Source organism: Rhea pennata, chromosome 3, assembly GCF_028389875.1.
Source record: "Rhea pennata isolate bPtePen1 chromosome 3, bPtePen1.pri, whole genome shotgun sequence".
Taxonomy (NCBI): domain Eukaryota; kingdom Metazoa; phylum Chordata; class Aves; order Rheiformes; family Rheidae; genus Rhea; species Rhea pennata.
In genome coordinates, this window is record NC_084665.1 from 93,544,688 (window position 1) to 93,616,776 (window position 72,089).

The following is a 72,089-nucleotide window of genomic DNA, read 5'->3' on the forward strand; positions in this document are numbered from 1 at the left end:
TGTGCCAATTCCACCCGCCAAGGTGAGGAATTGAGGTGAGGAGTCAGATTTTTATCTCAGGTTTCATATCAACAACTCTCATGAAAGTTTATGGGGCAGGCAGAAAAAAGATGCTCTGTTTCAGTACAGGTGTACAGCTCTATTTCCTACAGGTAATCACTCTACATTACTTGCTCTGTTCTACATAGCCTTTATCTTGCAAGAAGATTCATTTCAATCACTCTGTGGAACAAGTGAGCAAACAAGGAGATCTCTGCAAGCTTACTGACAAGGAGTCAGGCTTTGTGATCTTGCCAAGTCGTCGTAGATAATTTATCCTGTTTCAACTAACAATGATTGGCTAATACAAGAATATTCCCTTCCTGCTTAATACATGTATTCCCTCCAAACTCAAAATTCTCTCTTAGGCGTGAAAAGGTGTCCAAGATACAAACATGAATATAAAATTAGTATTTGTTTTCATTTTTGCTGTTGAGAATTCAAGCCAACAGATGGGACAACCTGGAAGACAATATGAGGGCCTAGACAATGGGAAGGAAGTACTAGTTAATTTTCATCTCTTATCATATCTCTGGTCACATAACTGGCATCTGTAACACTTAGCCTATGAGTAAGCAGAAGCAGAATACATTCAAATTTCAGTTTAATTTTCATTGGGATACTGAACACTGTTCCTAAGATTAGATATTTATTTAGCATGGAACTATCTAGTACTATAGGAAAGAACAGAAGCCCATACGAGGAACCACAGCCTGACGACCATTTGACTTACCTTGAGACCAAATCATATTCCTCTGCTGTCTCTTGTATTAGTGGTTTTACCATTCCCTTCCTGCCCAGCTGCATGTTTAGCAGCAGGAGTAGAGACTGCCTTCCCCAAGGCCCAGTTCAAAAAAGGAGTTTGAGCCCTCAAGGGCCACAAGGATAGGACTTGGCTCTCATTTCTTCAGCAAATGTTCCGAGAACAAAAAATCGTGCAAGAAAAATGACCTCCTTTTTTCACACATTTGTCAAGGGCTCAGCTCTGTGTGTTAGCACATGACTATCAGATCAGTGCCGTTGAACTTTAAATATCATTACCTTTAAATTTCAACTGTATTTAAGCAGAAGTTAGAGTTACTCAGGCTGAGCAATGCTATACCCAATCATAAATATGGGCAAAAAGGCAGACATCATTCCTGTGATTAGGCTTTTGTTAGCATGAGTAAAGGTTCTTCAATCACAGTATTAGATTTAACATGAGATGCAAATATCCAAATTCATTTTTTGAACAAGAGTTACTAATAGGAACTTAACAAAATATTCACATTTACATTCCTGCCCTCCATGTAGTTGCATGTTTCGATGATATCTGACATAGCACTATATCCTGCAACAAGGATTACAAACAGACATACTCTGATCCGGACTAATGAGCCACCTTTTCTCCCCACTTTATAGATGTACATTGTCCTGAACCATGGCTCGAGGGTAGAAGACAGTAGTGCAAAATGCATATTTTGTAATGTTGAGAAGGCTTCATGCAAACTGTTACCCAATATTTTTAAGAATAAGATTATGTCCTTTAAAAAGTACTAGCTAGTACACACTTCATCCACATTTGTAAGATCCCAGCAGAGTGTCAAGAGAAGGGAGGTTGTAAAGCAAAACCAAATAAGAATGAATTCAAGGGACAGTAAGGGGCAGCTGACAAACAAGCTAGACATCTTGTATCATGTGACAGAGGTGGAGGAGGGTATAAAATAATTGCTCATTTGCAATGGAAAATTGCAAACAAAAGGGATGATTGATGACAACCCACTGCTTCACATCAGCCCCAGCCCTCCTTTCATAAGCTCCTGTTCATGCCAGCTCTATTTCCTGCAAGGTCTTCAGCAACTTTTGGAATGAGAGGAAGGGTTGAAAATGTGCTCTCTCTCAAACTCACACATTAAGTTATGCAGCAGTTTCTCTTCTTTTTCAACACTAATCAGCAGAAAAGCAAAATAGTAAATAGTGGTTATAATGGTAGAATAATTATGCCAAAATATTTCAAAGTCTGGACTTCCAGCTACTTTTCTAGACATTTTGGTCACAGCAAAAAGATGTTTCTGCAGAAGTAGTTTTCTTTGCAGATTTTTTCTGATGAAGTTCATATATTTTTTGGCCTCTCCGGAGAAAAACAGAGATAGTTTCTCAGTTCCTCTGCCAGTTTCCCAGCTGCCTAGAATGTGAAGGGTGTACAATATGAACATTTTGTCTTCAGTAACTTGAAGTTTTACTTCTCTAAAATATGTAAGAGACAAGTAGGATGCAATCAGCAAGTGCCCATCAAGCTCAATATACCACTGAGATTCCAAAGGAATACTAATTTCTGGGATTAAAGAAAACAGAACCATTAAGGAGAACAAATTTTTTCCCTAGAAATAAGGAATAGCCCCTTTTCCTTCACAAAAGACAGTTATAATCGAGACTCCATAATCTGTTTCATATAATGACAATTAAATCAACAAACTTATCATTCCATGATCGGCCTTACAAAAGATGGGGGGATCCTCCAAGATGTGTTGTTCCTACAGTATTCCACCACTGGAGTGAGCTCAATTCCCTACCCCATGCTTCAACTCTCTTCCCAGACCAGGCTGAGGTGAAAAGAGACAATATCAGGAATAGTTACTACTACAAATCACTCTCATTTTATTCCAGGGATCCACGGTCTCCAGAGATTAAGTAACTTGAAATACAGGAGGAGGACAGGTGACAAACACAGGAACACCACACCCCAGAACAATAATTAACAGTTTTACTTGTGGTTGCTCTGTCACAAGGGAATGGTCCTAACTGCCATCTGAAGCAGATGAGGCCTTAGAGTCTGGAAACACAAACATTAAGCTGAGGCCTGCTAAAATTATAAAAATCCTTCATTAAAGAACAGTATTTTTGTTGAATTGTTTTTTCACTTTGAATGAGAGAATTTAGCAGAGTATTCTACCTATGGAAAAGCTCTATTTTAGGGTATTAGCAAGCTCTGAAAACATCTTGCTTAAAATCAGTCATTAAAATTTTGGGAAAAAGAAAGGCAATACTTGAGTTTTATGTGTTATCCAAGAGTAAAGTGTGAGAGTCTTCTCTCATTCTTCGGTTCTTGAAGTGCTATGAAGTCATCAAAAAACGATAACCCACGGTAAACTTTTATCCAGTGAAGATAACAGGAACACATGTTGAAATAAGGTCTCTCCTCCAACAGTGGATGGACAATGCTGACAAACAGGTATCTGTCATGTCTTGATCTGAAATTTGTAGCTAGTGTTATGAGCAGTAACAATAAAGCTAATACTGCACAGTATGCGCATACAGCAAAAAAAGTTCTGAAAAAGTATACTGGGCTGAAGGGTCATAGCATATAACGCTGCCAGTCCCTGCACTGGAACACTGCAGAAACAGTTGCATCTTCTAGGGATAAAAGGTAGTATATTTTATTTAACTGAGGATGTCAGTAAAGAGTGATTCCCCCATAAACACTAAAGGAAAGTAGAATATATAGTAGAACATACCTATTCACATAGGTATACATTTACCTAGACAAACAGACAGTACTAAAGATATGTTTACAGCTTGACAGTGCTAATGTGTCAAATGCAATACAAATTGCTCTTTGACAGGGTCAAACTGAACAAAATTCTCAGGAACGATGTCCACATCCTTAGAATAACGCACACAGAGCCATTTGCAAGAATTCTCTCCATTGCAGCTGCATCTTCCCAAAGCAGCAAGGTGACATGTTGGCTTAAGCAAGCCTCCAGCAGGAATATTGACCAGTTTTCCCCCTACAGAGAGCTGCCCTAATCCATCTGCCGAAGAGCATATAAATGACAAATACCATGAACTTGGAGGTTCAAGACACAGGCTGAAAGAACTATTAGACAACCAGCTTGTTTCAGTGTGTGGATGCGTAATCAAACTTCTGCCAGGAAGTTTCTAAACTACACTGCCCCCTTCTTCAGAGGTTCTGCAGATTCCAGTAAACTTTACAGATTTGGATTAAGTAGTAGCCCCAAGCCATTCAGGTTTTTGATCCCTTAAATACTGAAAGGGGATGAAAATGAAAACCACAAAAACCACCAGTGAAGCCAGTTCAGAAACAAAAACCAAATCAATCAGATCTTGTGAAGTCAGGCAATCTAAACAAAAATAAAAGAAAAACACTTTTTGAGGGGAAAGGGAGGGTGAACATTTAAAAATATGCTTACAATGAAAAACTAAATCCCCTCAACTTAGGGCTTTAAAGCATCCCATCAAGATATTCTTTCCCAATGAGTTACCCAAACTTAAACACATTAAATGCAAAAGTTGTAAAATTTTGATGCAGTTCTGAAGCTAAGAAAACAGGAGTTTACTAATCTAACATGCATAAATTGTCATGGAAAGCTTTCCTGCTACTGATCTTCAATTTTTGTCACCAATCAAGGGGTATGATACACTTAAGTTCACACAGACATATAATGAAAGAGCCAATTTGGGCACCTTTAAATACAGAATGACTACAAAGGAAGGGCAAAACAGACTAATCAAAAATGTTTGATCAGAAAAGATTTTAGAACTTGACAGGCATTCTAAAACATGGAGTTTAAAGACAGCATTGGAGCTGTCATGAAGTTGAAGGCAAGATTTTTAATTTAAAATTAAAAAACTGTTACATATTAATTTCTCACAATGATTTAAGCGAACTTAAAATTCATACACTTGCATCAGAAACATAGCTCAGAGGGATAACAACCTGTTTAAACCTCTAACACAATACGCTTAAAAAGTCTGCCCTGCTACATTCAATGCATCTTATTTAAATAGTGCTTAGTATAAGACTTAAAATCCTAATTAGTGATTTCTGACTCCCATGACCCTCATTCTATTATTTAGAAATTTGAAAAGCATATTGAATTTACAAAGCAGTAGAATTTAATACAACAAAAGCCATTTTATTTACATTATTCTTCGGAACAATATTGATGTTTTCACCATGCTACTTATTAACAAAGAAACAAGTCAAAAACCACATGACATTTACATTTATCTACCAACACTGTAAATAATCACTGTATATACAAAGTACTTATGCCCCTACTTATGATTAAAATCAGACACAAAAGATATTTCAGTGGAAAAGGACAAAACAGCATATTCTGTGTGTTCATGTTACAGGAGATATTTCAAGAGATATTTGCAGGTTTTTCAAGTCCACCAGTTGGTGTTTTGGGCAGGCCCCCATGCCCTCTCTCTAATATCAGGGGCATAAAATCTTGGAGATCCTCATACAAGTTTTTGTAATCCAAACACTGTAGTGCATTTTTAGTAACAAAGACCATAATCACCAACTAGCAATTTTCACTGTTCAATCCAAGTGACATGCAAAGAGTAAAAGAGACAGCACAGTGAAAAGCATTTAACTAAATTCTTTTTAGTATGTGGCATTATCAGCAGAGATGAATATTTACTTAAAAAATGCAAACTTTATACTGAGTGTCCTTTAAAAAACTAGCAGCACAAACCAGATATCCCTGTTGCATCCTGAATGGCAGTATATTATTTCGTTGTCCATGATTTTTGACTTCCAAGGTTTGCAAATGCAGACACATCAAGACTTTTACCACTGTTGCATTGTTCGTATAAAGTCTGAAATTTAATAAAAACACAGGTATTCAGGCAAACATAATTGCCTCAGAAATAGATTCAAACTAAAACTTTGTAGCAATTAACACTTGAAAAAAAAACTCATCACCTACCCCTAAAAACTAAAATACACACTAAAGTTCATCTCAGAAATCAGTAAATAGCCAGTTTAGTAGTACCAGTTCTAACGCACTGTAGTGCCTATAAAGATAACAGACTACCACTTAAGCAGCTGGCAGAGAACAAACTAATTTGAGATTTAAATCAAGTTTACTCTGTTAATTGTGTCTGATGCAGCAACATCAGAACAGAGGGAAAAAGGAATTTGCATATATGGTATGAGCAAGATTCATACGAGGAAGGCAGGAAAAACAGTGGCCAAACAGCCCCGTTGCAACCATATTGTAAAGTAAGAGCATAATCTCTTGTTCACGTCATTTAAAAAAAAATAAAGTTTGACCAGCAGTGAGCTCTCAAGGTATCTTTCAGGGAAAGAGGATCTTTGCGTTTTTTTAATTGACATAATTTTCTTTTTCTTCCCCATTCATGAAGCTGCTTTGCATTCCATCTCAACTTATCCTGTCTTTGACCACCATAATTTCTTCTGAATCTGAGTCCAGGAAGAAGTGAGAAGAAAGGAACTGGCAAAAAGTTTCCAAACTTCTAAAAGCAGTAAATGGAGAGGCTGGCAAAAATACCTCAGCGTCCATGGACAAATTCACACATAGGAATGCACTAACAACTCAGCAACTTCCAGGGAATAAGAATAGCAGCTGTCCAAAAGCTTGCACACCTCACATACTAGTTTTGCTCATTTCTCCAAAGTGACTGCTCTCAAATTAAAAGAAATATTACCATCTCTGACTTTTAGTCAGCTTAAAAGGAAAGTAATGCTGCAAGGACCATTTCAGAGAAAAGATGAAGAGGGAAAAGTAAAGCCATACAGATAGTCTGAGAGGCAGAAAGGACAGAAAAAGCTAAATCAAGACTGCTATCACCCTTTCCAACACCTCCCGTTCAGGGAGGACGTACAGAGATCCTGCATGCTTGCAAATGAAAGCACAACTGTCATGTATTTATAGTGGTAAGAACTAATATGTGCATCTCTCCAGCTTTCAAAACCATATTTTACCTGGATTTATCCTATGAACATCATGTATTACCATACGGAATATACAAGAAATAATTTACTTACCCTAGCAGCTCTAGAAATAGAGTTTGGAGAATTCAAGCCAACAAGTTGGCCTAGGATATGCTTCATTTCCTCTGTCATTCCTTTTGCATTTGGAACACCTGCAGTTAATTTAAGATTACACTAAAGTTGCAAATAATTCTGTATAAGTAACAGTGTAGTATGTAAGACATAAGTCTGCTTTAAAATGAAAAATTTCGGAATTAAAATACAGAAGTTTTCTGAAACATGCACTGGTAGCAAACAAAATAAATCACGACTCCAGCAACTGTAAAGTACATATAAAAACACATTCGTTTTCTTAAACAGAATTGTAAACACTAGTGTAAATATACTTTAACAAAGGTACCTGTTTGAGAATGAGTTTGAATTTGAACATAGGGATGCATCAGCAACTCGGAAACAGATATTCTTTGTTTCGGGTTTCTTACTAAACAGCGCTGCAAAAGAAATAGGAGAAAGAAAGAAAAATGCTTTGCTTACAGATCAAGAATTTTCCTAATTAAAATTTAGAATATATAAAGACCTACTGGTAGATACATGCCAGAACTTCCTACTACCAAACCACTTACTCAAAAAGACAAACTCCTCAAAGTACAATAATATATAACTAATTGCCCTCATCAGCAATTATCTTTACTCTCAAGCTTGGTATCCTGCTTTACTGAAGTAAAATGCTATACCAGAACCTGCAATATAATTTTATTTTGAATGATGCAAAAATGACACAGACAAATTGAATCTGCCAGGAAAGACTGCTTCGCAATCAGCTCTTCCTTTATCTTTTAAATAATGTGAATAAAAACTGTATAGGTGCTATGATAATCTTTAGGTTTAATCACACTTCTACAGATGTAGCAAGTTTGTACAGAAATCACCCCAAAAATTAATATTGCACAAAAACAGAATTTAGCAATCTTACAGACTGAACTTCAGGAAAACCTAGATTCTACTACCTCTTCAACACAACCATAGTTTTATTTTCACTGATGATGGACCTGCACATTAACAGCTCAATCTTTGTACTCACTCCTTACATACCATATAGAACATATGAATAGTAAAGCCTGAAATGTCTTGATTAGTGAAATAGAGGTTCACATTGACTAACAGACAGAAGTCACAGGCATCTGAGTATTCTCAAACACTTAATCTATACCATACAACTGCTATATACTTGCTATATGTTAGTGGAACCTTTTACCCTTAAGTAGTAAGGCAGTGTATTCAGAGACATCCTCAAGCCCTGGAAGACACTGATATATGCCCTAACAACATCCACATGACAAGAACACTCCCATACACACTTTTAAAGAGATAAACTAAATTTATCACCAAAAGAATGCATGCTTAATACTTTGAACTTAAGTACACTTTGTCCCACATCCTAACAGCTCTATTCCAGAAGAGCAAGCTAGTCTAATAACAATCTTTTCCAGTTAATCTCCTGACCATTCAGTACAGTTAATTCAGTGAATATACAGATGGAAGTCTAGTCTCAGCACATTTTCTTAAAGTCCACCACTCCTCATGAAGGACCATAGTCTGCCTACCTTGAACTACAGTTAATTCCCTAGTTTCTAATGAATTTAGTTGTTCTTCACATTCTGGCAGAGCAGCCATAAGGGAACCTTCACTTTTTCTTAGCAAGGTTCCTCACATTTTTTTCCTGCTTAGATCTTTGAGCAAAGTAAAAGCATTCTCTCACTCTTTCTCCTTCTTTGTCCGGTCAGCACAAATAGCTCCCCTTCACCTGGCAAGGAGCAAAGAGGACAGAGGACTGCTGTAACCACCTCCTTGGACCTATTTCTTCCTCCATAATTCTCCAGTCACCACATTCATAATGATCAGTCAACTACTTCAAAATCACTAATGCAACTGCTACCATACTTGTTCCAGTTCATACTCCTATTCACACCAGTTCCACTTTTTCTCCTAGTCTGTGACCCATATAATCCTAGAGGGATTAATGAAGGGACACGCAGGAAAGAAAAAATCTGTCTTGCAGCTGAGTTAAGAATTAGCACTTGTTACTTGTTTTTGTAACTGCCAGATTTGTAGCCATAATTACATATGTAGTTGCTCCACCTACCACTTTGAAAAGACTGTATGATGCATTCAGTTACAGAACACACCACACAAGCTACTGACAAAAAGCTGGGGGGCACACTGCAACCTCTAAATCCAACCGAGCTGCAGTCAGAACAGTGCTTTTGATTGAAGTCTCCAGATGTGAAACAGACATTTGAAAGTTAAGGGAATAAGTATTCTGGATTTCAGTTTGTGTACCTTGCTCAGCAGTACAATCAGCCAGTTTAGTTTATGGTTCCTGAGAAAAGGGTGAAGAATGGGACAGAGAGTACAAAAGCTACTTTATTTACTTTAGGTTGTTCTGCCAGAGCAGTTAAGGCATATTCCTTTAAGTATTTACTTGCTTATTTGCTAATAAGTTGAAAATAGACTTTTACCAGGGATAACATAAGAGGCAGCTCTAGCTTCTGTAAATCTTGTTTTAAAACAAGCCCTATGATTACAAGTAATGGTGGACATTCATCTGGGAAACAAGTTTCTGAAATACAACTCATTTACTCTGTCCAAGAATACATGGTTTAAAGAAGTTACCGTTATTTGAATCAAAATTAATCTTGAGATAGTTACCTTCAGCACATCTTGAAGATCTTTCTCAGCAATATCTGGGAACTCTATTTCGTAACTTGGATCAATGATAGCATGCAGTTTATTGACTGGATTTGTTATATGTTGAAATGGAGTCCTTCCATATGTCATAGAATACAAAATGCATCCCAGTGACCACACATCACTTTTAGGACTTATCTATACAAAAAAACAAACAAAAAATTAAGATTATTTCTCACTTATAGAAGTGTTCCATCAGCCAACAGCTGTCATATAATTATACAGCCATTTCACTTCGTAGTCTGCCTATTTTACACTGGGTAACAGATCTTAGTAACTATCACACATGAAGGCCAAGATAGCATGCCATTATAAACTAACAGTACTGTAATGTAGATTCTTTCAATAATATTCAATAAGGTATTTTTATTAATGAATTAAATTGATCTGAAGAGATACCTAAACAGCTAATTTAGCCCTTAACAAGTTGAACCACAAGATTTTGCTTTAGGAAGTGTATGGATAAATCCAAACACAAGTGTACTGAATTAATTTAGCCCAGAAAACAAAAAAGGGCATAAAAAATTCCAAAATTAAAAGGTTAATGAAGCACTACCACCTGGCAGCGTATAACAGCACCACAGGGAACTTATTTTGGAAAACAACTGATTCCTGCAGTGCTCAAATATTTTTGCCAGGCAGGCTGTTTACGCTGTTTCAGCCTGAGGATATGCACATCATCATGGTCAATTCTTAACTGGTTTACTCAGCAGGGCAGCAACATTATGGATGTACATGTATACCAAAACAGGTATGTCCCAGAAGTGGAAAATCACAGTTCAAGTTACTCAGTCTTTAAGTGATTCAGATCCACTTTCCAACCACATCTGGGCTGTTCTCTGCAAGAGGACTTTCTACTTCTCCTATTGAAGCTGAAGAACTAAGAATATAAGGCATTGGGGTACACAAAGGGAGCCTGATTGCAACATAGTGGTTAGACTTTGATTAGGACAGGCAAAACTCCAGGAACAAGTCCGTACTTCGTGGGCAATACATAAGAATTTGAAGGTAAAAATAAAGGCAAAAACTCATCTTTAACAAAATACAAATCCATTTATACAACTCAAAGAAACATCATGTTCTAGATTTTAAAGATAAGATTGTTCCTTTCAATTGTTACAAGAGTCACAATCCTACAAGAGTCTGTGTATATGTACCTGTATGTACTTTTTACATCTTAGGTGGGTTTCTACAAAATTATTCACCCCTTAACTGAAATATGACTGACAACGCAAGATCAATTTCCTTTAGTACTTGCTCTTCATTCACATATCCCTGGCAAAGTTTTAATGGAAGAGTACAAGATACAGACCTCCATACTATAGGAAAATCTATAGCAACACAGAACTCAAATATGCTCTCCTAAATGCTAGATTTTGTTATATCATCTTTTAAAATATCTTGTTAGGTATCATTCATTTCCTGTAAAATCTGCCTCTCACTTACAGGATTCAATATATGACAATGACACCATCATATCTTATTCGTTAAGTAACCAACACTGGTTTGTGACAAAAAAGTAGGTTTCTTACCTCAGTTAAGAAAGCAGCTAAAAGTGCAGCTATGTAGAAGCTAGCATTAATGTCAGAGCTCCACTGTCTTTCAGCAGAAAGAAGCCAAAACAAAAGGGCATGAGCAGCACAATAGGAAATAAAGAAGCAGTTGAGGAATGATTCTCTAGGAGTAGACTCCAGAAGACCTTCCCAGAAACAACCCCCTCTAGCCTGATGTTATTTCAGTGGAAAGAAGGACTTGTCAGAGATGCACAGCTTGATTGATCACTAACAGGCCCAAAAATGTTTCGTAACACTAGTCATAGTACAGACTCAGATATGTTAAAGGCTGCACCTTCACCTCACTGTAGCCCATGACTGAAAAAAGAGAGGCAGGTCTTCCTTTTTGGAATGAGGTCTGTTCTTCATTTCTTTAGAAGCAAAGCACAGAATCTTAGCTGTTCACTTTTTCCATGACTTATGTTCACACTGATCATCAGGTTTAGATCTAAAAGCTCAGAGCAAGCTTCTGATACCTGTTTTCCAATATTACTGTTTTCAAAGCAGTTAATTATCAAAATTCAGATGAAATGTCAAAATCTTCAATTTCAGACTGCATCAGCTCTACTTTTTTGAGGAACACTAGTACTTTTGTCAGACTGCTGACAGAGCAGAACATGGGGAAGGAGCTGAAGTTCATGGTTAATATACTCATGAATGTAGGCAGGAGATGACAGCACGCAGCAGAACTAGAGACATCTTCATATACAGAATTTAGATAGGCAAACTGTGTTGGGACAACTGGCTCTCCTTTTATGAGAGATTTTAGGCTGGGAAGTCAGAAAGGGAAAGAAGGCCTGGGGCACTTGTATAAAGGCTCTTTCAAGGTTAGTCACAAAGAATCTTTCCAAGATGAGTCAACAAAAGCACAGAACACCACCACCAGTAACCTCCATCAAAGTCTGTAATAAAGCAGAAACCTGAACCTCAAAATGCAAAGCAATGGATCTAATACAGATCCATTGTCACTATTCATTGCCATTCATACTGATAACATCGTAAAAAGTTTTCTATTGCTCAGTGAGAATGCATTTTAAAATCATTTTATGCATAATTTAGGCCTAATCTGCTTCTCTTATGTTTTTGTCAGCTCCATCAATCCCCAAAGTCTGTATATCTGCCTTTATTTCAATTTCACTCTATTAATTCACCACTTCTATTTTTCTAAATACTAGCTGCAAAATGCTTTTAGGTAGCTGAGAGAGGAGCAAAGAATTCCTTGCCTGCAACCTCTGCCCACCATTATCTTGGCAAAATGGATTGTATCCCATTCTAGTTTTGGTGGAAGATTTTAAAAAAGTCTAAGTCTTATGATTTCATCAAAATTACTTTCTTTTTAATACAAAGGAGAACAGGAGAAAAAAGATCATACATTACCTTAGATCGAGATTTCCCATTTTCTCCATAGGAAGACATATCTTTTATTGCTTCTGGAGGCATATAATTCATTGTGCCAGCCTAGTTATAAAAGTGTAAAAATATTCTCTATTTAAATAGAGGCATGCACTTAATTTAAACTTAGTTGATAAGGAGTTAGATCATGGTCTCAAAGCTCTGAAAAGCATCTTGTAAATTCAGAAGTTAAGATCTTAACTCAAGAGATTACCAATCCGTATCTAATTAGAGGGGGGCAAGTTAAGCACACCTTTGGGGAAGGAGACAAGTGCAGAGACCAGGCTCAAAGTGGTTAAAGGTTGCCAGCTAAAGGAGATTAAAGAATTATACATTTTATAGATACCTTATTTAAGTCAAACACATGTGAGTATGGTCCCTAAAAATCATATTGTTTGATAATTGCTTTATATACCAAAGTAAATAGTTAAGAGAGCCTATAAAGGAACTATATCATAACTAAAATACTTGGTTGGCAGAGACCTGCAGATATTCTTATATAATTCTTACCATTCAGCATAAAATTCCAGCATTCATTTTTAAGGTGCAACAGTGCAACATCAACCAACATAATTAAGTACTATAACACATCACAAAAAGTTCAGTCTTCCAAAAAAAATTTCACCTGCGAATCTTTAACAATGCTTGTCACATCCGGCTGCATTTGGTTTGCAATGCCAAAGTCTATCAGTTTTAGCATTCCATCCACTATCAGAAAGTTCGCTGGCTTCAGATCACTGTGAATGATGCCTTTAAAGTAAAAAAAACTAGAGTCAATCCACCTGACTGAAATTTTGTTGTTTTTTAAAAATTTACTTCCTCTACTCCCTTGCACAAACAGAAGGTGAGCATCAACCACATCTCGCCAAAACAAAGTATCCTTTACAGATTTCATTTAAAAATAGAAGTCACCTCTATTTCTTTTTAAATATCGAAGACTTAACCTGAGTTTATAGCAATAAGTATTACTTAAATCTGAAAACAGCCTGACAGCTCCAAAAGACTTGAACTGCACAATTTTTCCCAGCTACAGATCTCCTGCCTAGTTCTATGTGGTATGTACACAGCTACATAACACAATACTGAAAAAGGTCAGCATTTTAGCTTCAGATTTTTAAAGTTTTTTTTTGCTGACATGGGCTGTCACTGTCCTTTAATCCTCATTTCTCCCACAAGGAAACAAGTAGAGCATGCTATTTCACAAAGTTTACAGCTTAAATACAATTGCAGAAATGAAGAAAATCAGGATAGTAGACTGAAGAAAAGAGCAGTGAGAAACCAGAAAGCTGAAAAGCCAATACCAGAACTGAGAGGAGACGAGAGAGAAGAAAAGACTGACATATCATCTGGACACCCTCATAGCAGTCCTGATCTATAGATGCCAGATTCTGAACAATACAAATAAGAAAAAAAAATAGAACAAAATAACCATACACATCTTAGTGTAATCTTCTGGGTGTGCTGGTGGGTAGGTGAGTGTTTTAAAGGGAGCAGAGAACAGTTGAGAGTAGAATTTTTTGTGGTTTTAACATTGCTTATTACAAATACTGGCCCACTAAACAACTGCTCTGGAGCAGTTCTACAGCACATCTGCTCCTATAGCTTTTTGACAAATAATTAGACAAGCAGGTGCTTCAAGAAAAAACTTGTATTGCTTAGTCTGACATTATCTGCTTCCTGATCTCAAAGGTACCATTCTCATCTTTCACTGAGGATTATATACAAATCTGACCTTTCCCAAGCCCTGCTTACATTACAAATTATCAATTTTGTTATTCTTATTCATTTAATCAGTTAGTTCCCTCTTTGTGTTTCACAAAGATTTTTGGTCCAAGGACACCTCACATGTCAGGCAGCAAGTCTCTTAAGTATGGAAGAAAATTCCTTTACTAGATTTTGCTGTCTTCCTGCACAAATCAATGTTTTAATGTTCTTGTGCAATGAAGAGGAGGAAATGCTCCCTTTTATATCCTACAAGCCTCTCCACATCAATCTTTTCATTCTTTCCATTGTACTACACAAACAGAACACAGGTGCTTGCACATCAAGCCTGTAAATAAGGATGAAAGGAGGCCTAGAGATGTGAGGGAGGAAATGAGTTGAAATATTATATCAGAGTAAGGAGAAGGAAAATAGAGCTCTGTAGAAGCTGACAGTAAATGGTAGTTTCTCTATTGAAGATAAGTAGTATAAATTTGAGTCTAAGGGGAAACAAGCAGTGCCAGGAATATGGAAATTCCAGTAAACAGAAAAGACTGTTTTCTGGCTGTTGCAAGGAAACAAAGCATTATACAGTTTGGAGATCTCTTTGAGTTATCAAAGCAGGTCTATCTCTACATGAAACTGTTTTGCTTAAACCTTTTTGTCACAGAAAAGCAAGTATCATTTTAGAAGGTAGGAATGGCTTCTTCAAATACATCAGTAGTAAGAGGAGGACTTGGGAAAACGTGGGCCTGCTGCTGAATGGGGCAGGGGCCCTGGTGACCAGGGATACAGAGAAGGCAGAATTACTGAATGCGTTCTTTGCTTCAGTCTTCACTGCTAAGGCCAGCCCTCAGGAATCCCGCAGCCTGGAGACAACAGAGAAAGTCTGGAGAAAGGAAGACTTTCCTTTGGTTGAGGAGGACTGGATTAGAGATCTCCTGGGCAGGCTAGACATCCACAAATCCATGGGCCCAGATGGGATGCACCCACGGGTACTGAGGGAGCTGGCAGATGCTGTTGCCAAGCCGCTCTCCATCATCTTTGAAAGGTCCTGGAGAACTAGAGAGGTGCCTGAGGACTGGAAGGAAGCCAGTGTCACTCCAGTCTTCAAAAAGGGCAAGAAGGAAAATCCAGGAGACTACAGGCCAGTCAGCCTCACCTCCATCCCTGGAAAGGTGATGGAACAGCTCATCCTGGATGTCATCTCTGAGCATGTGGAGGACAAGAAGGTGATCAGCAGTAGCCAGCATGGATTCACCAAGGGGAAATCCCGCTTAACCAATCTGATAGCCTTCCACGATGGAATGCCTGGCTGGGTAGATGAGGGGAGAGCAGTGGACATTGTGTACCTTGACTTCAGCAAGGCTTTTGACACTGTCTCCCATAACATCCTCCTAGAGAAGCTCAGGAAGTGTGGGTTAGACAAGTGGACAGTGAGGTGGATTGAGAACTGGCTGAAAGGCAGAGCTCAGAGGGTCGTCATCAATGGCGTGGAGACTAGTTGGAGGCCTGTAGCTATTGGCGTCCCCCAGGGCTCAATACTGGGTCCCATCCTGTTCAGCTTCTTCATCAATGACCTGGATGAGGGCTCAGAGTGCCTCCTCAGCAAGTTTGCTGATGACACCAATCTGGGAGGAGTGGCTGACACACCTGAGGGCTGTGCTGCCATTCAGAGAGACCTGGACAGGCTGCAGAGCTGGACGGAGAGGAACCTCCTGAGGTTCAACAAGGGCAAGTGCAGGGTCCTGCACCTAGGGAAAAATAACCCTAGGCACCAGTACAAGCTGGGGGCTGACCTTCTGGAGAGCAGCTCTTCAGAGAAGGACCTGGGAGTGCTGGTGGATGACAGGTTGACCATGAGCCAGCAATGTGCCCTTGTGGCCAAGAAGGCCAATGGCTTCCTGGGGTGCATTGGGAAGAGTGTTGCCAGCAGGTCGAGGGAGGTGATCCTGACCCTCTCCTCAGCCCTGGGGAGGCTTCGTCTCAAGTACTGTGTCCAGTTCTGGGCTCCCCACTACAAGAGAGACATGGAGCTACTGGAGAGAGGCCAGCATAGGGCTACAAAGATGATCAGAGGACTGCAGCACCTGCCCTATGAGGAACGGCTGCGAGAGCTGGGCCTGTTTAGCCTGGGGAAGAGAAGACTGAGGGGGGATCTTATCAATGTGTACAAGCACCTGAAAGGGCAGTGTCAAGGGGATGGGGACAAACTCTTTTCAGTTGTCCCGTGTGACAAGACAAGAGGCAATGGGCAGAAATTGAAGCACAGGAAGTTCTGCCTGACCATGAGGGGGAATTTCTTCCCTGTGAGAGTGAGGGAGCACTGGCACAGGTTGCCCAGAGAGGTTGTGGAGTCTCCTTCTCTGGAGCTGTTCAAGGCCTGCTTGGATGCAACTCTGTCTACCATGCTCTAGGTGACCCTGCTGAGCAGGGAGGTTGGACTAGATGATCTCCAGAGGTCCCTTCCAACTTTACTGATTCTATGATAAGGTCACTAGGCTTACAGTCAAACAGAGACCAGCACCACCTCCAAAACTTGAACTCATGGTCTGTCATATAACCTATACAAATACAAAATTAAGAATACCATATTCATGGATTGTGTGAACAGCTTCCAACATATTTTTCCAATAGCTCTTTCGCTCCAACGGATCAATGTTTTTTTTCTTTTTGAGCCAGCTGTTGAGATCAATATTTCCACACTCCATTACCATGTAGATATGATGATCAGTAATTTCACTAAAAATAAACAAACATACTTACGTTAGAATTCAAAGTTATTGCTCAAGGAACACAAAAGAGTCATTTAATAAAAATAGCGTTTACTCACTAGCCATAAAGACGAATGATCTTATCACTGTGTTGCTGGAGTTTACTCAGATGAGCAATTTCATTCTTATAGCTCTCAACAGTCTGTTGATCAGCTTCTTCTAGATTCACATATTTGACAGCATAGAGCTGTTTCTTTTCATTCAATACTTGAAACACCTGCAAAATAGTATTAACAACTTTATTCATTTCCAATTCTGATTTATTTCATTCTTTCATCTCACTACAGTCAGAATTTCAAAGGGAAAGGGTACCTTTTCAAAACAAAGGAGCAACACTAAATTTACAAATTCCTTCACATTTGCTTAATATCCAGCCTTTTGAGTCCAGCCACATTTCAAACCATCATGAAGGAAAATTAAGAAAGAAGTCAGCAGTTATAATAGAAACAACTTCATACTAGAAACCATCTCAGGATCAATTTTACCTAAGGACATAGGCCTTCACATCTTCCCTAATATAACTTCCAAATTCCACATAAGCTGCAGAAGACTGCAGTAATCAGACACAGTCCACCTACCCTGAGAACTTTCAAGGGCCTTACACTGCTTGGAAATGGGTGGCTTGTAATCACATCGCCCTAAAGAGATGAGCTCTGGCATAACCGAAGCACTGATTTTACTAAGAGTCTCTCCACCTTAGAAATTATCATCTTCAAGAGTACATACCTACTACCTTCAGACCTTTCTGCAGAAAGCCAAACAAAAAAAGTAGACTCCTTTTCAGATATACATGAGTTAGGTGATCACCTTTTTCTATTTACATATTTTTTGTTCAGTGTTCTGCATTTACCCTTTACTTTAATACAGACCCCCTGTATATACCTGCCATTTTACTTTGTTTCTCCTCTAAAATGAGAACTACTGCTTAACATCCTGCACTCATGTTTTATTAGGAAGATGAACGAGGCAAGGACACTCAAGTAACGATTGTTGCAGGCGGAGGATTCAGACAGATAAAATAACATAAGTGTAAAGTTTCTTCTGCACCCACTAGGCATAAAGTCTAGGGTTAGCATTAGAACAATAAAATTCCAGTTCTCTGGGTCACCCAAATGCTTTGGGCATGTTATTACTAGCTTAGGCATGAGTTACCCAATTAATCTAGAAGGATAAAAACCATAAATAAATGGAGTGGACAGAGAGGAGAGAGTATGTGTACACAAACATCTTACCTTACTCGAGCCTCCACTACCTATTTGCTTTAATATTGTATATACTTTTCCTTTGATGGCAAGGCATTCAGTTGAAGGTATAGAAGCTGAAGCCTGTACAAATGCAGAAAAGTTAATATGAAAATGACTTTTGACACACATGCAGTAGAATTTGGTATGGCTTTGCTTGTTAAGTTAATACTCTTCAAGTTGTCTTAGTCTTTCTGAACAAGGTAAAATATGAAAAAGCAAATTTAATGTATTAAACTACTAAAAGTTGAAAATCCTCAGTGACAGTTTTTCTGCAACAATTATCACAAAGTTCCTAGGCAGCATGGATGAATCTATAGGATTTCATAGGTTGTCTATCAACATTGAATATAGGCCTTGAAAAAGCCTTACAAAACTCTGTAGAGACCAAAGACTAGATGTCACACCAAAACTACTTCTGTGCTCCTGAAAACAGAGGTAGTTACCTATGCTTACAAAAGAAATTCCAACAAAAGCTTAGAATTAAGCCCGACATGCTTGTGGAGGTACTTCCTTTTTTTGTTTTTCATATTTTTATTTTATTTCACTCATTTACCTATAACTACCGCATAGTCTCATGAACATCTGAGTTGAAAGACAGGCAATATCCATGCTCCATGGCAATTCTGAGGAGAATGAAGCCTACGCTCTGCCAGTCACCCATATGATCCAAATTATACAGTTTCTCCAACTATGCTCAGTACTAGAATAAAACTTTCAGGTGTGATGCCTGTAGAAAAAAGTCAGGTTGGAAATGATGGCAATATCATGTGTGCTTTTGTGACAGTATCATGGACCACTGAACAGAAAGCAACACCAGACTTACTGGGCCAGATATAGAACTAGCCTGACTGTGGTCCACAATCCAAAATACTGCTCTAGACTGACATCTCATCTAGATATGACTTACTCTTTTTACATTAAGTTGTCCATGGGTGAAACATATGCAACCACACTGAAAGCAAGATCTAGAATCTAGAACTTCCTCCAAGAGAGAAGACTGTCCCCAGTGTGCTGTAGTTTTCTTTCTTCTTTTGGACTTCCTGCCCTTTTATATACATAAATTCAACAGAAAGAATGCAAAGTGGTCACAACATAAATTACCTAGGACTCCAGTGGTCAGTGCATCATTCTGGAAAGCAAGTTCAGAATCTCTGCAGGTCAAAGACTCATGACCTACCTTTTATCTGGACTTTGAATACTGAACTATTTTGAATAAAAAATAGCCACCTATCCTATGAAGATTCAATACTGTAAATGCCAGCTGAAAGGAGGCACTTAAATATCCTATTCTGACATACTCCTATGACTACAATGTTTTTCACTAGATGCTTTGCCATCTGACACAAGAGCATGGAACTCCTCTAAAGAATACTGATGCTTTTCACATTGAATATCAAGAAAAGGAGGTTCCTTAGTATGAAGAGAAGTGCTCTTAAGTAATAGTCTTGGAAAGCCTTTGACAACATGAAGAAAGCAGAATATCTGAGACAAGTGTTAAGTTACAGCATGGAACTAACTTAGAGCTGTACAGAAATGATGTAGTATTGGAATATAAGCTTGATAGCTCCAAAGTCTGCTAATTAGAAATACGCTGTACTGTCCTTATCTGCTGTAGCTACACCAAGCCATAAAACAGCCACAAGATAATTATCAGTCCTCTGATAAGCCTAAATTCATTCCCCAGTTTTATCTACAATTGGTAAGATTCCTATCAGAATGTGCAACTCAAAAGTAATCCATTTTCACATGATTTTAGATCTCTACATACCTATTAAAATACGTGACATTAACAGAATGAAGAGAACGCAACTCCTCGTTCTCTGTCCTCCTTCATGTGCTTAAGGTTTCTAACACACAGTTTGTCTTTTTGGAGAAAAGTAGTGTTTAGATGTTGGAGATAAAGACTTGGTGGTTTTGCCAGGACTGAACTGATTTTTGAAGAGTTGATCTATTTTACTGAAATACAGACATACCTCTGAAGAAATAGTTCTTTTAAGAATAGCCATTCAGACTACTTTCCATTATTCATCCATAAAGATGAACAGCAACTGTAATTAAATTTAAAAGAAAATATTTGCACTAAAGTGGCCAAGATTAAGTTTTTCAGGGTCTGAAAAATGTGACAGGTGATTTTAAGTGCATAAGACAACCTAAAATTGTTACCTGCGAGCCAATCTGATTTTGAAATGGAGTTGCTGGAGTATGCGGTAGGAAATATGGTAGCTGGCTGTATGGAGTAGAAATTTGACATCCTGGTGGAAAGGCATTCTTTACAACGGGTGTTCTGAAACTAAAAATAAAGATCATGAAGAAAATCTGCATCTAGCAGCTTTTTCTCAAATAACTTTTTTTAAAACACAAAGCTGAAGTCTTCAGTGTTTTTTCAGACTTAACAGTTTACACAATCAGCAAAAGTCCAAGCCTCTGCTAGATTAAATACTTATTACTAAGACTATCAATATTACACATACATAAAAACCCTTAGGTACCACAAAGTCAACAAGTTGAAGAATCCTTAGAAGTAGGCTTAAAAGCTATAGAATAGAAGGGTTAAACAGGTATGTTCTTTAAAATATGAATGGTTTTTATTTTAAACTATTCCCTTGATGCCTCGGTAATATATCTAGTTATATTACCAAATATACATTTTTCTACTGCTCCTCTGCACTAGATGAGTCATGCCTCAAACAAATATTCAAAGGAAGACTTAAAGCAAAAAAACAGTTATGTTGATAGTGTCAGGTATTTTAAGTTACTTTAGTTTTATAATCAGTGCAAGGTTATTAGTCTCAAACTATATAGGGCTCTTACATTATTAACCTAGTGCTTTAGAATCATGAATGAATTTAATGTTCAAAAGAAACTAGGCCAAAATACCATGCCAGTATTTACAGACAAACTGATAGATTAAGACCAAAGGTGAAAAGAATTTAATATACATAAGACTTTTTGTAGAGAATAAAATGACAAAAACTTCATTTTTAAATCCTTCATTGTGTTCAGCACAGCTCTCACTCATCACAGCAAAAGCACTTAACAGTTCTGCATACTTATAACACATTATGTATAATGAATTTGATTTTAAATAATCTCCATATTATCATATTGTGGAAGAGGCAAGAACAGAATATATTTTGAGGATCTTTTTTAAAATCAATTTCCATCGTGAGATCACCTAATTCATTCATTACATATATTCTAAATTTCACAGCTACAGAGGCAGAACTCACTCCTAATAGCACCTATTCATCACAGTCTTGACCTACATGATTCACCCTAGATACTTGTGAAAATAGTAGGTGATCACAAATGTAATTATCAACATATGAACAGGGATTTATGCCAAATTTAGGATTGCATGGATAAACAAACACTAGCATTTCCTAACTCAAATGCTTTATTCTGCAAGCCTCTAGATTTCTTACACTCTTAAACCACAGATACTTACATCATCAGAACCAGCCTGGTTCTCAGTTAGCAATGTAAAAAGCCTGACAACCATAAAAAACATGGCATCTGAAAGAAAAAGCACCCTGTAGTAGGAATCAGAGCAGTAACTCAGTGCTGTACATAGACTTCCTGATTAGGTGGTGTACTTCCAAATGCTGAAACATTGATATGGAAGCAAATGCAAACTGAAACTTAGTTAGGCAATTGACAAAACACTGAAAGCACCCAGTAATCTTGTTTGCTATCCGAATAAAAAGCTTTAGAATCTTGTTAAAAATCACTGAAGTCATTGCTAAGGTCAGCTTCTGTCCACAACTATATAGCTTAAAGAGAAATAGCTTACCAGTCCATATAATCATTAAATGTGGTGCTTGGTGTTCCACAAACATACAATGGATCATTTTTCTTAGAAACAGCATCTGGTGGTGATAGTTCTTTTGAAATTGGATGATTAGATTGTTCAAAATTTGACTGTTTTCCCTACAGAGGGCAAAGCAAACTATTATTCCACAAGAAAAGTCACAATTAACACAGAAATCACCTTTTCAACACACATTGAAAATGTTCCTGATGAACACATGGTCTTTATTACTTTACCTCTTTATAGCAGTTTTTCCAAGTCACCTCTTGAACTGGCCATTTTTTTCTGGAGTTAACACAGCTCTGCTTTATCCGATCTATTTGCTTTCTATAACCTTCAGCAGAACTGGATTGTTGCTGCTGGCTTTCCAGACCTCTTGGCTCTGGTATCTTCAGCTCTTGATACTGGATTTTATTTTCTGAGTTAATCATTTTAAAACAAAATGACACAAAAAAAACTTAATATTCTACCGCTTTAGTACTTTAAACCATTTCAGACAGATTTGTCCCTGTTTCTAAAATAAGTTTATTTCTACACCAAAGTAAATGAATACACTTGACTTAATGGACTCACAGACATCTTTTATGCAATTGATACTTAGAAGGCTTTAATCTTCCTTGTCCACATTCAGTTCAATGTGGTCACACAGCAACTCTTTTTGCAAAATCTTAGGATATTACTATAACTAAGAGATGCATCTGTTTTTGTTCATCAACATGCACAGACAGATCATATCTATCACCTGTACTATATCACCCTGGGACACTCAGGAGTTACAAAACTAAGTATTGCAACATGGCTTAAAAAAAAAAAAAAAAAAAAAGTCTTTTGCTTATGATGATAGGCAACCTGTTTAGAGAAGCAGAACATGCCTTTGCAATTGCTGACACCAAAGCCATAAAGGGACACGGCATCCTCAGTCACTTGGTTCTCCTATAGATTTAACAGGACATTGAATTGGTAGCAGAAAGCAGAGCAGGCTGCAGATACCACCAGCTTGTGTTCCTTTGAGTGCTTGGTCAGGTTTTCCTCTTCAAAGAGCTAGAAAGCAGTATCCCACATTAACAGAAGCTGAGTGCAACTCAGCTACTGAAAGACTGAGCTACTGAAATCAGCATCTCATCCAGAAGCCTGAACTAAAACATGAGCAGATGAAACTATACAGGAACAGTTTGCGTTTCAGGCTATAAGTCCATTAAAAGTTCTCATTGAAGGGGGAAGGGCAAAGAGACAAAAAAGACTGATTGCACTTGGAAAGCCACCATTTATATTAATCTTTTTCTTTCCTAAAAGAGGCAAATATTTATATAGTTCTAAATCCCACCCTTGCAAAATCAGACATCAGTGCACCAGCTTTTTTTTTCCAGCAAGATAAGAAATCAAGGAACCTCCTAGCAAAGTAGATTTCAGATGAAACAAATGTCAAATACCTGTTCAAAACTGGAAGACATCTCATATTCCACACAAAATATTGCTTTAAATTCATGACTAGTATCCTTGTAAATTTTACCAGTCCTATGATATTTCTAGTAAAATTGGTTTATTTATACCATTTCCTCATGAGGTTCAACAAGGGCAAGTGCAGAGTCCTGCACCTAGGGGAAAAATGCTGGGGGCTGACCTGCTAGAGAGCAGCTCTGCAGAGAAGGACCTGGGAGTGCTGGTGGATGACAGGTTGACCATGAGCCAGCAATGTGCCTTTGTGGCCAAGAAGGCCAATGGCTTCCTGGGGTGCATTGGGAAGAGTGTTGCCAGCAGGTCGAGGGAGGTGATCCTGCCCCTCTCCTCAGCCCTGGGGAGGCCTCATCTCGAGTACTGTGTCCAGTTCTGGGCTCCCCACTACAAGAGAGACATGGAGCTACTGGAGAGAGGCCAGCATAGGGCTACAAAGATGATCAGAGGGCTGCAGCACCTGCCCTATGAGGAACAGCTGCGAGAGCTGGGCCTGTTTAGCCTGGGGAAGAGAAGACTGAGGGGGGATCTTATCAATGTGTACAAGCACCTGAAGGGAGGGTGTCAAGGGGATGGGGACAAACTCTTTTCAGTTGTCCCATGTGACAGGACAAGAGGCAGTGGGCAGAAATTGAAGCACAGGAAGTTCCGCCTGAACGTGAGGGGGAATTTCTTTGCTGTGAGAGTGATGGAGCACTGGCACAGGTTGCCCAGAGAGGTTGTGGAGTCTCTTTCTCCAGAGATCTTCAAGGCCTGCCTGGATGCAACCCTGTCTAACATGCTCTAGCATCTAGCTTGAGCAGAGGGGTTGGACTAGATGATCTCCAGAGGTCCCTTCCAACTTTACTGATTCTATGATTCTGTCATTTCCTAGGAAGACCATCATTTGTTTCTCCTCCCCCACTTCCCTCTCTCCCTCCCTCCTTTAAAGAAAAAATTAAAGTGGAAGCTATTTTTACATAGAGAGGGAGCTTCACACAAATTTGACACACTCTAAGCATTAGATAATACTTGAGCAGAGCTTAAGGATGTTCTAAAAGAGTACATTAAATATTTTCCAATAAGAATCAAAGCCATTCAAACACTAGTGAAAGTTAATTTTGCTTTCGTATTTAGGTTTCAAATGGATTTAAAAATCAGAAAAAAGCAGATCAGGAGCACAAGGAACAATAAAGGCTAAAAAGGCTACTGTTCAAAGCACAGGCATTTGCAGTATTCAAAAATACAACTCTATATTTGACTGATACTGAAATTTAATAAGCCTCTGAACAGTACAGCTTAAAGTTAATACACACTGTTCACATGAAGAAAGGATTTCTGCAGTACAAGCTCAACTTGGATTATAGTGAGTATATGGATAGGGTGGTGAAAGTGATTTGGGCAGGGGCTGTTTGTTTTTATTTTTCTGCAGGACAAAGGAAAAAAAGGGCAATTAACTTCGCAGTTTGCCTTTTGCCAAAGGATTTTTATACTTTTGGGAAACCTTATTAGATAACTGTGACATTAGAGAAAGTTGCAAGAATACTGTTAAAAGACTAACATGCATGCATATCCTCAGGTACAATTCAGATAAAAATAATTTATTAGAACAAGATGTGACAAATTTAATATTTAGAGGTAATATATATGTCAGTGTTATATGGGACAGTGAAGCTGACAAAGATGATCAATACTTAATGGATGAAACCAAGAGAACACTAGGGAAGCCTAGCCAAAGAATTTGGCTATTAATCCAACTGTGTGAACACAGAACAGTTCAGAATACTGTAACAGGCTAAAAGACCAAGTTCAACCCCACTATAAAAAATTGCCTGTGATATATAAACAGCAACAGAAAACTCCACATATCTTGAAAGCAGTTTCACATAAATAGGACAAAAAGCAGGGTGTAAGCTGAAAGCAACTGCTGACATGAATGCTCTGTATTCACGAGGTTCACGAGGAATTGAGGAAGATATCCACTTTTTTTTTTTTTTTTTTTTTACAAAGTTAAAGACAATGTCATGCTGTCACCTTTTAAAGCTTAGTTCAACCAAAATAATCTCAGATTACACTTCAAAGGTTAAATCATAGCATCTATAAGGAAGAAAAAATTACTAATTGGAGTCTGTCTAATCAAACATTTAGAGATCACTCAAGAACATTATAATCTTTAGTTTGAATGTCTCATAGCCAAAATCCGTAGCGTGGATCTTTGTTGTTTTTTCGTATAAATTTTTGATGTGCTGGCAGCACCTTTCTTCACATAGGCTGGCAGTCTTAATTTGGAACCTTGTTGCTATTTCAAAGTCTACTGTAGAGTAGATAGTGAATTAGTCCTATACATCTTTCATCAAGCCCAGCACTTCATAAATGGGTTGTCTACTTTTGAATTTTGAATACTGCAGTCTTTTTTTGATACCACTTCCACAGGCACCACTCAATAACCAGATTTTGATTGAATGCTTCCCAAATGACCTCCAAAAATTTTTAACTTTGAAAAACATTTTCTTTAGTAAAGCATTAGTTTATGCAGAACAGCAACTTTTCATGCTTATTCTATTTCAAACTACTAAAACATCACATATTAACATTACCTTCTCTTTTTGTTGCAAGACTTGCATCCATTTTGGTTTTGAAAGTTACTGTTGAACAGGTAGCAGTTTCTAAGCTGTCCTCATCCAACCTTTGCAACTGTACAGCGTTTTTGTCTTCTAAGGACTAACAAAAACAAGCAGTGTCTTAAAAAGAATCAAGAAAGAGAATCCCAGCATAATATCTGAAAGGTATTTCCTTATGATAATCATGACTAACATATACCACAAAGCAAATATGCTTCACAACATAGTGCAGGATACAGGCAATTATACATTGATCCCACTTTAAAATCCCTCAGTATTCTGAATTCCATAATACAGTTTCTATAACAAAGATCTAAATGCTTTCTATAACAAAGATCTAAAAATCTAAAGTCCAAGTTCTTTCTGGTTGGGGAAGAGAAAGAGAGGACTGGACACAGAAGTGCAAGACAGTTCAAAAATCAAGTCTCTAGCAAAAATCATAATTTACAGATCCACAGAACACCTAACTGAACTTCGCTGAAATGGAATACTTATGATAAAACTCACAACTACAGCTGAAAAATCTGTAGTAAATACACAATCTTATTCCTTCTTTATAAATCAATGAGATTTTTATGTCCCTCCCTCCTCTATGAGGTACTGTTTAAAGAAAGTTCTCAATGATTATACATAAAGATTTTTCAAAAGCAAATACCACAGTCAATATTTCTATTCACAACTAATTAACATGCAGAAGTTCTACTTTATTTCCTCCCAAGGTTGAAAAAAGTGTCATTCTTTTTTCCCTAATAGCGTTCTTTATATTTTACAAAAAAAAAAAAAAAAGGAAGATTTAAGTTACCTTTACATCTCCCAGGTCATATGAATCATCCCCACTAGATTTTGGGTCAGATAGTGGAAAGGGTACAGTCAAGGCTGCAGATTTTGAGTTGGATATTTTCCTATTAAAAACAATATTGTTTATTATATACTGGCATGTGATACAATTAATAGTTGCCTTTCATGAGCTGGATGAAAAATATCATGTGTGAATACTTCTAGCTACAAGTTACAAATACAGAAAAAAACAGGTGCATTGTAATAGCACAGTGAGAAACACCACAAATCTAGAACATCACCATCATTCCTGAAGTGACAGACAATTAGCTGGCTTTCTTTAACAGAAAACTTGTGAGCTAGGGAAAAGATCCTAGGTCTGAATGGTGTTTTTCAAAGTAAATATTTAAACACTTTTATAAAAATGCTATTACATGATATATGGTCTCCCACTAGTTTCACAGATGCAGAATATTGGGTTTAAATTTGCTATTGAGAGACTAAGTACAAAGTAATCTTTTACTCTTCAGCTACATACTTCTCTCCTAGAATAACAAAGTCTCCCACTTCTGTGTGAATTGTTCCACACATTATCAAGAGGAAGAAACTTGTATAACAAAGGCTGAATTAGGCAAAAATCCTGTCTTTTCTGTTTACTTTCAAGGTACACTAAGCTCAGGAGAAACATGCAGCAAAGTGCTACTTAAGTTGGTAGAGAGCAGATTCTTCCATTGCTGAACAGCTACTCACATTGAAATAAGCAATAATACTTTCTTAATATTACAATTAGCATACAGATTAATAAGCCTCAGTTATTTTGTTCCCAAATTTATGAAAGATTGTTTACAGTGTTGCAGTTAAAAGTGCAGATTTAAAAATCTCTTTGAAATTACAAGTCTGCCTTATGGCTAATTTTAGGAACTAGAGTACACAAGTATAAAGTTTTTGAATGTATTTTTTTGTTTCAGTCTATCTCATTTACTTTTACAGCTCTTTACTGATTAGATAGAAGAAATTGATCTTTGCATGCTCTCATACAATTAATCTGAGTGGTAACATGGAAAGTGGGATAAAGCAATACCTACTGTAATTATAATGATAATTTTTCATCAAAAATTTTAAGATTGTTAACATTTAACATTTTCACTATCTAATAAAAGCATTCAATTGAAAGGGAGAACTTAAATGTATCAGGCTGCAGTAAAATAATTGTACCTCTTCATAACACTAGCTGTAAGCGGGATATCCACCTTCTTCACAACATCAGCAGTATCAGTTACAAGTTTAACAGGAACTCTCCCAAAAGGGCAGGCCTAAAGGCAAATTGGAAGTTATCAGATGTGTAAAGTAAAAAGAAAGATTTAAGATTTTGAATCAAAGTATTACATATTCTACCTGATTAGATTTGTTTAGTGGTCTTAATGGATTATGGCAATTCAAAATAGCATCAAATTCTTGCGATTTCTCTCCCCTGAAAACAAGGAAAAAGAGTGTGTCTTTTTTATGATGATTTAAGAGCTTAAATAAAATATAAGAAATCAAGCCATTACCCAAGAGTAGCAGTGGAAGAATTTTCAGAATCATTCCTTTTTCTACTTTTGTGATTTCCAACTATGTTCTGAAGTCCAGACGCTTGTGTACTTGACACTGCAGCCAAATTAATTAGAATTATTCAGCTAGTACTACAGATTATATTTCTAAAGACAAAGGTTTTTTTTGTAACAATTGCAATTTGAAAGAGACACTCACAGTAATTAGAACCAATATGACCTATCACTATTTTCTACTGATCTAAGTACACATCTTCTATGATTTCACATAAGGTATGATAATCCATCTAGGAAAAATCCTTACAATCACAGGGAGCTTTTCAGAATGAGTGCAAAATAGATAAGAAATAGAATATATTAAATATCCATTTTATGAACTGCTATAGTTTATTATACATCTAAAACACAAAAGAAAGTTAAGATATCTATAAACTAGTCAAACAAATTAACTTTTGGACCTCCAAAGCCTGACCTCTGTTAATCTTACTTTATATGTAGAAAAATATAACAACCAAAAACACTAGTTTGAGAAGTATGGGGGGGATGAGAGAAACATCGTAACTTTCAGGGTAAGCCGAAACTACTTGTTACCAAAGCTCTTTCCCAAGTCCCTCTACCACACTTAGCCACTGACCGGGCACTTCATGAGAGTAATCTCAAATTCATATTAGATAAATTCAACTGATTAGTCTAAAAAAATTGTTTGGGTTAAATTAAACCAGTCAGTTTCACTCACAGCTAATTTTAGAGTGCTCTTCTGAGCTGTGCTCTACTGTCAGGACAGGAAGGATCAAAAAAGGCAGTAGCAAATGGCTTGTCCACTAGCTCACTAGCTCAGTCTCATTCCAGAACAGAGTATCTGTCAGTTTTTGAGAACTTGCAAAAGTTCTATGAACTTGTATATTGGTCTCAGGATGAAATATCAAGTCAACTCCTAGTCATGCTATTACTGAGTCTTGTAAAAATAAAGCATATATTTTATACACACTTTATGGTAGGTGAACCAGAAAACAAGTTACTCGAAGAGCTATTCTAGGAACTCAAAAGCAGCAAATAGCACAGAACGCCACAATCATCCAAGTTATTTTTGCCTATAACTAGACATGAGAAAGCCATTTCCCAGAGATGAATAAATTATCGCAAGTTAGAACACAATCTAATCCTCAAATCTTTAGTAACTGCCCCAAAGTATGTTATGTTCATGCACTGAACTTTAGAAAAGGTAGGTTAATTCTCTGTTTAAGGAACATTGTGAGGCACAAGTTAAGAGTTTTCAGAATAGTAAATTCATCATTTGTTATCTACCAGATCAACCCTTTTAAAATTAGCTTCTAATTATTCACCTATCAGTAGACTACAATAAAAGAATTAAATTAACAGCATGGACAACTAGACATCACAGAACATGTATTTAAAATCAAAGATAACTAAGATGTTGTAGTATCTTCTACATCATATAAGCCCTGGTTTTCTATCAGTACAGGAAACTGTCTGCTTGAGTAATAAATGGAAGAAGTCATGCCTATCCACAGCTTCAAGAAAATATGTCACAACTTAAAACAAACTTAAAGAAAGGCCTTTTACTGTTTCCCTTAACATTCTTAAATTCTAGATTAGTTTATCAAAACTTATATGATGCTTATTTTGATGCCCTCCATGTCCCCCTTCTACCTTCAGCTATACCTGAACATTTCAATTTTAGCTATTTCTACTCTGAAAATTTTTATGAACTATTTCTATATAAACTATTCAGACTAAAAAGATAAATATCATGCATAATGTATTCTCTCAATATTTTTTTAATATGTTAAATATAGCATTGGCATTAGATCTAGGAAGTTTCCGATTAGTAGCTTAGCAGTCCAGCGCGCACACACACAAAATCCTGCTCTTCAGGACTGCCTCTCATATTAATCATGACCTACATCTTATCAAATTATATTTTTCCTAGTTATACATATTTGATTTCACCCAGCAAATCAAATACTTGTCTGCTATGCACAAAAGGAAAAGGGGATTATAAAGGCTCCTGTATTTGTTAGTTTTCATACGTGTATCACTGTATTACAACTGCATGCAACTTTCAGAACAGTCAGCATTTCTGTTGTCAAATAAAAAGCTTTTAAAAGTACCTTTTAAATAGAAAAAAAATGCAACGCAGACTGCTTTAATATATAAGCATTTAAATCTGTAGATAGAACAGTCTCTCCACTGCTCCAGAAGCAACATACAAACTCACTGAAAGTTAGATTCAGTTGTTTACACCATGTGTGTCCCCGAGTTTGAGATATTTCAAGTCTAGCATTGTCATTTAAACTTTTATTTTGAAATGGCTGGACAAAAAACACATTACCTTTTTTCAAATAATCCTTTTTATCTGTTCATTTAAATGAAAAATGAAATAAACCTACCCTTTCCTCAAAACTCATTGTTTCCTAAATTGCGTACAGGTATTTTATATGTATACCCTTAGATGTGTAACAACTAAAGCCAGTAACATTATATCGGCTGTGGCACTTACAAAGTTGCTACATGGTTAATAGAGAAAAAAGCCAAAAAATAAACTAACTAAAAAATTAATACTAGAATGGAGTATTATTGCAAATCTTGCTAGATGTCTTTTTCCACAATTAGTGTTTTACATAAAAGTTGATTTAGAAGAAGACAGTCAAATCTCAATCACTTTCCTGTAGATATACCTCTATGGAAAAAAAAAAAAAAAATCTATTTTCACCAATTCTATCCTTACACAAAGGTTTTGATTTTTTCTTTCTTTAAAAAAAGCTAGATGTCACTCTTGCAAGAGTTAGTCACATGTGCCTCTACATTTACTTGAACTACATTTTTTGTTGAATTTTACTCCAAACAAGTCTCATGAAAACTTGGTAAGTTAAAATTATATATTAGACCACTAGTACTAGTTATATTGTACATAAAAATCAAGCACTTCAATTTTGTGCTGATAAGTGCATATTTTTAATCCATTTGTAAAATAAATCTAAAGTTAAAACAGATTCTTTTCCCTGGATTTGACTTCACTGAAATTGCTGCAAAATCTGCTTCAGCACAATCTTTGCAAGACACACCTCAAGATAACCTATCTGTATAGTTTACTCTACATATTTCATGTCTAATAGCTTCTCTGCTATCACCAGCTCTGCATTTCACACTTCCAGGTGCAGGTCTTTGTTAGAGTACAAATACCTAAGGACAAATAGACAAGCACCCTTTGCAGAATTAGTGTACTACCCTACTGCAGGTAAGGACTGTATCTTAGGGCTTCTGCGACCTGAAGTCACTGCAGCGGAGATACAACTGAGAACTGAAGGAATACAATGAAGAATATAAGCTGCCTAAGGTCTCATTAGTATCACTGTTTATTAGATACTAACATAGATCAAGTTCTTTTATATATATATATATAAATAAAAGACACCACAGAGAAAATAACTTTTCAATTTAACATTAGAAACTGCATAAACCCAATTCACATTTTAAGAAACTGCAGTTACCTGCAAAGTTCTCTTTCTCCTCATCTGAAAGCAACTGCTTTTTTTGTGAATGAAAGTTTTTCAGAGCAGTTTCCAACATTTCTAATGGAACAGCACAGCAGTCCACAGCTTTCTGAAGAAGCTGCTTACACTTCTTCATATTTCCTAAGTAGTAAGGAACAGTGAGTTAGAAGCTGAAAGAATATAAACAATTATAGTATGGCAGTACGGCAACACGTTATTTCTAATTTAAAAATGCTTATATTCATGCTTTATATTCATTTTGCATCATTCTCTGCAATCACTGTTTATTATGTGCTGTTCCCATTTAGACATACATCTGTTTCAAGGATACTATCTGGAACCAGTAACACATGAGTACATAAGCCAGTTTCTCATATGAAATTGAGCAGCAAGTCATGAAATATGCTTTAGAAATTCACATAACTTCATTCTCAGCATTTGTTTAGTTTGTTACAGGAACCACATGGAAACATACCACAAACTCTAAAATTAGTTCTTCCTGAAGTATCCAAGAAATTTTTTTTAGATCTGACCAGATAAAAAACTTTATATACACATTATAAAACACCTTTAATTCATTTAACTAGGTACCAAAGTTAAAAGCAATTGAAGTTAAAAATCAAACATTCCCAGTTCTGAAAGCACTACAACTGGGAGCAATGAAAAGGGAAAGGTTTTGTTTCATTGTAGCTCTACACATTACTAAATGCCATAAAGACAGAGATACAAGAGAAAGTACTTTAACTGAATTTAATATGCATTTTGTGTTCATATATGAACAAGTACACATACTCTGCTATGACGTATCAAAGAGTCAAGTCTCAATTCTTTGCTATTTCATGGCAGAAAGTGGTTAAAAGTGTATCAAGACCAAATTTTTTTTCTAATTCCCCTCCCCCATCATCAGGGCAAAATAAGAGTATTTTGTTACAGCTATTATATTAAAAACTGTACCTTGAAGCCTCAAATTCCCCTTTTTCCTTATTTCCAAAGCAGCAAAATGTAAAAGTATTTTCTTACAGGTGTAATGCATATATAATTCATTATTATACTACACTATACAATAATATAGTCGAGCTCCGTATCTCCAGCAATTCAAACTCCAACTAAAGTTAAATTCATTCTGCCTCTAGTTAAAAATTAGAGATGATTAAAATTTAGGAATGTATGCTTAAATAAGGTATATTAACAACATCAAAATAAAGTTGGACACTGAAGCAAGAAAATGCCAAAATAAAGGTCATAGCTTCATTTATATATCTCTTGTGCACATTTATTATGATTTGGCTTTTAACCACAAGTACTTTTCCCCCCTTCTTCCCCCACCAAAATTCTGAGCAAGTGGATATCTTTTTAGGATTTATCTTCAAGAATCCTTAACTAGGGTTATTTATGGTCATGAGCTTTGAACACTTCATAGCAAATCTAGTTTCAAGCAAAATACACAAGGCACACCAGCAGTGAGAAGTCAGTATTCTATTTAAATGAAGTTTTATTCATTTAAACAAACCAGAACACCACCTGTATTGTATCACTTTTTTTGGGTTATGAATACTCAGTTTATACGCCAATCTTGATTGATTCATCCTAATTTGTCAACCATAATTTCAGAATTTTGATTTGAGATTTAGCTAAGTTTTGCTCAAAACATGGAAGTAAAAGTATAATTTAACTTTTTAACCTTTTCTTTCCAATGTAAAGGGAAAGTGATTAATCTAGACAAGATCAGTAGACTTGCTGAAGTACTGCTGAAGTGACCTAGATAAGAAGGTAAAGCATTGCTCCTTCACTTTCCTTTGGCCTAAGCTGCATGAATTGAGTGGAGAAGAAAGAATATACAATTAGTATGTTACACTAATCCCCTTTGAAGCACAAAGGAGGAACACTATAGCTCTGTACACATTACCAAATGTCAAACAGATCAACTTGGGGATAACAGATACAAATCAAGAGTACACATGGGAGATAAACCAGTTATGGTTGGCTTTGGTTTATTCCTCTGGAATTAAAATTTCCATTTCAAGCTGCCTATTTGCTGTCAAAGTAAAAAGCTATTGCATGAACACATCCCACAGCTGGGGGGTAATTAAATCCGCTGGTGACTGTGATAGAAGGATGGATTAACAGAGTAACAGGGCAGCAAAGAATCATGTTGCTCAAATCACCTGCAGAACAGAGAACATCCCTCCCCCCTCCCCCCCAAAAAAGCACAAAAAAAAAACATAGCACACAAACACCAGCTCACAGGTAGGTAGTACATCCCTGCTACCAAGTACTAGAGCCATGTTCCCAACACATAACAGAAAATAAGTTGTATAAAGAGGCCGAAAGGAATTCCTTGGATTACTGGTCTAAAGTGTTGAGGACCTATTATTTTAAATTACTTAGAGCATAATTTCAATAGCCATCTGGAAGCTGAGATGGCGTAAATCCTGAAATAACCTGAAACAAGATTTCTGAGCTATATAGGATAAATTAATCTGGAAGAAAATTACCTTCTCTGTAGCTTCCCCTAGCAAGAACAGTACAGGCACCCCTTAAAGAGGCCATACAGTATCACTGTCATATCAGAACGGTTTGCCTAAAACACTGCAGCATGACATTATACAAAGAATACCATGCTATTTTGAATACTGACAAAACTATGGTTTGGGTTTTGTTTTGTTTTTTCTTCCTAGTTAGTCGACTGAGAAATGGCATCTATAAAACTGTCAAGTAATTCTACTCCAAACTATGAAGAAACAGAAGATACCATTTCACCTCCACTTTCCCAACATTATTATTCAACAATAGACCAGAGAACAGAAGAATCAGTTAAAATTCAATTGTCAGCTACTTAAGATCCTGAATGGCAGAAGGGAGGGAATTTACTTAGTCCAAATTCCACATTTACAGTTTAGTGTATTTTGGTTTAATAAAAAGCAAATCAAGAATCTACATTTGCTTTTTTGGAAGGAGTCAGAATTAGGAGAAATTTTTTCATGACCTTGCTTTTAAATTAAACTTCATCATCCTTAAGAAACCTTGAAAACACAAATATGAACTCTGAAATGTCTTACTACCAGTTATGCTCTTGATTATATTCCATAGCAGTTTACCAAGAGCCAAAGAATTTCTTCCTCCACAAGCAAGATGCATGTGGCTGAAGGGAGAGTACCACCCAAACGTGAATGTTTTTCACCCCACCAAGAGTCTCACCCACACCTGCTATTATAGTGTAGTCTACTACACTTAAAAACCAGAAATCACTGCCAAATTTCACCTTGGTTTAATATTATTTCTAAAGGAAAAAGACTACTAAAAAACATACGCACATTTTCATTAAAAATGAAAGCACATGTTGTCTTTAAACTTTAATCATAAAAACAAATTATTTCATTTTCTCATTTAATAGCTATCACAGCTATTAAATCATGGTAGAGTAGCATTCACAAAAACCCACCCTACCCCACACTAAAACAATACAGAACACCATCCATGGAACAAGTTTTTCTACACACCTTGTGATAGTTCAAATTGTGCAAAAGCTACATGCACAAAAGCAAACTTCTTGCAATTTAGTCTGGCCAGATGAAACTGGTCACGTGCCTCCTCTGGATCTTGAAGACTGTAAAGAAAGTACACCAATAGTTACAGAATGAAAAGCCTGACTAACAAGGATCAAGTTCCATGTACTTAGTGATGGCATCAGATAATTCTGGAAAAGTAATTCATCTACAGCCAAAGTTCCTCCTCCTCCTTAGAACCATTTACTGAAGGGCAAATAACTAGAGTCTCAAAAAAGCTGGTAACTGAAAGATAACAAATTGACCCTTTCCAAAGAATTCTGCAGTGGAACGTTTAATTATTTTAAGAACGAGAAAAGTCTCATTAATGGCTTAAGTGTATTAATAGAGTCCAGTTAAGTTCAATACACTCAGCTTTGATAACTAGCTCTTCTGCCCCTGTCCTGTTGTTCTAGATTAAGCTCTAATATATGAATTAAATTCACTTTCTCACTTGTAAAAAAATCATTTCTGAAGGGAGGGGGAAGAGGGAAAACAGAAAGAAAGAAAAAGAGGGACTTAGGAACAAGCAGAGCAAAATCTAATGTGAGCAACAGACATTACACTACACACTTGGTGGCACTGTGTAGCAGCCAGAAGAGTTAGGTGAAGGTAGGGAAGGGTAGCATGGTTAATCTGCATGGATGACTCATTCACGGACGTAGTTGGCTGTTTACCTTAGGGTTTTTCAGGGCTTTTTCAAGGGCTCCTCAAGCACCATCAGAATCACAATGGGCAGAAAGGTTATGGCACAGATTGACTGTCCAGAAAACATACTAAGGCAAGACCCCACTAGTGCCAATAAGAGATGAAAAGAATCTAGTGTTGATGTTAGACACTAAAATCTCAAATTGTCACTGCTGGCTTCAGATGTTTGTGATGCCACAGCTTGCTCTTCCTGTTATGTGGAAAATTTGAAAGAACAGCAAAAGTAGCACTGCTGTAGAGCATCTTTCTTCCCCCACTGAAGGCACTACAATCAGTGGTGTACAATCAGTACACCTATGGATTAAAGAGTTACTCATATGCAGTACTTGAAAAGTCAAAAGGACCCTAGTAAGCCATGAGACAGGCAAGAATATTTTCTTTGACAGAAACTAAAATTGAGCAGAGAAGTAGTAATAGACAAGCTGATAACCAGGAACAGAAAAAATTTAAAATGCTGTGGAAGTCTCAGAAGCTAGTAAAATTGCTAGCAATGATTGAATATTATAACTATGGCCTAAAAAAATACTCAAATATCTCAACATCAATCTCCAAAAATAATAGACAAGCAGCAAATTGAGAAAGTATTGGCTTATAATAAGTCACAGTAAGAGTTGGCTAATCTCGGAAAGTAGTTTACAAAAGTGGAACCACCATGTAAGGTTCCACTGGGGTTAACACTGCACCAGATTTTGGTGGGTACTTTTTTTTAAAAAAAAAAGCATTTGAGAAGGTTGTCTCTCTTTTTAAATAGTTTTCATTAGCAGTCAGAAAACATATCTGTTAATCAACAAATGCCATCAGTTATAAAGCAGAAAAATGAAGCAGAAAAAAAGATCTGCATTACCAATGAGCTAGGTGCACTCTACAGTAATACTGGCTACCAAAACAGAGGGTGTTTTAGTATAGCTAAAGGTAGCACATTTTAATAATGAAACAAAGAAAGGCAGACTACTCCCACAAAGGTCTCTAAAACTTGCGGTGGTCAGGTAACTAAATATATCTCAATGATTCATTGCAACTAAAAGGGTTAACAATATTCATGTATTCCTAGTATCAACAGGCTAAAGACAGTACCTTCAGTGCATTTTTTTGCTACACAAAAACATCTTCCTTCAAGATGCTAAGGATTTGCAACAGGATATTTACTCACTGCTGCTCATTTCCCAATAGCACATTCAGAAGAATACCACAGGCATATAGTGAAAGTAAACAGGGATGTAGAAAGATCCATTCAGCTGACAGAACAGGCAAAGAAGCAGATCATATTAATAGTGCAAGATCAAGCCACCTGCCAAAAGGCTACACTGGAGAATAATGAAAGGAAAAATTTAGTCATGAGGAGAGCACCTGCTCATTTCTTTGACTGTTAAGAACTACTATGATGTTTAAAGTTCTATCTCAACATATAAGCAGCTCTTTATCTCAACACATGTGCTGTGACAGTATTTTGAGTGCCAAGAGAACTACTCACAAAAACAAAAAAAAAATCAAATTAGAACCCTGCCCTAATAAATACCCGAAAGGAAACACTGGTGTTTAAGTTTGGATAAAGCAATAAAAGGTTACAATCAGGAGTAATCTCTTAAGTCATGAAAGTCTAAAATGATGTTCCAAGATGTTCTTCCCATCTTAAGGCAGCTATTTAATACAGTTCAGATAAGTTTTTTTATACCGAGAAAACAGACTAGACAAGGAAGTTTAGATTCCTGAAGTTGAGCTAAATGGACTGGATAATAGCAGGCTGTGTACCTCACAGTTATGGTAAGTCAGTTACAGAAGCCCACAGGGAAATAATCATAACTTGCAATGTACACAAGTTGATACAGTTTATAATTTCCCCCAAATTAAAGGGATGAGTCAGATCTCACTCATGCTGCTCTCCACAGCTTCTTTTGAGCTAATGCATAGAGCTGAAGGGACAAGGGGAAGGAGGAAGCATCTCATACCGCTTCCCATATGCCCAACACATACAATACAGGTAAAAATGTAAGTTAACACATCCAACTCAAATGGTTCTGAACAATCATGTTCAGAAGAAGAACGTAAGTACTGCAGATGCTATAGGTTTGACTAGCCATCAAACCAGCTCAGAATTTCAACGATGCTACATGAAAACAACAGGACCTATCAAAATACTCATTTATGTTGTGGAAAACACTAATGCAAAATAACTATCTTTGCTCTCATTAATATTCAGGGATCAGAGTAGTTATACTGAAAAAAGAAAATGTATACTTACGCTTTCAACTCAGCAAATCTCACAAGGATGCGAGCATAGCTCTCATCTTGACTATGCTTTTCTGCAGGTAATGCAGTTACCGCTTGACTGTAACGACCAATGAGTCTATTCAGTAGAGTAACATCCATCTGAGGAATTCCCTTTTTCTCTAACCTAAGCAAGAAACTCAGCCAAGCTTCTGGATTATTTGTCATCATTATTTGATTAACAGTTCCAGAGTTATCTAATGGAAAAAAATAACAAAATGATTTAATTAAAATTGCAATGAACATGAAAAGCAGCATAAAACAATTTTTGTGAACCTTCATCTACAAAGACTAGGGTTTTTTCACATTAGTGTAACAAAAAGTTACTAAAAATAAGGAGAGAGGACATGTATTTTAAAGTGATTAATCATATTAAAAGTGCTAAAAGGATGATACTGAAATACCTCAAACCCTTTCAGTTAACAGTTCCTCCATTCAGTCTAAGATCAATTACAGAGGTGACAATAAAGATCAACAAAAATGCATACCTGTTGTATCAGCTGATATTTTAGTATAACTAAGTTCATCTGTGACATTGTCTTCACTTTTGTACTTGTTTTTCAAATCTCTAACTCTACTCATGATTGAAGCAATTTGTGGTAATCCTCTTTCACTTAGATCCTCCTCCTCCATCTGCAAAGTTAAAAACTAGTGAAGTTACTGAAGAACTCCATTGTAGCAGATCCTTAACTGCAATTACCTCTAAGTAATAGTGCATGGAAAATACTTTCCCATGTACATTTTGCATATTAGTTGAGATTAAATCAAATTATATAACAAATTTTAGTAAAACTTTGTCAGTTTACTTATACAAGTAAACCTCATAGCAGAAGCTAACTTAAGAGTAGCAAAAGGAGTTGATCTGCCCAAACGGTAATCCATGTTGTTTAACAGCCCCTTCCAATAACATATATCCAATGTGTCAATAAATATTTGGAGGGGGCGGATACATTCTAAAACTATCATTTGGATTGCTAACAAGAAAAGGTAGTCCTACTCTTGGCCTCACACTCTTGCTATTTCTCTTGAACCAACCAGCAATGGAATGGGTATTTACTAGACCTCATGGTGACCTGGCTCAGGGACAAACATCAACAGAAAACTAACCCTCTATAGAAAATAAAAAGGGGAAGGTGATCTATTGTTGCTGCTTTTTTTTTTTTTTCCTCCCTCCTGCTTCCTCAACTGCATCATATGGAGAAAAGAAAGGAGGGAAGGAGAGACCTTTTCACTTGGTGATACCTGTTAAGGGTGGGTTAAACTACCTGAGAAGTCTCACCTCTCCTCCTCCCACTCCATCTTAAACATTTTAGAAAGAAAATATTTCAAGTTTTAGCAATAGTTAAAATTCTCCATTCTCACCGCAGATCTAAGTTATAACAGAACTAGTAAATTTCAAAACAGCAAAAGTTGCCTAAAACTCACCTTTTAGCATTACCTTTCCCCAGTAGGGAAATGGGCCCAATATTAATTGCATAGTTGAATAGTGAATTGTACCCTGAAATTTTTCAGTTTATCCATGAGGGATTTGCCTCAATTTTACTATTATCCTTCCTTAAAGTAGCACTTAATTAAAACATATGGTACATTTATTTATACCGTTGAGTTTAAAAATTAAACATCTGGAAAGACTTACTTCTTACAGTTTCCATTAAGTTCTGGTGTTGCAAAATTTTATAGTCTAGATCTTTATCTAAAAGAATTCATTCTTTATTATACAAATAAAGACAAACCACTGAATACAGGTAAACCAGAAAGAAAGATGTAACAAATAACTATATTATGTTGCCATAATAATTATGCAACTTTTGTATTAATTCCTGGCCAGAATACCTGTTTCATTAGGGGATATAATCCAATACCAAAACTAAGAGTTGTTGGTGGTGGAGATACTTAACCAGGAGATACTAATCAGAAGAGAAAGAAAGAATAGTCTGCACAAGGTCTCACAATCTGTGCAGGAGCTAGAAGAACCCTAAAGCAAATTTGTGTAGTCAACTACTAAGAATTATCCCCACATAACTGGGGTAATTCAAGGCTTACAAAAGTAACAGTGTAAATGTTTAACATTTGCAGTAAAATATTGAGAACCTTAAAAGGACAAAGTTAAGTAGTTCACCTTTCTGCACCCTCTTCCTTCAAGGACAAGATCTTGCGTATATTTCCAAAGAATAAACCATATTACTTTTTCCAGGATGTGATCATATCACATCATTTGTGTGGGGGGCAGTTTACTAATAAAACAAATGGTTTACTTTACTAACAGGTTGGCTACATATACAGAAATTATATGAAAAGATGCTGTTTAAGTTGTTTGCCATAGCTATAACTGAAGCTCCAGATTAAATCAATTCATCTACAAAATGTCTTATCCAAACAGAAAATATCTATATCCAAAGGCTTTTAAGAACATCAGCATATAACAAAACACTAACATATACAGGAAGAACTTTAGAACGTAACCTTTTCACATGAAGAAGAGAACAGTGTTTTTATGTATAAATATCATACTAATACCTGTCTCATTTTCTAACATAGAAAGACCTAACCAGTTCTTAAAAGCAGCCTGGTAAGTTTGTGAATGGGATTTACAGAAGTACTAGAAGGAATCTAAATTTAATGACCCAGGGAGTCTCTTTTTTCATTGTTTTAGTTTTTAATGTTTTCTATGCACATTTGCTTTGTGCTGTTAAAAATGTTCAAAAACAAAGGGTATTGTCAAAACCAAGCAATATCTATTTCTTTAGATTGTAAAATGATACGAATGATTTAAAGATATTCTAAGAAATATTATACCACATCCTCAAATGCTGTATCAGTTTATTAACAGGAATATGGATACAGCTGAGAGATAAGAATCTAGACAAGCTGAGTAGAGCAAATATGCTAATATAAATTGAAGATAAACAGAATTTTTATGATTTCATGCGCCTGCAACAAAACTCTTCCATTTTCATGAACCACACTGGTCACAACTTTATCCACATCTAATTCTACTGTCTAAAAATAGCCTACTGTACTTTCATCAACTCCCACTATTAATTCACAGAGTACTATCAAAGCAATTTTGTACTTCCTTGAAAGCAGAAGACTCAGCTATTACCAAGCAAAACCTGGACATACAGCAGAGACCATAACCTAGCAGATTATCACATTAACATGAGACTGTTTATATAGCAGAGACAGGCATATTTCACATCCTTCCTGTATTAGGAATGGTCCATTAAGAATATAAAATCTACTCTAGTCTGTATGGAAAGACTATTTTTCTCCCCCAGTAGGTTCAAAACATTGCTTCTGTGTAACTCAAAACACAGTGGCAAAAATACCACCCATGTTATTACTATCAACAGCTCTTACTACTTTAAGATTTCACCAGAGAATTGTTAGATGTATGAGCTTGTAATATCTTTGCAGAAAAGCAAAAAGAGGATCAAGTTCTGAAAACAGTTCCTTCCTTCTCTACAAAAAAAAAATCTTTTCAGATGTCTATGAAAGCAGAAACAAGCATCCCCTAAATATGGCCGTAAGACCCATATGGAAAGAATTGTAAAAGCTAGAGATTGCATGTTAAATCAGTGCTACCTGAAAAATAGTCTTATTTTCTACAGACATGAGACTAAAACAAGCACCAGCCCTTCATTCTTCTTCGAGAATGGAATCCAATTTCAGTGTTTGCTTAGAATTTTTTATACCTATTCCTCCCCTAACTGCATAAAGAAGAATTACCATAGGCTATCAGGCTATCCTGAGACAAACTGTACAAACTATACTGTTTTTCAGGAGATCATTTTGTTAAAAATTACACAGGTGACTGCCATAGCAAAGACTCTTTCTGATATATACCTTCTTTGGAAAGTCATGCAAATTATTTACCTCATGGGGAAAAAAATATTTGTCTCTTCCTAAGGAAGATTTTAGTATCTATTTCAGCTTTGCCTTTGATAAATACAACAAAGAGGGGCATAAACTCAGATACTCTAGGCCTTTTTTTTTGTTTGTTTTTTTAATGAGTGGGAATATTCTTAAAGGTCTGACCTTGAACAGTATCCATTCCCTCTAGTTATGGATCCCTCTATTCATGAAGTTAGCTTCTTTGCACCAAAGTGCAAAGAATATTAGAAAAAAATTTACCTCATGTTTAGTAACACCATGATCTCTCACCACAACAGTATTTGTTGACAAATCCCAGATGAATTTTCTTCACAGTTCTTATGTTTTCCTCATTCATGTAAAGAGGTCATTCTTTTTCCAGTGATATATTGCCAAATATAGCAAATAAATAAGAAGAACAAATTTATTCAGGAAATTTAACTCTTAATGCGTCAAACTTACATTTCCGGTGAGGAGCTTCTAAAATGTTCAAGGTTCAATGTGTATTATACACTGAAAACCTCTCCTGAGGAATGAATATGCCTTGTCAAACAAGCTAACAAGGATGAGGGTCAAATTGTTTCAGATGTTCCCAAGAAACCAGCAAAGGCAAGAAACCTAGTTCTCCATCCTGCAAAGTTCCTGTATATTAAAAATACAATGGTTAGAGAAGTAAATGTATATAAACGTACTTCCTCAACGTGGCTCATCCTCATATCAACTCAGAAATAAAGTTTTCATTAAACCACACCAATAAAACTATTCCAAATTAGTAACTAAACAGCATCCAAAAAAGCTCAAAAACTACTTTTGGAATAAGGGCAAGCACGTTCAAATGTGCTGCTGGTTATAATCAAGAACAGAGATCTCCATATCCAACATCTATCCTTTATGACTTAAGTCTCATATCACTGGAAAAACAAAGAGAAAAGAAACATGAGCACTCCAGCAAATACTGCTCAAGATCACCTCAAAACCACAGAGGCTGGGGTATCCCAAAAACTGAAAACACACAGGAAAATATACAGTTATATCATTTATTTACAGATTTACTGATGAAAAATACACTAAAGGCATAATCATCTAAGTATTTTTATGACTTGTAACTAGTTTTTCTACTCTAAGGTGCTAGAGTTCAACCTTAAGCAAGTATTCCATCTTTGACATAGCCTGCTGCATGATTACTTTTCAAAAAACCATTTGCCATTAATTTTTCTACTGTGTGAAGACTGTTCAAATTTGACAATACAGAGAAGATCTAAACCAGCAAAACGACATTATAAATGTATTCTCAACAAGAACTAAGCCAACTGCATCAGGGTTGAGAGCTAGAAAAAACTGTACAGAGAAGAGGGTTAGAGCCAGGGAAGCAAGGCACATGGAGACAATGTACGCAGAAATCGGGAAGATGGAACTAATTCAAAATAAATGCCATAGCTCAAGCAACTTCAAATTCTGATACAGACCCAGTAAGTTAGAAGCTCAGAGACAGCTAATGAAAGGGCAATGTACGTTGCAAACAGATGAGGTGGCAATGTGGGATGACCACAAGACTCTAGGTAATGTTGAAAGCAGTATTTGTTGATAATAAAGAGAAACGGCACCCAGTCCTGAAATACTGAATTTCATACATTATTCTGCTTCTATCCATTTAATCTCACTATAATTGTAACATTACCATATGACAGAGCTGGATAGTTTTTTTTTTTTTTTTTTGTCAAATACAAGTCTGAAAACATATTTTAATTACTAAGCATAAGATATACCCAGTAATCTACCAAAATACTGTCCTATACCTGTTTATCCAAAGAAACCAAGAGTTGTAGAAAGCAGCTTCAGTAAGTGCTTGAAAGATTGCATGTATTTTTTTTTTTTTAATTAAGGTGAGGAGAAAAACACATTTGTGTTATTAACTATATTTTCCTTATATCTCCAGACTACTGTTGGTTCAATTATCTTAAACATGTTTCTAGCTTTATCTATGGTCTAATTAAAGTGTCTGCTAACGTCAAGAGACTATCTTATGGATTTTGAATCAGGTCCTCTACTCTGTGCAGAAGGGATAAAATGCCACTTACTCCTCTCCATCAGGAGTTCTACCGACATATATATTTTCTGGCATTTTCCCTTTCTTCCTCCACATTTAAGGTGCCCCTCCCCCCCATGCATGAAGATCTCACATAAACAAGTCAGGAAAACTGACTGTAGCCTTGAACTTGTACAGTATTTGCATTATTCTGTTCATATATTCATTTCAGTATTTCAATAGTACTCAGCATTTAAGGAAAACATGAACATAGCTGGTAATACAGAAAGTGCTGAGAATTAAAGGAAGCACAGCTATCCTAACCCCTTCTAAGTGCAGATATATTTAAACACATCATCATTGCTTAAACATGTAAGCATGGTTAAATGTACTATAGTACTGCTATAGACCCTTCCTGAATGTTAGAAGCTATTGCACAGACATTCGTCTGCATACAAAAGTTCCTGCCCAGTCCAGAGACGCATGGCATTATCTGTGATCTATCTACTTATCAGTTTGTATTCTGCAGATGTCACAGCAAAATCTAGTTTTTAACAATTTGAAAGAATAGATACTGCTTGAAACTTTTAAGTTTTTTTCTATATTTAAGGAAAGTCATGAAAGCAGAAGACCTGCTTGTTAAGAGAAGCAAATTCTTAGGTTAAAGTCTGAAGAGCAGATTGCCATGGTAGAAATATAAAACAAATTGAGACTTCTGTTATCTTGGATAGATATTTTTTAAAATGTTGTGCCTAGAAAGCATCAGTCCAAGTTGTTCCATGAAGAGAGTTAGCAAAATCTGAATTCAGATCAGTGACAAAAGCACTCGTCACCAAGTTCAGTTCCCTTTTATGCCCTGTGTGACTCCCTGACTACAAGACTAACAGGTTACCTGATAATTAACTACCTAGCTCTTACCACATGGACTAGGTAACTCACTTAACTTGTTCACAGTACAGCCAGCAGTAAAAGTCACTATCCTTTATGCAGCTGTTACTTTCCCTAAACATACAAAATCTCTCTCAAATCTCTTTTGAAAGCAGGCTTATAATTTATTTATTGCAAGTCCTAAATTCTAAATTAGGGTACGCTTATATGGAAACAAAATCAACTAACCTTCAGAAAGTTATGACAGCATCATTAGCTATCAATAAAAATGAGAAAAATTGGAATTTTAGTTTTAGCTTAAACTCAGCTTAAAAATAGACCTAAAGCAGGATTGTTTTAATATTCATATGAACATATACATATGGTGTTTTGTATCTACAAAAGGAAATGAATCAAGGAAACAGTCAAGAGCAGAAAAACACATGAAATACTGTAGCATAAACACAGTGAAAGCAGCATGCAACAGTGCTGAGTCAGAATTTTAAGTACAGAAAACTTAAGGACATAGCCAAGTGGTGATACTAGAGACATAACTAAGAGCAGTTTCAGTTTAGGATATCATTTTAGGAAGAGGTCTAGCAGTATCAATAGGTACACATTTCAAAGAGCCCTCTGTCCTTTTCCCCTCTCTTCACCCACATGGACCTTTTTATTGCTGAAACTGTTACTGAAAACTGGAAAATAAAACTCCTTAACATCATATGTATATGTTCATATGAATATTAAAACAATCCTGCTTTAGGTCTATTTTTGGAAAATGTTCTTCATCCTAGTTGAACATAACTTAAACACTGGACTGACATCCTCACCTAATTATAACTTGTCAAGTCTACAGCTAGCTGTGTTATCCCAACTTGTTTTTCATTTGATCTCAGAAGATTTCAAACATAAGAACAAATAAATAAACCCACAAAATCATTCATCAGTTGTAGATAAAAAGAGCATAACCTCTGGAGAAAGGTGGTGGAGGGAAAGACGATGAAAAAGTAAAAAAAGTGGTGAATAATGCAGGGAAAGGACTATGCCAGATGTTTTATTGCTTTGTTTTACGTATTTTCTATTTAAGTGGAGAACAATTAAACATCATCCAGTGAATGACTACAACCCAAAACAAAGTCTCTGAACCGCTCCTAGATTTATCTGGGACCGGTTTCTAAAGCATCACAGCACCTAGCTACAGGTATTGCCACATCCACCTATGTGTTTTGTTTTTTTGTTTTTTGTTTTCTTTTTTTAACACCCAGTCAGACTTACCCCCGCGTGGTTACGCTAACAGCGGAGTAAAGGCCACAGCCCCGACCGCCCGTCCCCAGCGCAAGCCTCGCCGCTCCCCGGCGCGCACCGACCCCACAGGGCCCAGCACCCGCCGCGCCTCCGAGCTGTGACGCCGCGAGCCAACCGCCTCACGCGGCCCGCGGGCCCCGCCGCAACGCCAAGGCCGCCCTCGGGCCGCCGGCGCTGCTCCGCACGCGGGAAACCGCCCCGGGACCCCCACGCCCGGCCCGGCCCGGCCCGGCCCCGCGCCGCGCCAGGCCGCACTCACCGCCGCCCACTTCAGGGCCGGAGAGAGGCTCTAACCGGCCATGGGCGCGCGCGCGCCGCTCTCCGTTTGAATATCACCGCCGCCCAAAGAGCCCGCTTCCCATTGGTCGAGACGGCTCGCGGGGCGGGTGAGGAAGCGAGCGTCGATTGGCCGGGCAGAGAGGGAAAAAAAAAAAAAAAAAAAAAAAAAGGCAGAACCCCCCTTCCTATTGGCGGCGAGACGCGAGGGAGGAGGGGGTCGCGGGCGCGGGGGCCTCCCCTCCCTCCCGCCCCTGGCGCTCGGGATGGCGGCGCTGTCGCTTCCGCTCCGCCTTCGGAGCGGCAGGGGGCTTCTGCGCAGGCGCGCTGGGAGGCCCCGCGCCGCGCGCCGCTGGCGGCGGGGGGGAGGGTCGTGTGCCGCGGGGGCCGTCACTGCCCTAACGGCTGTCAGCCCGCGCCGCTGCTGCGAGGCGGAGAGGGCGCCTCGGTGTCCGGCTACAGCGACCCGGAGGGGACGAGGGGTGCCCGGCGCTGAAGGCGGCGGGTCGCGCCCCGCGCAGGCACCGCGCGCCGCTGGTCTCGCTCGCCCGCGGCGGGCGGCCTCTGCCCCAGCGCTGGTCGGCGGCGGCCGCGGCAGTGGCTCGTGCCTGCCCGTCAGCCGTTGGCCTGGCTCCAATCCTTATTAATTCCTAATTCCCACAAGGGGAGGAAGGGAAGCGTGACCTCTCCGGTGTGAGTTATCGGTTACAGAGTTCATAGCATAGAAACAAGGTATTACAAACTTGAAATACATCTGAAAATATTTTTTTTTCAAGCAGTTGTTTGGGTTGCTTGTTTTGCAGCTTCATTTAGCTCTATCAGTATGGCCAGACTATGTATCCTGACCAGATTCTTAAGATTACGTCTTTCCTTCTTTAAAACAAATTCTTTGTAAACTGCTCCAGTATGTCTAAGCCTGACAAAAGCAGCTGCTTGTTTGAGCTATCCCTTCATTATTAGAGCTGTATTATAGTGATGCACACATACTAAGTGGAGGACTTCAGCTCCTCTGTGTTTACCTTCTGATTGTACTTCTTAATCAGTATATTCTTTCTAGCTGGTATGGTTCTTCTGATGTTTATAATATTTTCAAGATTGTTGACACACTTTCTAAACCAAATTAGGTGAGATGTATTCTCTGTATATGCTTTATTAATTTAATAACTTATTGCTTATCATTAGCTTTCCATAGACATGACGCATGATGTATTAATATTTACTTAAATTTATCTGATCCATCTTTATTAATCTAAAACATAAGTATCTCATCTAAGCTCAATTTAGAGTCAAGGCAAAGAGATAGGCACCTCAAAAGGGAAATTCAGTCCAAACACCCATTTTAGAACATGTATCATTGCATGTAGGCGCCTCTCTTTCTCCACTGGCTATAGAGGAATTTATTCCGTCTTTTAGCAAGCTAAGATTAAGGGAGACGATGTCTTTTCTACGTTGCCTTACTCCTTGCATCTTCATGTTTTTGTCTGGATAGTTGTTACTGTGTTAGAGGTCTCATGTTCCACCAGAATCCGAATCTAGTGATAATTTAAAGATGCAGCACAAGTCATATGCATCCACTCTGGATCTGTCTTTTCTTAAGTGCGTAGTCGTAGATTATTTGATTAGTAGAAGTTTTGATTAGGTGAAGGAAGTGAAAACTGCTAGATTATTCTTCTGAGCAGTGCTGTAAGGGGTAGTTATTTAATTTTTGTAGCTGTGGCAAAAAATCAGGATACCATGTAAAATCCTAGCAAAACAAAAATGCAGAAAGAAAACGGGGTAGAAATCTGGAGGGGAAGGGAAAAAAAAAGGAAACAGCAAAAAGGAAGAAAAAGGTCAGAGAAAGAAAAACTGTAATGCCTGGGGCAAAAACAAAGGAACTTCCATTTACTATTCCTCATTGCAACGTAAATTGTGTATAGTGTTTGCGTTGCTGCTAGAACCATCTTTTTCTTACTTATATATGCATGTTACGTCATAGACATCTAGGAATTTTTTTAAAATACACCAATTGAAATTTCCATCTAAAAGTGATTCCAATTTGAATGAGAAAAGTGATGTATGAATAACACAAACAAGGAGGACAGAAGATACTGGATCCCATCCTGTTCATCTTCATCGATGACTTGGATGAGGGGACAGAGTGCCTCCTCAGCAAGTTTGCTGATGACACCAAGCTGGGAGGAGTAGCTGAAACACCTGAGGGCTGTGCTGCCATTCAGAGAGACCTGGACAGGCTGCAGAGCTGGACGGAGAGGAATCTCCTGAGATTCAACAAGGGCAAGTGCAGAGTCCTGCACCTAGGGAGGAATAACCCTAGGCATCAGTACAAGCTGGGGGCTGACCTTCTGAACAGCAGCTCTGCAGAGAAGGACCTGGGAAGTTGACCATGAGCCAGCAATGTGCCCTTGTGGCCAAGAAGGCCAATGGTCTCCCGGGGTGCATTGGGAAGAGTGTTGCCAGCAGGTTGAGGGAGGTGATCCTGCCCCTCTCCTCAGCCCTGGGGAGGCCTCATCTCGAGTCCTGTGTCCAGTTCTGGGCTCCCCACTACGAGAGAGACATGGAGCTCCTGGAGAGAGGCCAGCGTAGGGCTACAAAGATGATCAGAGGGCTGGAGCACCTGCCCTCTGAGGAACGGCTGCGAGAGCTGTGCCTCTTCAGCCTGGGGAAGAGAAGACTGAGGGGGGATCTTATCAATGTGTACAAGCACCTGAAGGGAGGGTGTCAAGGGGACAGGGACAAACTCTTTTGAGTTGTCCCATGTGACAGGACAAGAGGCAATGGGTAAAAACTGAAGCACAGGAAGTTCTGCCTGACCGTGAGGTGAATTTCTTCACCGTGAGAGTGATGGAGCACTGGCACAGGTTGCCCAGAGAGGTTGTGGAGTCTCCTCCTCTGGAGCTGTTGAAGGCCCGCCTGGATGCAACCCTGTCTAACATGCTCTAGGTGACCCTGCTTGAGCAGGGGGGTTGGACTAGATGATCTCCATGGGTCCCTTCCAACCTTACTGATTCTATGATTCTATGAAAGAGATGGATGACAAACAAAGGGGAAATAAAATTCAGTCCTCTGTGATGAGTTCCATCAAGGAAATCTTGTTTCATTACTTTTGATACGTAACTGTATGGTAAGACTTTGTATAATTTTGGATGATGATATTGCAAACTCAAGTGTGGCACAGGCACAAGTGGGTCATGAAAGATCTTTCAAATGTTGATAAAATCTTTATAACACACTAGCATGTGTTCTGAAATGGATATAAGGGCAAGTTCTTCTTCTACTTGGGAATTTGACAGCAACTAACCTATCCTCTTGAGCTGATATTCAAGTCTAATGCCTCTGATATGAAGCACTGATCTAAAAGAACAGAGACGGTAGCTTGTTGACTACAACTAATGACAGACATTCAGTGCAGCCAATTTGGTTGAAGGTGAATTTGGAGAAAGCTCTCAAGAGGATTTTATGCACTCCTTTTATTGAAAATGTCCTGACTGCTGATGCACTGTTACAACATGAGACAGGCAAACAAATATTCTAGATTGTAGAGTCACCTCAGCAACTGAGAAGTTCTGAGAAGAGTAAGTGGCAAATGTTACACTAGGATTTTCAGCAGCAGGAGTAATGACCAGATGTTTAATATTCCTGCTCCTTCTAGTTGTTATGTTTGCATGATATATTACTTGTCTCTGTTGACTAATTTGAGCTTTGTGTGTAATTTGATAGAAGAGGAAAAGAGAATAATAGTTATTTATGTTAGTGCATGTCGTCCCGTGGTGTTTGTTAATTCACAGATCTGATGCATGCGTTATGACTGGAGTTAGAAAATAATCTTCAATTTCTTGCTTGAATGCTTGTACTACAGAGTTTTGTACACTCTTGAAAGTTTTAGTAGAATTCTGCACTAAATCCAATCACTTATTGTGACCGACCAATAACCCCTGTAATGAAAGAAGGCTCAGAGGAGATGAACACATGCAAGATGCTCTTGAAGCTCAGGAAGATGCAACCTAGTAATCACAACTGTTCCATGGCATCTCAACACAAAGGGGACCAGAGGGTGATCTTTGTTTTAGATAAGCAGCTGAAATTTTGTTGAAGAAAGAAAGGGTGTTTCCTTCTGAGTTGAACAAGAGGTGTGAATGTCTCTCTGAGATTAGCCAGACCAGGGGAAATGAATATGTGGCTCAGCCCAACATACAGTATAAAACTTGAACAACTAACAAAGGAATTTTTGAAAAGAGCAACGGGTAGGGGCTGACTTTAACCCGTGTATTCCTTCCCAACAATTGGGGATGCCCAGCATTGTGACAGTGAGTATATTATATAGATAATATACTAATAGCAATTGCACTTGTGTTTTCAGTGTATTACTATATCATTCTGCTAAATCAAAAATCCCATGGAACATCAAATATCTTCAAATGAAACACATTAAATATTGCACTCTCCATATGTGTGGAATATGTAAAAGAACCTGGTCAGAGAGAATTGGACTCTGACACTAATTTATCTACATCTAAGTTTCCTTACAAATAATTGGAAAGGAGCATTTTGGAGAAAGGGCTTTTGAAGGCATACAGTCTTACAAGGCCAACAGCGCCTGGGTACCCATATCAGGAATACCGTATAAGGCTGCTATTGCCTAGGTAGTGGTACTAGAAATACTGCATTTGAGAAAAAATTTAGCAAAACTGGGACCAGTGGGGAAAAGAGAGTTATGGGCAGGTTGTTTATATGGGAGGAGACTGAGATGGAGAAGGGGAGGCACAGGGATGTGAAAGAGAGCCAAGAAATGTGAAAAGGGATGATAAGGTGTGCAAATGATGTCACCAGTGCTGTTCAGGAGTTCCTGTCAGGCAGCCTTTTGTTCATCTTTGCAGCTGGAACAGAAGAATAAATCAGACTGGTGACTGATAGTTCCCCAAGCCTTGGGCTTGCTTCTGCCATCAGGATGGCCTGACGTGTTGGTGGGGCAGGGACCAGCAAGGGAGCTCCTGGACAGATGGATAAGACTTCTGGTACCACGATAACAGTGTCTGTTCCAGGCCTGGTGGCATCAGCAGCAAAACACTGCTTCATGACAGATTGATCTATTGATAGATCCTGAGCATAGGACCAACAAGCAATGGATCTGAATCTATTGATGAATTGGATGCATTAGGTTTTAATGCAACCAAATACAAAGTCATACAACCAGGCAAATTGGAGATAGGCTATACCTACTGATTGGCAAAAAATACTGATCTAGAAATAATACATAAGCAGTGGAGTGGATGAATAACCCTCCATGTTGTGCCGGTGCAATGTTTAGTATGATTGTTTAGTACATTATGGTGGAGTAGAAAATAGGAGTACCAATAGGAGTAGAAAAGTGATTTCCTCTCTATTCATATCCTTAGTGAATTGTTTCTGGAATGTGTATCAAATATGTCAAATTTTGATCACCACGGTTTAAAACAGGTATTACAGAAAACTATCTGGAGAAGTCACAGTAGTTATATAAGTAGTAGAAAGCATGCCTTATTCATTAATAAACTAGTGAATTTTATCAAAATGAACATTAAGAGATATCATGACTTAAGTTTGGAGTATTGTCACAGGGAGTAAATACCAAGTATTAAAAGTCTTATTAATCTAGATGGTGAAGCAACAAGAGTGAACAGCTGAGAGAGCTCAAGCCAAGGTCAAATGAGGCATAGATTTTTAAATCAAGGTCATTAACCACTGAAGTCAACTAGGAAAGACATGCAAAGACATTCCAGCTTTTGACATCTTCAAATGAAGATTTATAGTAAAATATACTCTATTTAAGCACATCTTATAGTGCACAGCTAAGTAGCAGAGCTACTACATGAAATTTTCTAAGCTGTGCTAAGAAGAGATCAGGCTAGATAATCCAGTGGTCCTTTCCACCTTGAACTCTGAATCCACAAGATTCTGGAGAGACATCCTCGGTGTTCAAGAAATGATCAACATTCTTTATCTCTTGGAATATGAGAGTCTTATCTTACAAACTTTATTTCTTTCAGATATGTTCCCTCCTGTCTAGGGAACTGGAGGAACCATTTCTAATAAATCCTCTTACCCTTTATGTAAATCTATATATTTCGTGTTCTCCCACTTGGCCCTTTTCCTTTCTTTCTTCTTCTCTTTCTCCTTTGATAACTAAGCTGATCCTAAAAAATATTCAAAACCTATTGAACAAGAGTTGCTTAATTTGTATATAAAACACCTCTGGTTGCCAAAAAAAAACAACTGACAGTTGCACCAGAGAGAGCTGTGTGGAAGATTGGGTCAATTGTCTTGCTATAATAAAGAAATTTGGGACACGGCTTTACTCATATGGTGATGCAATGTCTGATTGTTCATTATTACAGTTAAGCAAGTTTCTTTAGCTGCCAGCATTAAACTTCTGAATACTATTAAAAAATCAGATAAAAACCAGAAGGGTAGGGTTAATTTCACCTAATCTGAGCTATCTAAAAGGTAGATACCTAGTCTAAGCTAGTTATCCAAGTTCCCTTTGCAGCCAGCACAGGGAAGTATCTCATCCTACATCCCTCCAATCTGGAGATGGGGTAAATGACCCTCTGGAGGTATCTTTCTTCCAATCCTCTGACTGCTGAGAGAACATCAGCAGCTGTCGTAGTCTACATACCTAACTTGCAGTCAGCTAAAATCAGGTAAGGTAAGGTAAATTGTTCATCAGCTATCTGCTTCCACAAGCAATGCAATTTCTCATTATCCTGTCCTCTGCAGTATCCCTGAATATAATTTGTTGCTAGCTTTCTACATTCATGGATGTGCTTCTTGCTGAATCATCTGTGTTTTATTTTAAGTTAATTCAGCTCTCTGCTCGCTTTCTAGATTTTATCTTGGTCCCCTAGAAAGTAAAGCTACCTGTATATCTCCGTGATGAATTGCTACACGGTCCAAACACCAAATTTCATCCTGTCAATGCCTTTTCATTTTTTTGGATGCTTTTCTGTGCGCTTCCATTTCATCAGAACACCTTGAAAATATTTGAAATTTTAGCTTTCAACACCTATGTAAGACTAACAAGTATTATTCAAATTTTATACTGGAAAATTAAGGCATGGGGCAGTGAGTGACATACCTTAAGTCATTCAGGATACCTGTAATGGAACTAGGAATCAGCCCCAGAGATCCTGATGAAAATTCAGTGCTTTGTCATTTGAGGATTTCTTTGGAACTCACTAGTTGCAGCAATCTTTGAGGAAAAGTATGTACTTCAAACAATGATCATAGTAGGTCTCTTACAATGTCAGCCTCTACAGGTTGGCACTGAGTCCAACAGAGATCAGGTGATTACTCATCTACATGCTGGATAATTACTAATCTGCTGTGGATGACTTTTCAAATGGAGTTCTCCCATCTTTTGTTCTGTTCTCTGTACAAAGGAATGTACATATAAGGCCACACAGGAAATGAGAGATGAGATATGAGTTGTGGTACCTTCAGTAGGAGGTTAATATCCAGCTGCACATACCAATTTCATCAGATCCAGCTGGTGCTGTTCAGCAGCTTACTTCATATATGGCCATACTGAGTTACAAATGCTTGTGGGCTGGAAATAAATAAAAAAGAATAGAGTTGAGAAATCATGTGAACAATCTGTTGTGCAGGTTCATAACTGTGGGCCATGCTGGATCCCTAGGTTTTATTGGGTGTTCATGTAACAAGAACAGAGGAGAACATTTTGTACATCTATAGACATATAAATATATATATATACACACATATATATCTGTTGGGATATATATACCTATTCACACACAGACACACACACACACATCTTTAGAGAAACATGCGTCTTTCTCTTTTGAATGCCCACCTTTAGCAGCTATCTATACAGTTGCTACATTTACTGCAGTACATTTTATATAAATCCATTCTTGGATATCTTTAAAAATTTCAGCCAGTGTAGCATATATTAAGTAAAATATATTAGACTTGGTACACTGGCTGCTAATCAGTTTCCTGATTTTTCATTGTTTACCTAGTGAATTTGAAATGCAGGTTTTGACCCATAGACTGTGTATAATACTGACTACTTAGTAATACTTCTGTCTGTGATTAAAGCCTTGGCATAAGTGGTCAGTTAAGGACATGTTTAATCAGATAGCTATAAGCCATCTCATTCTTTTCTGCCCATATTCTCATCCAACTGGACATAGATCAGATCCAGATGAGAAATAATATAATTGTAATAGAATTGTCTTCTGACACCTGCCTGAGACACACCACTTACTTGTTGGTGCATACCATAACTCTGTACAGCCATTGCAGTGCATTTGGTTTCTATTTCACTAGCTTAAATTCAGCTAGAGGAACTCAGGTATATTTGTACCTCTCCCTTAGACATCCCCAAGAGACTGTAATACACTGTTTTTATGAAATTAAGGGGCAAAGGGGAAAGGAAGATCATCTGTGAATGCCTTCCAGTTTAGGAATGTAGTCCATGAGGCTTTGGTTTGTTGAACATCTGTTCTTCACTTCTTTCTTCAGAACTGACTGACTTGAAACTTTGCTATTGTTAGGTTTTGGGGAAAGTATTTTAGAAAAATATAATCAAATATGACTGATTTGAATTGGGCAGCTAACAGTAGTAAAGTTAAAAATGTGCATGAATGAAAGATGTACTTCTTCATGATGCCGGATCAAGGCCTAAAGTTATTACATGTTACCATTGTTCACTGTTACTAGAATATCTCAAAGAGTAAGTGGCCTTAGGACAGTAAAGTTTATCAGTCCTTTTAACACACACCTTTCAAAAGAGGTGTAACAGACATCTAAACAGCAATCACTGTTATAGCTGTAATATGACATATGGCCATGGTATCAGACACTTCTTGATTTTATGTTTAAAATAGAAGAGAAATACAGTACCACTTGTGTTTGTTCCCTCATTGCCAGATTATAGAGCCCTGCAGAGAAAGTAAGATACAGACTTGTTTCTACTGTTTCATCAATCTAAGTGACTCCTATTAATTCCAACTCACAATTCTAATAAGTAATTGAACTGCTCTCTTGAGCTTTCCCACATCCTGTGAAGTGGCACTTCCATAAATAATGTGAGCTAAGACTCTTTTCCTCCTTTTCTCAATCACATGGAGCAGTGGATTGATTCCTGTGTGGGGTCTTTAGAGGGTTGGGAGATCTATAAAACATTGAGATTAAAGACTCCTTTGATGACTCCTTTACCACTACCAGTGAGAGGAAAAAAAACAAAACAAAACAACAAAAAAACCCCCACCACTCATATAATTCTGACTTCTGCCTTATAAAAGCAATAGGAAAGTCTAGGTATGGATAATCTAAATGATACTTACAACCAAAAGACATGAAGTGACTTTCAAATGTTTAACAAAGAAGTCAATTCTTAGTATACTGGTTTTATATATAGCTTTTGCTATGCCCAAGAAAAGCGTGATATCTAGCACCAGAAAAATAATAATGGGCTGATTTTTCCAGAAAAGGCCAAAATCAATCATCTGCTAGGAAAAAGAGTAGAACAGGAAAGTTAGAGGGTTTTTGAGGATGACTACATAGCAAGTCTCTGAGCAGCATCCAAGAAGGCACAGTCAACAGTCAAATAGGATCAGGCCTTTGACACCATAAATCCAACAGATCAGAACACTTCTGTCCCCCTCAGGAGGCAGGAATAACTACTTCCCCATATCTAAACCTATTCTGACCTGCCAGCTCCTTTTTTTTCCAGTATCCCTCTTAAAAAATATAATAAAATCCAAGTTGACAAAAAGCTGACAGGCACAAGACCTATGTTTTCTTTATGAGTCTTCCACTGTCTTACTGACATTTGGCTTATTCTCTGAGCTTTGCTTTCCTTATCTATGAATTATAATGATAATAGTAATGGATGTATAATCTTTGCAGTTATAGTTATTATTGGACAAATAATAATATATTTGTACTGGAATGAAATGTCTGCTCATTAATAGAAGAAATATGATTCAAAATTTACTTAAGTAGCCAATTGTCAATACTCCACCTTCTGAATTATCAGTACATCCACACAAGTATCCACAGAGATTGTTAGGAAGGAAGTAAATTAGTGAAACTGATAAGTGAATGGGAGGAGTTGGAATAGAAGTAGGTAACATGCAACAACCTTAGGAAAACCAGAACAGAAAACAAAATTATATTCTACACAATAACTCTAAAACATTCAAAAAGAAGGACAATTGGGTAATCAGTATTATTGCAAGAATAGCAGGCATGATACTACAGAAAGGCATAAGTATGTCATAACTGTTACCCAAAAGGAAATGCCACTCTGCCATTTTAAACAATTAAGGACTCTGATAGATGAGCTCTCACAGATCTTACTTTTCACCCCTTATCTTTCTTCTCCATCTTTTGTTGGAGGTCACTACTGCTTGTGGCTCCTGAAGAAAGGAGTGTACCTCTTAAATTTCAGTAAAAGTGAATTTGTGCTAAGATGATTGACTGAAATAGAGCAGCTCAAATGCTTTTTTTTTCCAGACCCTTCTAAAAGCAAATTAGCCTAGCAAATTAGTGAATAACTCAAACTGTTTCACTTCTTTTCTCAGTAATATAATCAAAACATTAAGGCCAATTATTAGACTCTCAAACTTGTCTCTTTTAGCTGGAAGTTGATAACTTCATTTTCTGCCTTGAAAGTTCTCTGTTTCTGCCCTTAATTGTATGAAAACAACTCAAATGTTAACAACATGCAGCAACTGGCACTTGTCGCACACTTTGTATGAGTGGAAGTCTCCAACAAAGCATTCACTAAGCACACTTATTTAAATGGGAGATTTTGATCCGGTAGATGAACTGTCAGCATACACAAACCATAACTGTACAACAAATTAATGATCTACTATCTAAGAAACTTGTCATTTGAGTAGTCAGCTAGGATTACAGACACAGAATTCAAATTTGTTTTCTGCCAGAGTTAGTGGAGAGATCAGATTCTGACTTCCCTATATTTTTTTTCTAAATTGTCTTGGACAGCATCAAAAGAGTCACTGCTGCTCCTGAGTACCACTTTATCACAAAGATACTGACAAATTGGAAAGAGTTTAAAGAAACCTAACAAAATGCAGGCAGTTTAAAAAAAATGACATGGGGACAAAATTCAATTTAATTTATGAAAAAGAACAAGAAATAATAGATTGTATTGCACTATAATATTCAGATATAGTGACTATTAAAATTGCATGCAGAAACAACAGATTCTAGATCCGTCAGGTTTGTTTTGCATCATCCTGATGTTAATGTCTTATACACACTTCGGAGATGCATTGGTATTGTGCAGAAGATGGAGCCTGTTATTTCTAATCATATAGTGAGTGAAGATTAAACAACCCATGGCAGAGAGGAGAGGACCTGAAATACAAGCTTCTTGCCATCTCGGAAGAATACTGGCTTGTGGATGCTGCTTGAACTGAAGTTATGAAGACTGTTTTTTGATTTACTAATGCAGACAAATAATCCCATCAACATTGCTCCCGCCACAACAGAATGTAGAAACCTTTTTGTTTCTTTTTCTCTGTTGTACAGTTATTTTTCTCAATTATTTTCATCAAAATACTCAGTTACCTTGAGTTGACTTTTGTATTTTAGTAGAAGAGAAACAAACAGAAATTTTAGAATAGACACAAAATTGCTCAAATGCTGTTTTTTGTAGAGCGCAAATGAAATGAAAATTGAAGATCATGTAAAAAGTATGGTCCCCAATAAGTTATTAAAAAGAGCTAAAATAATGATAGTGACTGATGTCAAAAAGACGTGTCAAAAAGAGATGCGCAAAAAGAACTGACTTCTCCAGCTGAAAGTGAGATTCAAAATAACATAGCGAAATAAAGATAGTGAAACCTTTTACCAGGCAGATTGCCCAGAATTGAGCCTCAGGAGATATTAAGAAAGAAAAAATTATCTAAGTCTGCCAAAACTGAGGTGTATTTTAAGATCTTATTACTAGGAATAAATGTGTAACTGATTTTTATCGCAGCTATAAAGAGCAGCATGGGAGCCAAAAGATCCACCTCAGAACATCCTTGCTAGAACTGTTAATTTCAGCTCACTTTAAATGAGCTAACATGGTCATTGAAAGCAGTCTAGAGGCAACACTGCGAGCAGTGCGGACTCACACACTCTGCTGAGAACTGTCAAGCTGAGAAGCAGGGCATGTTCTCCATTCCGTCGCTGTTACTTTTGGTACCCAAATAGCATGTTTTGTGCAATACCTACAATATGTTGCACTGTACAGCAGAATCAGACTATATGATAGAAAATATTACTGCTTCACAAGAATCTGAAGTAATTTAAGACATGATCCTGATTTTGTACAGAGCCAGTTTTTCTATTCTGTCCTGTCAGGTTTGCAGGAAGGTTGATATTGGAGAATCAGGTTACTTGCTCAGGAATCAGATCTTGCATGCAAACCTAATTGATAGGGTATGAAAGTAGCAGAAAATTAGGAAAGGAACCATTGCTTGGGCAGCAAAATGCACTCTGTTAACTCACTGAAACAATACCTCCTCCTAAGGTTTCTCAAGGGAGGAGGTTACTCAAAAAATAACATACGGATCAATGGCATGAAGGAACTAACGACCAAGAGTGATTTAATGAAAGCTGAAATAGCTGAAATTAACAATTTGGAAATGTCCAGACACATGTTACTGATAGAAAGAGATGAGAAAGTTTTGTCCACACTACTTTCAACAGGTATGTGAGCAGCATGAATAGATATGCACAGGTTGGCTGTAGTTTAGTAAGCTAGAGTAACATTAGCAATAAGGGCACCTTAGCACAGTGTGGACTGGTAATCAAAGTATGTATTCAGTATTCATTGGAGAGCTCCTCCTGCTCTCTATGTAACTGTATCAGAGTTATGTTTAATTGTAGCTAGATTGCCGCTCATGCTGCAGTACCTACCCATGCTGCTGCCCTGCATCCCATTTGTAGGCAAACACGTGGAAAGGTCCATTGAGACAGTAGGATGTACTGCCTGGTGGGCTAAATCTGCCAAGGCAGCTGCAGTTCAGTGAACAGGCAGATCTACTTGCTGTAGTCTTGCAGTAATACTTGTTTTCACCTTTCACGAATTAGATATCCAGAGGTAAGACAAAACTAAACTTCTTTTTTAAAAGAATAAACAGTCATTCAGTGCTTACAGGGTTGCATTACAAGAGGCCTTGTCCCCAGGGAGAAAAATATAAGGAGTAAAGGATTCATCCTAGCAGTGCACATATTTTATGCTGTCCAGGGGAGAAACCCTTCCAGTTGTCTATTTATTTCTTTACCTTACACCCTGGAAAAGTTAAAATTCAAAGATTATGAGACATTAGAGAACCTTAAGACCATTGTTTGAAGTGGGTGAGTGATCTTAAAACAGCTAATATCAAATCCTTCAAAACTAAAGTACAGTCAATTTACAGTGAAGTACATAAACTACAGTACATAAAGTACATATAGTACAGTACAATTTATCACAAGTAAATTTGTTGATGTCTTGACTGTATCTGTGCCAGCCAATTCATATGTACTAGGAAAACTTGATTTTAGCTACAATAATCATTTAGTAGGACATTAACACTTAGCCTTATGTGAATGGTTCCTTATGCTGATGTAGCCAAATGATGCTCTAGTGTATTCTTGTGTAGATACTGCATGAAAATCAGTTTGGAAAGCTTGTGCCTGTTTGCAGTAGGGAGAAGGGAATTTAATTATGACCATTTGAAATATCTTGATTGTCATCACAAAGGAAGATCTTGTAGGACTAAGCATAGAAATTTAACAACAGTCAAGTCAGCTTCTACTGCTCAGACATAAATATTTGGGCATAAAGAAATGAATCAAAACACTTGAAGGACTGCCTTCCAAATGCAGAAATCTGCCAGGAACCCTTCAAGTTATAATACCGTTTTATGAACTATGTTGGAAACTTTCAGCCAGTAAAATCTGAAATTCTAGTGAAAGTTTAGCAAATACTGAACCTTTTGAAGATGGCCTAAGTATTGAAAGAGATAACAGCAAAGATCAAGAACTGAGGCAGTAGAAAGCACCCCCCTGTACTGAGGGAGTGATTGAAGTATATTTAATAATCCATTTAATAAAAAAAAAATAGATCATTTTAGATAGATAGATACATAAATATCAATATCAATGAGTGATGTGAAGAAAAACTATCCCTCCGATGTTGAAAGTGGTTTCAGCAGATGATCTATCGTTTCTATTTGAAGAAGAAAACAGTGATAAAGCACACATCTTTAGTCTTTACCTGTATTCCTACTTGTACAACCAGTAACCAATATAGGCATGTCATACCTCAGTGCCAGCTCTTTCATACAAAAATGTAAACTATACTTTCAAGATCCACTAGAAAGACAGATTCTATTTAAAGTTGTCTTATTCTCCACCACTGTTATTCATTCAAAAAAAAGGGGGGGGGATAAGATAATAGAGGTTAAATTTTAAAAATTTAACAGATCAGCAATGATGGATTACTCATTGTAACCTTCAAAGCCAACATATTTGAAATAGATATGGAGGCAAATCTGTCTTCCCTATATCAAACTGAAAGAATCAGGCATTCATAGGTGAACATATCCAGTGTCTTATAGCCTATATTATTCTGTGAGATCCCCATGTAAGATTCTGAGTCCTATTTCATCCAAAAAAGTGCTTGTTGTCTTTCTATAGTGTATAACAGTTGAGTGCCTCACTTTTTGTATTTCTTCAAAAAACCCACCAACTACCTTAGAAAAAAAATCTACTCTGTGTCCTCACCCAACATTACACGGACATAGCAAAATCTTCTCGCATATCAAACCATTACACATCCTGCTGATTATTTCATTGGAATTTGAGTTACACCACGTCTAAAAATCTCATAATGTTTTAAATTAGATGGCCAGATGACCGGTACAGCAACCAATAATATCATCTCTGGTATTGCCTTACTCTTTATCTTAGGTATTTCCTGAGAAGATACCTTGTGTGTCTCATATTAATACCAGGAAGGTAAATTGAAGATACGAGCATACGAGTCACTAACTGTGCAGTAAGTTAGAGTATGAATTTGCAGTGCATCAACTGTCCCATGATAATTGCCCGTGTTACCATGCATTACTGTCTGGTTTTTTCTCCAGTGAATGTGGCAGATAGCTCACTCTTCAGTGAACGCACTTTTACCACAAGGTCAGAGTAGGTATATAGGCAGATACCAATGAACAGCTTATGTGTAGGGAGTTCAAATCCCTAGATTACCTCCTGGCAATCTGTCCACATGCCCTTATCCTAAGTTTGTTGGCTTATGGGTCAAGGACAGTACTTGCATTTGAGAAGAATAATTATTTTCATTCAGGAAACCTGGAGTTCCTAGCTTGAAACAGGCTGTGATTGACACATTTTAAGACTCTTCCACTAAGCAAAATCCTTCACTGTTTACAGTGGTGGTATATTAACTTGTGATTTTGTGAATGCCACTGCACATTAAAGATTGCAGGATCAAATTACTTCAAGTTGAATTTCTAATACTATCTATGGAAAGCTAATGTTGAGGCTGATATTTTGTATAAAAATGCCTCTCTTTTTTTGAGAAAATGTTACAGAATGCCCTGAAGAAGCAAATAGGGATATTTTCCTAAAGCATTTGGATGAAGAGACAATTATTCCTTTTTTATGTCAATACAAAACTTTTAAACTCATTAAATCTAACAGTGCCTATTCTATAAGGACTTTCGCAGCTCAGAAGCGGGGTCCAGATTTTGCCAATGTTTTGCCAAATATGGGGCATTAACATAAAAAGCAAGAGAATACAGGAGATTTCCTTAGGGTTTCTGCCCTGACATAGGAAAGCTTTTGGTTATGTTTGGATAACTCCCAACTAAAGTCAAACATGAAAGCAAAGCACACAAGGAGCAGAAGCAGGGACAGGTGACTTAGGAGGAATCCAGAGACATTCTCCAAGCATGCAGGGACAGGATTAGGAAAGTCAAAACCTGCCTGGAGCTGAATCTGATGATGGACATGAAGAACAAGAAGGGCTTCTATAAGTATACCAGCATCAAAAGGAAGGCTAGGGGAAATGTGGGCCCACTGCTGAAAGGGATGGGATAGAAGCACATGGAGAAGGCCAAGGTATTCAGTGCCTTCTTTGTCTTTGTTTTTATTGGTAAGATTTGCCTTTAGCAGTCCCAGACCCCTGAGGCCCATGTGAAAATCTGGAGTAAGGAAGACTTATCCTTGGTAGTGGAAGCTCAGCTTAGGGACATTTTAAACAGATGGGACCTGATAGGAGACACTCATGAGTATTGAGGGAGCTAGCTGATATCATTGTGAAACCACTCTCAATTATCTTTAAAAGGTCATAGTGATCAAAGTAGGTTTCTGAGCATTGGAGAAAACCAAATGTCACTTCAGTCTTCAAATAGGGCAAGGACGACCCAGCAAACTGCAGACTGTTCAGCCTTTCCTTGATCTCTGGAAAGGTGATGGAGCAAATCCTCCTGGAAACCATTTTGAAAAGTATGAAGGACAAGAGGTGACTGGGAGCAGTGAGTATGAATTTACAAGGGGGAAATCATGCCTGCCGTACGTTATAGCTTTTCACTCTGAGATGACTAGCTCAGTGGATGAGGTGAGACTTGATATTATTTATTTTGACTTTAGCATACTTTCAACCCTGACTCCCATAATATCCTCATAGATAAGCTGATGAAATATGGACTAGATAAGTTTACAGTGAGGTGAACTAAAATGGGCTGAACTGCTGGACTGAAAGGGTGGTGATCAGCTGTACAAAATCCATTTAGAGACCAGTAGCTAGTGATGTATACTGGGGTCAATACTGGGTCCAGTACTGTTTAACATCTTCCTTGGTGACCTGGAGGATGGGACAGAGCTCATCTTCAGCGAGTTTGGTGATGATACAAAACTGAGAGGAGTGGCTGATACCCCAGAGGTTTGTGCTGCCATTCAGAGGTTCCTCAAGAGGCTGGAGAAATGGGCAGAGAGGAACGTCATAAAGTTCAACAAACAGAATTGCAATCCTGCACTTGGGAAGTATCTTTGCAGAGAAAGCCCTGGTGATGATGATGGACAAGTTGAACATAAGCTAGCAAAGCGTCCTTGTTACAAAGAAAGCTAATGTATGCTGGGCTGCACTAGGAAGACTGTTACAGGCAGGTGGAGGGAGGTGATCCTTCTCCTCTACTTGGAACTGATGAGACCTCATCTGGAGTGCTGTGTTCGGTTCTGGGCTCCCCCGTACAAGAGAGACATGGACACACTGGAGTGAGTCCAGCAAAGGGCCATGAAGATGATGAAGGGACTGGAGGATCTGACAAGAGGTTGAAAGAGCTTGAACTGTTCAGCTTGGAGAAGAAAAGGGAGGGATCTTATCAATGTGTATAAGTATCTGATGGCAAGGAGTAAAAAAGACAGAGCCAATCAAGCAAGTTTGATGACATCTGATGTAAAAAGAATAGAAATAAGTCTACAAATATGATGTATGTAAGCTTTATAATGGCATTGGCTAATACATGACATCATGATAAAATAGCATTGAAGAATAGCAGTAAGAAATCAGTATCGAAGGGGGTATCTCTCATAGATTTATTTGTGAATCAGTATAAGGCTTAGAACTATTAAGATCAATGGTAAAGATCTTGTAATTAACCATGGATAAATGTTGGGGAGATGTTAAAATCATCAAAGTGATAATGGTGAATAGGAGTTAGGACAGGACGTTCACATGTGCAATGATCTCCTTCACGTAGTAAGCTCACATAAAAAGAGAAATTTGAAATAAGGAAGATGAGCTATATGTTCCTTGTATCTTGGAATCTTGCCTGTATCTTGGAAAATTCTGAGATGAAGGATTTATATGGATTGTAAGGACAGCAAACTTAAAAGTGTGATGTCACTTCAAAGGGAAATTATTAAATCCTTGTGTGTAAAAGTCAGGGGATTAGTGAGCAGGAACTGGGAGGCAGTTTATCTTCATATATGGCACTGGTGAGTCTCATATCAGACAGCAGGAAAAAATCTTCATTTAAAAAATGTGTCATTAAGATGCACAAAAGAACTACAGAAACACTTCCGAAGCTGAACAAAATGCCTTCCTAATTTTTAAAGAGAAAAATATTGAGGCTTAAGAGATGATTACTTTGTGTACACCTCTTCACCTTGAGCAAAAACTAGACACTACAGCAGTTTCTAATGTAATGGATAAAAAGTTAAAAGGAACAAATGTCTGGAAGATGAAACTGGTCATATCTGAGCTGGAAACAAGGTACAACACTGAGTACAACCAGTGAAATAAAGCTTTCAGCAGGAGTTGTGAATAATCATCTTTAAATCAAAGTTACTTTTTCTGAAAGTATGTTTTAGTCAAAAATATATTCGGCTCAATGCAATAGTAATAAAATGAAATGTAATGGGTAATGATATATCAGGGCAAATCTTGATCTTACAATCCTCTCTGGCTTAAAGCTCTATGAAATGATGTTTTCCAGAGGTCCTGAAAGCGAGTGTGAAGACCAAAAGTAATGTGGGCTACCACAAAATATTGTCTGTGTCAGAAAAGCAGCTTTTGCAAAGATAAAAACATTTTAGCTCTGCCTGTTTGATATGATAGATACTGTAAACCGAAAGAATACCAATCAGGCAGAAGTATCTGTGTTATGTGGCATGAATGCCACAATTAGACTATGGAAGTGAAAGCCTGTAGTGCATGAAAGACAGATGAGAAAATCTAGTAAAACACAAGTCCATTTTACCAGAAAGAAAAGAGATCCCACTAAGAACTGGACATTTTGAGACTCCTACTCACCAGCATTTAATTCTTGTACTAATGAAATTACCATGGAATTTTGTCCATTTTTGTCATTGTCAGCTTGTTATTTGTGTATGCACTTTATTCTGCATTCTTAGAAATGTAGCATTGGCTATGGTATGGTTCTAAACAAATTATCCAGAACTATAAAATGTATTTTTATTTTACTAGTTACTTTGTTTCCCAAATGACTGTAAGCTGAGTGACTGGGTTGTATTGTTATATAGGAAGTGTAATTCATGTGACCTAAGTATTTTGTGGAACTCTTTTTGGCACCACAACCCAGTTTATACCACCATACCTTTTAGTTCTATCACTTTTCTAGACCATTTCTTGGAAAGCTAAAATGTGAAGTTGCTAAAGATATCTAAAATGATACTTCTGGGAAGCAGGTTACTTAGAAGTGGCCATTCTATTGAGCATATGAATCTATAATTGCTGCAAGACTTACATATTGGTTTTGCTGAATAATGTACTTAATTTATCAAATTTTTTTTATCATATGAAGCAAAATGAAAGAAAGCAAGCTATATCATAGAATTACTCTAAGAGCTTGAAGGACTTCAAAACAGTTCCAAAAGAATAAGCTGAATATTCAGTAACAGTGCCTTTTTAACATACATCTAATGAAGGTAGTTGCATAGCAATTCAAAGGAGAAACTATGATTAAATTAGTTGTACCCTGCCCCTTTGATGACTGAATAGTTCAAAGTGGTACAGCTATGCTGGCAGGAATATTGTTACAAGTGAGTATCGCTGAAGAGATCCAACATCAGTGTGTGCGTTTGTTTTTTGACTACTATCTTTAACAAGATTCTAATTAAAACAGTTATTGAAGTGGAAGTTTAATAGCATACTTTCTGCCTTCCTTCAGAAAGTAACATGTAAATGTCTATAATAGAGCTAGTAATCCTGGTTCTTAGTCCAATAACTTAATCACCATTTCACTTTTTTCCACACTGAATTCCCATTACCTTTCCATTCACTCTCATATTTGATGACTCATTTGACATCATTCTGGTAATACTTTGTTAACATATTTTCTCCACAAATCCCACCTTCTGTTGGAGAATTCCTTCCCATCATAAAATTATACTCTTGTTCTCTCTTTGTATTTTTCCCAAACAGAGAGATCTATACATCCCCTTATCCACATCTGTTTTCTTATTTGCATCCAGACACAAATCCATTGTCAGGTGCTTCCATCCTATCTCTTTAATTAATTAATTAGAACAACACCATACAAAGTCATTAAAAAAAAAAGACATTAAAATGACAACTATGCATTATAAGACAATTCTTCAAATATCTCTCAAGTAACAGCTGGCTGGAACTGGCCTTCCCAAGCATTGCTTAGGTCAACACTGATATTCATGTGCATATTATTTGCCCATCAAAACACCATGTGGAAAATTAATTGCTGAGACTGCTATTCCATCATTCTCAGGCCATAGTCAACAAATATAAATATATATGTGTATAAATATGTGTAAGTACATATAAGAAGCAGAGGCAAAAGTATACATTGTCACATTGTTGAGGAGAGCTGTTGTTTACCTTTTGGGATAACAGCTTTCTCTTACTGACAAAGTAATCAACAGTGCATCTGATTTCACTGTTGCTGCAAGGGATCCCATTATCTGCTCCTCCCATGCCTAGTGATTGCAGGCGGAGGAGGGAACGCAGAGGATCTGGTGAAAATGTCACCACGTAGGGAAACTGGACAGCTGGGTGCTGTCCTTGCCATGTCATTGCAATATGGTGCAACCTGAGCAAAGAATACTTACCTACTTCCTACATTATCTTCTCATTACCTGAGAAGATTATGGCAGGATCCATACATTATACCAAGACTTACTCAGCTTGCAGATGCGGCACATGCAGATGCAAATCCTATCGGCTCCCTCTGAGGCTAAGGGGAGGCAACCAAGGTGCCTCCAGCACCCACGTCCTTTATTGCAGGGTGACGTGGCTTAGGAACAACAGGGTGCCAGGCAATGGTGGCTCAGGTGTGTTGTGCACAGCTGTGGGATGCATAACCACTTTCCTCTTATGAACTGGTTTGATTCTGTGCATTAGATACTTCTGGAATTTTATGAGATTATTACTATAATAAAGGGCTTGGGTGAAACAACCTGTTTCTCCTTCATTTTCCAAGCACATAGCCCCTATTTTTAAGGTATCCTGAAAATTAATTGACAAAACCAGAAGTATATACAGAACAATTGAAAATATTTTTAATAGAAAAGGGAAAAAAATCCTCCTCTTCTCTAGTAAAAATAAAATCCCAGCTAAGATCTTTTTATCAGCACAGGATGTATTTATTCCTGTTTGAAATAATGTGCATTTGAAAGTCTTTACAGCAGAAGTATTCCAGGCCCAAAAAACCCCAAAGAAATAGAAACTACGCTGAGGGATTTTTCTTGGAGAGTGCTTTTAATTTAACTAATAAAAACTTTCAGCAACTGAGAAAATAAAGGGAGGACTTGATAGGAGAAAATAATAATAAAACATAACGTGGCACCATGATCTAGTTACCAGGATCGGTTTCAGTATCGCTTCATGCTCTGTAAGTCCTAGAATACATTATTATTCAAGATTGAAGAAAAGACAAACTATGAAAAATGCAAATATAATTACACCTGTTTATGCAAAGGAGGTTTTTACATTACGTGTTGCCTGAATAATGTAATATTTACTAATTATGGAGGTTGCAACTGAAAACATGCAGTCACTAGTATCTCACTGACCACCTGCAATTCCTCTTGTATGAAACATTCTCAAGTGCCACTTACTAGCTGAAGTGAAAATTTAGGCAAGCATGAAAAGGATGCTGAATTACAAGGTGATGCAGAGTATTCCAAAAGGTAACATTTTTTTCATGCATTTTTTTGCATTTTTTTCCATTTTCCTTTTCCATTACCTCTCAATCAGAAAAGCTTTCTAAGAAATGACAGAAGCTGAAGAATTTAACTGTATTGGGGTTCACAGTCCCTTGGTTTGGGACAACTTTTCAGTGTTAGTTACTCTCTCTCAATCTGTTGTTGAAACAGAGCTACAAAAGAATTAGACCAGGTGAGCACTCTTGCTTACTACATTTATAACCCTTACACTTACAACTCTTTTACTTGTAACTTCTACAAATTGGAAAGATAGCTTAAAAGAACCCCTAGTTGTATATTTAAATCACTTTCTTGTCATCCTCCTTAGATTACCTGATAGAGTAAAAAAGGAAGTGGTGCAAGGGAAATGCAGTTTTTCTCATCATTACACATTGCCAAATATAATCCATAGTGTAAAATAATAATAAATTCACAGTGCCTAAAACAATAATACTATAAACGAAAGCTAGGAAGATTCCTGTCTCCTGTTGTATTATAATTCATCCATGACAATAGTAAAGAGGGTCAGTGGCCCTATTTCTCCTTGGACCATTCTCCAAGATACTTCCATAGCTTTTGTTTAGCCTAGTGCTTGTAAAATTCAACAGAACGCCCTCCAGCACACCCAGGTCCAGAGGCTGACCTGATGGCCCATGGTCATTGCGGGCTCTTCTTCTTTCTCTTCTTTATTAACATGCGACCTCTCCATTACTTTCACCTTTATCCTCTAGGAAAAGGATCACAGGAAAAGGGTCACAGTTCAAACTTATGTCATGGAAGATGATGGTGTCTGAAGGAGCTGGCTGCTGGTTGCTCACACCAGCAGTTAACCCAAACTGTACCATGACTTAGCATTTTGTCGTCAGGCACAACTGAGACGAACAGTGTAGCAAATGGAGAGGGCCATATGGAAACAGAGAATTAAATACTTTACAAATGTCTATATATCAGTAAGAAGTGTCTATATATCAGTAAAAAGTATCTGGCACATGGGACGGTCACAAGGAAAATAGTAGGGAGAACAAAATCCTTGGAAAAAAAAAATGTGTGAATAACACTGTGAGACTATTTAAATAGCATTTTGCTGCTTCCATATGGCAAGGATGGCAACAGGAGGAAGAAGGGATGTGGAAGGTGCAGTGGTTTGGGCAAAAATAGTCAGCAAAGATAACCTCAGAAGTCATGGTGCAAAGGCTACTGGAGATGTGAAGAAAGCCTAGAATCATTGTATGCCTATGCAGTCACAAATAAATGGGTGGCAGGGGATGGTCCAGGATCCTGAACTGTAATCAGCTGAACTAGCAAACTGTTAAAACACTCCCTGTTGCAGTTTGGCCTGAACCAGCTAGCATGCTCCCTGGCAGTTCCCAAGCCCTGCCCAGGGGTGAGGACACTCTCGGCAGCATTCCCCAGAGACAGCATGCATCCAGCCCCACTTCTCTGCAGGCCATGGGAGCACGTACAGGCCACCGGGGGCCAGCCGGCCTCAGTGCTTGCAAATGTTCCTGGGGGCAGATATTTTACTAGGATAAATGCAGCCACTGCTTCCTGCTGTTTGTAGGCTTAATATTCTCTATTCATTTAGAAGAAACTTAAGAGAGGTGTAAATTTTGTTTCTTTGATGAAAGGTTGGATTCTGCAGAACTCAAATATGTGAATTGTATGGACCTACAAATGTCTGATGTGGAACAGGTATTTAACCCTTGCTCTACCGTTCTGTCCTTAATTTGACTAGATCTAAACCCAGCTTAATATGCAACTGATATGAACACCTCAGGAATTCCTGTGCACACCACACCTCAACCTATTTACTCAGAATAGGGTGGAAGCAAGCACCATATTACATTGTTTGTATTGATCTGGGAGCCATACCTTGTTATTAACTTATCTTTGGGCTATGATTGTGAGACATCCTCTGGTATTTACATTTATGCCACAGGTTTTCTGTGCAACCTTAGACAACTTATTTAAATATTCTATGGCTGCATTTCTTCATCTCTAAATTGGGGGCGATCCTTTCCTCATAAGATTGTTATGAAGCCACATTAATTAATGTTTATAAAGCAAACAGAGGATATCCTGGAGTGAATGGGATAGGTAAGTAAAAAGTTTTCTTATTGTTAATAAAGGACAGCACGTTCTACATGTATGCATATAAATACACACATTGACTCAGAATAGCTGTAACTTACCTAAATATATGAAAGGGCAGAGTTCATTTTCTTTAGACATCTGAAAGTTAGGTACCTGACCTTAGTGTCCCTTCCAAGTTCCTTCTATTATTGATAGAGACAGAAAACCCCAGACGATGACTTGTTTTATCCTAACTTTTATGTCTTGGATAGGCAGGATGCATCTTGCCCTGAAAATGTCTATTTTCCCCATTGACTATAAAATCTAGAATAATTCATACAAGATACCCCACTTCCAGGTGCACAAAGTAAAGCAAAATTAATCCCAGACTTAGTATTTTCCTTGAGCAATCACTGCTATGTATTATTTTAGCCAAGTCATATTATAAATAATATCAGTTACATAAAATCATGGTGTTCATTTTACATGCCATAATTCTCCATATCCTTTAAGGTGGACAGCTACATTAGAAGACTTATACAAATGCATACTCAGCTCTGGTATTGCACACACAGTTTTTATTACACTGCTCTGTCAGTGTACGGACACTGAGCAGAAGAACCTACATGGAAATTCCAAGTCCTGCAGGCACGAGCTCAGGTTTCTTCCTTGGACATATGGCAAGCCCTAACCACAGAAATCAAATACACTGCAAGAATCTATTTAGACCTAACAGCAAAGCTTCCTTCATGTTTGGAAAAAGAAGAGAAGGAGTAGAAAGAGGTAAAGGAGGAGGAATCACCCCAGGTACCTATTTGCACAGCAGTAAGATCAGTGAATTATTAATACAGGTCACTATACATGTATAGAATCATAGAATCAGTGAGGTTTGAAGGGACCTCTGCAGATCATCTAGTCCAACCTCCCTGCTCAGCAGGGTCACCTAGAGCATGTCAGACAGGGTTGCATCCAGGCAGGCCTTGAACAGCTCCAGAGAAGGAGACTCCACAACCTCTCTGGGCAACCTGTGCCAATGCTCTGTCACTCTCACAGGGAAGAAATTCCCCCTCATGGTCAGGCAGAACTTCCTGTGCTTCAATTTCTGCCCATTGCCTCTTGTCCTGTCACACGGGAAAACTGAAAAGAGTTTGTCCTCGTCCCCTTGACACCCTCCCTTCAGGTGCTTGTACACATTGATCAGATCCCCCCTCAATCTTCTCTTCCTCGGGCTGAAGAGGCGCAGCTCTCGCAGCCGTTCCTCAGAGGGCAGGTGCTCCAGCCCTCTGATCATCTTTGTAGCCCTACGCTGGCTCTCTCCAGTAGCTCCATGTCTCTCTTGTACTGGGGAGCCCAGAACTGGACACAGTACTCGAGATGAGGCCTCCCCAGGGCTGAGGAGAGGGGCAGGATCACCTCCCTCCACCTCCTGGCAACACTCTTCCTAATGCACCCCAGGAGACCATTGGCCTTCTTGGCCACAAGGGCACATTGCTGGCTCATGGTCAACCTGTCATC

At 37.7% G+C, this 72,089-nt stretch overlaps 1 protein-coding gene across 1 annotated transcript; it reads right to left on the minus strand.

Annotated features, from left to right (window-relative positions):
• Positions 1-5,559: 5,559 nt before the first annotated feature.
• Positions 5,560-39,055, minus strand: TTK (TTK protein kinase). The gene is made up of 21 exons (XM_062571055.1): positions 38,911-39,055; positions 38,397-38,619; positions 35,405-35,511; positions 31,902-32,045; positions 28,390-28,486; positions 28,235-28,310; positions 28,055-28,152; positions 26,865-26,964; positions 26,039-26,162; positions 22,247-22,428; positions 21,993-22,129; positions 20,363-20,489; positions 18,188-18,280; positions 17,015-17,172; positions 16,772-16,923; positions 13,106-13,230; positions 12,466-12,546; positions 9,497-9,673; positions 7,188-7,278; positions 6,842-6,939; positions 5,560-5,649 (listed from the first exon to the last, which is right to left on the minus strand). The coding sequence occupies exons 1-21, from the start codon at positions 39,053-39,055 to the stop codon at positions 5,560-5,562; spliced, it is 2,625 nt and encodes an 874-aa protein (XP_062427039.1).
• Positions 39,056-72,089: the final 33,034 nt, after the last annotated feature.

Coding starts and splice junctions, on each gene's coding strand:
- TTK (XM_062571055.1), bottom strand. CDS start 39,055: ATGGAGGAGGAGGATCTAAGTGAAAGAGGATTACCACAAATTGCTTCA. Junction 22,130..22,246: donor GGAAAAACTGCTATAAAGAG/GTAAAGTAATAA, acceptor TGCCCTCTGTAG/GGAAAACAGTCAAATTTTGA. Junction 18,281..20,362: donor AAAATCAGATTGGCTCGCAG/GTAACAATTTTA, acceptor GCATTTGTACAG/GCTTCAGCTTCTATACCTTC.